Source organism: Arachis stenosperma, chromosome 6 (assembly GCF_014773155.1).
Source record: "Arachis stenosperma cultivar V10309 chromosome 6, arast.V10309.gnm1.PFL2, whole genome shotgun sequence".
In the NCBI taxonomy this organism is placed as follows: domain Eukaryota; kingdom Viridiplantae; phylum Streptophyta; class Magnoliopsida; order Fabales; family Fabaceae; genus Arachis; species Arachis stenosperma.
The window spans coordinates 72748641-72820729 of NC_080382.1; the positions used below are offsets into that span (position 1 = coordinate 72748641).

Below are 72089 nucleotides of genomic sequence, written 5' to 3' on the forward strand. Positions count from 1 at the left end.
GCCCTGATCGAGGATCTAAATGCATCAAGGATGATGCATTCCAATTAAGTTCCTTTTCAAGAAGCTTATTTTCTCCCCCTAATGTTGGAAATTTTGATTCATCAAAATGACAATCCGCAAACCGGGCTTTAAATACATCTCCAGTTTGTATTTCAAGATATCTCACTATATAGGGAGAATCATATCCAACATATGTCCCCAATTTTCTTTGGGGTCCCATTTTAGTGCGATTAGGTGGTACAATGGGAACATATATCGCACACCCAAATATTCTTAAATGGGAAACATTTGGCTGCTGGCCAAAGGCTAATTGCATAGGATAGAACTGATGGTAACTCGTTGGCCTCAAACGAATAAGTGCTGTGGCATGTAAAATATCATGCCCCCAAACTGAGGTTGGGAGATTTGTTCTCATAAGCAATAGTCTAGCAATTAATTGGAGGTGTTTAATAAGCAATTCTGCTAACCCATTTTGTGTGTGAACATAAGCTACTGGATGTTCAACACTTATTCCATTAGCCATACAATAAGCATCAAAAGCTTGGGAAGTAAATTCACCAATATTGTCAATACGAATTGCTTTGATTGGATTTTCTGGAAATTGTGCTTTTAATCGAATAATTTGAGCCAGTAATCTCGTAAACGCCAGGTTGCGAGAAGATAATAAGTACACATGTGACCATCTTGAAGATGCATCAATTAGGACCATAAAATATCTAAAAGATCCACATGGTGGATGAATAGGTCCACATATATTATCTTGAATCCTTTCTAGGAATTCAGGGGACTCAAATCCAATCTTTACTGGTGATGAACTTAAAATTAACTTTTCCTGAGAACATGCAGCACAACAAAATTCACTAGTTTTAAGAATCTTCTGGTTCTTTAGTGAATGCCCATGGGAGTTTTCAATAATTCTCCTCATCATGGTTTGTTCTCGGATGACCCAATCGGTCGTGCCAAGTTATGAATTCATTTGGGCTAGTTAACTTCTGGTTTACAGTGGCATGTGATTCAATTGTACTAATCTTGGTATAATATAACCCAGATGAAAGTGAGGGTAACTTTTCTAATATAACCTTTTTATTTGAATCATGAGTTGTGATACATAAATACTCATGATTTCCCTCATTCATAGTCTCAATATGATATCCATTTCGGCGAATATCTTTAAAGCTCAACAAGTTTCTTCGGGACTTGGTAGACAATAGTGCATTATTTATTATGAATTTTGTTCCTCCAGGAAACAAAATTATAGCTCTTCCGGAGCCCTCTATCACATTGCCTGAGCCAATAATAGTATTAACACATTCTTCTTTTTGCACAAGATGGGTAAAATGTATATCACTTTTGAGAATAGTGTGCGAACTTGCACTATCTGCAAGGCATACATCTTCATTACATATCCTTGCCATTCTCTTCAAAGACAAATAATATAAAATGAGTAGCATGCACAGTTAAATTGAATACTTGATCGGAATTATTTTTCTAAGAAATACTACACATAAAAATAATGTCATATACTAAAATTTCATTTTAAAACATGACACATTTAATGATTTTAAAATTCATAAACATTAATATTTCATTATTTATATACATCATATTTGAAACTTAAATACATAGAAATAAAACTTAACAATAAGTTCTTTACATTATTTATTTACATGAATGCTTAACAATCTCACACGTTAAACTATTCCATCATTGATCAAATGACCAATATTTCCTTCAGAATTCTCAAAGAAATCAGATATATCATAATGAGTGGTGGAATTTTCAGCATCATTTGAAACGAAATTCGACTCTTTTCCCTTGTTGTCCTTTTTCAAAGATGCCTGGTAAAGATCGACTAGGTGCCTTGGGGTACGGCAGTTACGTGACCAATGGCCTTTTCTACCACAACAGAAACACTTATCCTCTGTTGATTTATTCTGCCCGATATTTCTTTCTTTATCCCACTTCTGGTGAGATCCTCTCTTTTGAATATAATTCCTTTTCCTTCCATAATTTTTCTTATTATTAAAACATTGCCATTTACCTCTCCTAGGGTAATGATTTGCCGCATTTACTTTAGGAAATGGGGTGGCGCCGGCTGGACGCGCTTCATGATTTTTCAAATGCAACTCATTTTTGCGTTCAGCAATAAGAAGGCAAGAAATTAACTCAGAATACTTTTTAAACTCTTTTTCTCGATACTGCTGCTGCAGGAGCACATTCAAGGCATGGAAGGTTGAGAAAGTTTTCTCCAACATATCATGATCAGTTATCTTTTTCCCACATAATTTCATTCGTGAGGTGATACGAAACATTGCAGAATTATATTCATTTATGGATTTAAAATCTTGTAAACGCAAGTGCGTCCATTCATATCGAGCTTGAGGAATTCTTACCATTTTCTGATGATTATACCGTTCTTCAAGGTCTTTCCAAAGATCTTCAGGATCTTTTAATGTGAGATATTCATTTTTCAATCCTTCGTCAAGATGACGACGAAGAAAAATCATGGCTTTGGCTTTATCCTTATGGGATGTATTATTTTCAGTCTTAATGGTATCTCCAAGATCCATTGAATCAAGATGGATTTCAGCATCTAATATCCATGATAAATAATTGTTTTAAGATATATCAAAAGCATTGAATTCAAGATGAGAAAGCTTTGACATAATAAAAATTTGTTACCTGAGTCTTCCTTAAAAATTTGATCAGAGTCTCGTGCTGATAACGTGTTATAAAATAACTAAATAAATAAATAAATAAGGAAGAGATAACAAATATAAAATATAGAAATATAATTAGATAACACTCGTAGTAATTTTCACTAGAATTACTATATCAATATAATAGATATAATTATGTATTGAATAATATTAAAATAAAGTATATAAGAAAGAGAATAGTAAGAAAGAGAGAGAGAAGAATATTATATTCTTATTGTTGTTGTGATTCTCCTGAGGCTTTAGCCTCCTATTTATAGATACAAAAAGTCAAACATTCAAAATTTCATTTAATATCATTTTGGCTTTGGAGCTTCATTTCTCATAGGAAAAATGGGCATCCACGTCCTTTTAATCTTATCACAACACTTATAATAATTTTCACGTTTTTCTCTTTGTATCATGCGCTACTAGTCTTCCTTCTCCTCTTTCTTCTTTTTCGCCTTTTTATTTGCGTTCCTCTTTCTTTATTTCGCGCGTGTTTCTTTGTCGTTCTTTTTGTTACTGTTGTTATTGCTGTATTTTTTTTCTTCTCTTCTTTCTATTGATTTTGCAATATTTTATATTTTTGTTTAATTTTTTCCTCTCAAAAAGAATTATAAAAATATGAAATAAGAAGATGAAAAAAAAAAGCTGTAGAAAATGAGGAAGAAGACGACTTTTGAATTATGCAGAACTTATCAGTACGTATACACCGAAAATTCTTAAATAATACACTCGAATATCTTCGTGTTACACTCAAATATTTTCGTGTTACACCCAAATTTGTTGCGAATACAAAAAGATATTTCCTCTAATACTGCATTTTTTTCTTCTTCTTTTTTTCCTTCTTTCTTTCTTTTTTTAGTTGAATGAATGTAAGTTCATCCTCTTCCAAGTAATTTTGCAACATTAGGTGTTTCTTCTGCTTTGTTTTGTTTTTATTCTTGTTAAAAAAATAAAACAAGAAGAAACTTGAGAAGGTCAAATAAAAAAAAGATGAATAAAAAAAAGAAGAAGAAGATGGTGATAATAATGAAAAAAAGAAGAAGTAGCAGATGAGGAGGAGGAAGAGGAAGAGGAAGAGTTTTGAATTATGCAGAACTTATCAGCACACATTCACCGAAAATTCTTAAACAATACACTCGAATATCTTTGTGTTACACCCAAATATCTTCATGTTTCACCCAAATTTGCTGTAAATAGAGAAAAATATTTCCTCTAATGCTGCATTTTTTCTTCTTCTTTTTTTCTTTATTTTTTCTTTCTTTTAGTTGAATGAATGTAAGTTCACCCTCTTCCAAATAATTTTGAAGCATTATGTCTTTCTTCTTCTTCTTTTTTTGATTTTTTTTGTTTTTATTCTTGTTAAAAGAGTAAAATAAGAAAAAACTTGAGAAGATAAAACAAGGAAAAAAAAGATGATGATGGTGATGATGATGAAAAAGAAGAAGAAGAAGAAGAAGTAAAAGATGAGGAGGATTGAGAAGAGTTTTGAAATATGCAGAACTTATCAACACACATACACTGAAAATTTTTAAACAATACACTCAAATATCTTCGTGTTTCACCCAAATTTGCTGTAAATACAGAAAAATATTTTCTTTAATGCAAAACTTTTATTTGACATTAAATTCAAACCATCAATGATGAAACATTATTCACCTACAGTATCATATACTACTAACAAAAAAATTAACTAGAATCGAACCACACGAAGCCACTTGATTGGATTCAAAATAATAATCAATTTTGTTCTGCTTCAATTGATAATCTGAACTTGAATCATTTATTATTTTCAACAACGAGATAAGTGATGATGGAGGAGAAGGAGGAAAGAGAAAGAGGAGAAGAAATTCTAATGAAAAAAGAAGGAGAAAGTGGAGGAGGAGGAGGTGGTGTTGGTGACGACGATAACGAAAGAAGACGAAGAAGAAGAAGAAGAAGAAGAAGAAGAACGTGCAGTAACGGCATAAAGAAGAATGTGCGAGCATGAATATAAATGACTTGTATAGACTTGTATCAAAAAATGACTTGTATGTGGAGAATAATTGTAATAATAATTAGTAATTTTACCTGTAATAATATTACAAAATATGAATCTTTTAAAATTATATTTGTTTTATCCTAATATTATAAATTATGACACAAAAAATTTATAAAATCAAATTACGTTTACAAAAGTTCAAAAGTTTCCATCGGCTAAAAAGATATGGGTCTCAGTAAATAAAAAATTTAAATAATAAGATTTTTAGTTATTATTTTTATGTAAAAGAGTTTAATCTTTTACTCATAACTAATTTTAACATTCGTTATCTAAAATTTGAAAGAATTTAACGTGTATACTTTTACATTTGATTAGGTGTTAAGTTTGTTGCACAGATAGAAATAATTAACTTTTATGCTAGCTATTTAAAAATAATATTTCTTTTCTCTTTATATATATAAAAATATTATTAGATATTAGTATAAAAAAATTTATATTGATAGTTATAAAATTAATTTAAAATTAATTTTTTTTAAATAATTGAGTCTTGATTCTAACTTTTAATCACAACATTATTATTCTCACCAAATTATATGTAATAAATATTTGAAACAAGAGAAATAAAAATATAGATTAAAAAGATAAGTAGTAAAAATTTAAAACTAAATAAAAAAATAAAAAATATCCATATAATAATAATATTTTTATTTTTTTTTCCATAGATATGTAATTGCATTGCTTTGTAAAAAATAAATAAACTGTCTATTATAGGGACAAAAGACAAAAGAAAAAGAAGATCTCCCACTTTTGGTAAACACCAAATACTAGCAAAAGAAGAAGTAACAGAAGAGATTAGGGATTCACAAAGAACGTGCTCTATAACTTAAGTCATTCTTTGTTGGAGCTTCCTTGCTGTTTCCACAATTACTGTTGTCATCAGCTTCTCACCTTCGATGACCTCCAGATTTCTTGCCTTCCACAATGCCTAACACAGAGATGCAAGGAGGGCCATAGAAGATTGTCCTCTTCGAATGCCTCTACTTGCCGTTTGCTGCCAGACTGCAAACTCTATAGTTTTATTTCGCATTGAAGCATTCATAAAAGGAAAGGAAAACCAAATCTCAGAAGTGGGACCACATTGCACTAAGACATGCAGGATTGTTTCATTGTCATTTTTGCATCTTGGGCATATTACTGAAATATCTGAGAATTTTTTGTTGATCAAATTAAGTACAGGAAATTTTTTATAGGCTGCTTTCCATAGAAATATTTTTACTTTGGATGGTAATTTTAACCCCCAAATTGATTTCCAGAGCGTTGAATTCGTCATTACCGTTGGAAGGTGCTCAACTGGCGCTTGAAAAAAAAATCATAAGCCACACAGTACTCAGAGGCCACATCGTATTGCTTATTCTTGTTTCAGACCCATTCAAGCTTGTCATCACCATCATCGATCAGTGGCAGAGAAAGAATCCATAAACTGAGTTCAGGAAAAAAAAACAGCTTCAACTAGCTCTTTATTCCATCTTCCATCTACTGTAAGTAAATCATGTACCCAATTGATATTTGTTACTAGATTGTTATTGTCATTGAGTATAAAAGAGTAGGGTGGGGGTAATCATGGGTCCTCCTAGAATGTGGGCTGTCGAGGGTGAAAAATTTTAGAATAATAATTTGAAATTTTAAATGTGATAATTGGATTCAGAAGATTTTTCCTACTGGAAAAAAAATTCTTTTCTACGGAAAAATGAGTAAGCACGCGTATTAAAAATTTAACCGGTAGTACCGACTTAAACTGTCTGATATTGTGGGGGAGAAAATAAGTTATGAGTCATGGAGATTAAGAAAGTAGAATTGATGATTTGGGAAAGTAAAAATATTTAAAATGCGAATTAAAATACCAATTTTAAAGGTTGTGGCAAAAAATTGGGCCAACGGGCTAAATCAAGTGAACTGGGTCCAAGTGGACACAAGCCCACATTATATAAGCTCCATTTCAGTACAAAGCAACCATTTCTTTCCCCATTTTGAGAGAGTTCCACGGTGACAAAGAAGAGAGAAAAAGGGAAACCAAAACCTTAACCCCATTTGATCTTCAAAGTTTCATAACTTTTGATTCAAAACTTTGATTGACAAGTCGTTTACGGCCACGCATCACTCTTCACACCCTCTTCGATTCTACCTAGATATTGTGGTAAGTAACTTGTTGTCCTCTGCCCAAGTTTATTTTTCCCTCTGAATTTGTGTTTTAGTTTGGGTTTTGAGGAAATTTTGTGATTTTGGTTGTTTAGGTGTGCTGTAATATGAGCTATTGATGAGTTTCATCAATAAGTTCCATGGGTTAAGATAATAAATCTCCAAATCTTTGTGATTTATGAGATTTTATAAATTCTAGATTAATATATGTGAAATTGGTCATGTTAGTGTTGTTGAGTGAATTTGGCACACTTTGAGGACTTGAATCAGCTTGTGAAACTTTTAGGGTGAGCCTTGGAATGGAGAATTCAAGTGTTGGGTGTGAATCGCTGATGCGGGCAGAAATTGGCGAATTAAAAATTATTAAAATATATATACGTTGCAAGTATAGTTCTTAACTCGCCAGAAATCCACTTATCAATTTAGAAAGGTGTCACAGAAATTTAAAATTAAAATACTGGGAGTATGAATCCCAGGTCATCTCCCAACGAGTTGCAGAAAAGTGTGCTATTTTATTAATAAGATGTTTTCAAAAAAAGTTTGAGTTGAGTAAACAGGAAATTAAATTGGAGAATTTGAATAATGTAAATAAAAGCCTTGATTGGGAGTTGATTAGTTGGAAGCCCCATTATTGTTGGATTACTCTCTAGATTAATTGATAATTAAAGGTTATCCTGTTTAGTTATCTCTTGCTAGGTAAGGGAAAGTCAAACAAGTTGGAATGCTACGTCCGTTCACAAGTTGCAACCTACTTAATTAAAAGGGATTGGTGTTAGTGACTAGAGGGCAATCCAACAATAAACCCAATTACAATCTTTCTTTTAAGCTTTTCAACTCAAGGGTTCCTTTCAATCAACTCCCCATCAAGTTAGGGAACTACTCGCTCATTGTGAATGTAAAATCCATAACATATGAAAAGGAATTAAAGAAAGACATTGTAAATAAAAATCAAAATAATTAATTAAAAATAAAAGTAATCCTTGTATTAAATAATCCTAAAAATATTCCAATGGTAAAATTAAACAAAGCAAAGGACATGGAAAAGTAAAGCCAAGTAAAGAAAACGAACTAGAATGACGAAGTCTTGATGAGGTAATAGCTCTTCTCAGTATCCCAATGCAAAAAGTGGTAGAAAAATAAAATCCTAAGAACTATGAATGTGTAGAGAAAAAAACCTAGAGGAGGAGTAAAATCTATATCTAAAACTAAAACTGTCTAGAATGAATTGTTGTCCCTGGTTTCTACATGTTCTCTGGCTCTAGTCTGCTGTTCTGGACCGAAAATTGGGTCAAAATAGGGTCCAAAATTGCCCCCCAGTGAATTCTGCAGATTATGCAGATCGCGCACGTCACGCGATCGCGTCATTTATGCGGACACGTCATTCGCGTTTTTTTTCCTGCCACGCGTTCGCATCGTCCACGCTTCCGCATCACTTGTGCTTTTCCAATCCGCGTGGTCGCGTGAGCCATGCGGCCGCGTCACTGCGATTTCTCCTCTTTCGTGCGAACGCGTGAGCCATGCAGCCGCGTCACTTCTCGCTGTTTATCTCCTCAATTTCTCGTGTTCCTTCCATTTTTGTTAGCTTCCTTTCCAATCTCCAACTCATTCATGCCCTATAAAGCCTGAAACACTTAACACACAGATTACGACATCGAATGGAATAAAGGAGAATTAAAATGCATAATAAAAAGTCTCTAGGAAGCAGTTTTCAATCATGTAATAATTTCAGGAAGGAAATATAAATGCATGCTAAATTAATGAATAAGTGGGTAAAGATCATGATAAACCCACACAATTAAATACAATATAAACCATAAAATAGTGTTTTATCAACCTCCCCACACTTAACATTAGCATGTCCTCATGCTTAACTGAAGGAGATAAGATAAATAAGTATGAACATGTAGAAACTCATGCAATGCAATGCAACCTATATATATGAATGCAACTATATGATTCTTGCCCACTTGATCAAAAGTAAATAAGCTCTTCAAAACAATTAAAATCAAATTCCACTAATTCTATCATTATACAGTAAGACAGATAAAAGTGCAAGAAGATAGCTCATGAAAGCAGGGAACATGGAAATTCAAGCATTGAACCCTCACTGGTGATGTATGTACGCTCTAATCTCTCTAGTGTATAGGGTAATCACTCTATCCTTCTCTAATCATGCTCTCTAACTTTTGTTCTTCTCCTAAGCAATCAACAACAGTTAATATACCAATGCAAACATCATGAGGTCTTTTCAAGGTTGTAATGGGGCCAAGGTAAGGGTAGGGATACATATATGGTTAAGTGAGTTTATAAATTGAATCTTTAATTAACCCAAGCTTTAACCCAACCTATATATTTTATATAACTTTAGAATTCTTATCTAGCTACCCAGAATTCCCTTTTACATTCCATACTCATGTATTAAAATTTTTTTTATTTTTTTATTTTTTTTAATTTTATCATATGTCCATTGATCTTTGAATTCTTAATTCAGCATTGGGGTAATTTTGTCCCCTTATTTATTTAGTGATTTTTTTTTATTTAATATAGACATAAAAATAAACATAGCTTATCAATGCACATAGATTTTTAATTCTTATAGTTTCACATGAGTAGGTATCCAAATTCCCATTGTATTATCATGACACATTTCCTTAATAACTTTTGTTCCCACAATTTCCCATACTTAACTAGCATACACAATTCTATCTTAAGCTAACCAAAGATTCAATTTGGGATATACAATTGTTTTTCCGCTTAAGGCTAGTAATGTGGTAAAATATAGAACAATTGGGATTTGAAGGCTCAAAGTGGTTAACAAAGGTAATTGAAAAGGGTAGGCTTAATTTGGATAAGTGAGTTTAAACAAATAATGGCCTCAATCATATGCAAGCATACAAACATAATAAATATTAGACATATAGGATGAAACAAAATATAGATTACAATCATAGAGAAGTAAACACACAAGAATAAAATAATTATGGTTACATAATGTAACCATGCATAAAGGCTCAAATCTTCACAGGTTGTGTGTTCTTTAGCTCAAAAATCATGTTCTAAATACAACTTCAAGCAGATTTATCATAAAAAAAATTTGAATTAAAATTAGTGAAATTTTGTTCCAAAGATAGAGTCTTAGAAGAAACTTATTGTCCTTTCAATCAAGTAGAACATGCATGCAACTAACCTATTACTATGCAATTTATCCTATTCTATAAAAGAAAGAAAATCTAACTAAAATATCCTAATTTATTGGTGCTAGGAAAGAGAAATTACCTCCGGAAGTCAGGTACTGACCGACCTCCCCACACTTAAGGATTTGCACCGTCCTCGGTGCCATCTGTCAGGAACAGTGGTGGGCTGGTGGCAGTGTCTCCACAGTCGGGACCGTCGTGGCTCCCTGTGCTGGTGAAAGAAGTGGAGTCCGGAGTGCCTGGATCGTCATTGGGTCGGTGATTGCCTGTAAGTAGCTCCTTGAGGTATTTGAAACGGCGGTGGTTGCGGCGCTCTCGGAGCTTTGCTTTCTTTTCTTGTTGGTCCATTCGCTTCAGGATTTGGTGCAGTAGCTGACTAGTAGATGGTGGAGGAGCTGCAGCATCCTCTGTGGACTGGCTGGTAGTGGCAAGTTGTGGCCTGAGATATCTCCCGTTAGGGACATACTGATCATCCCGTGGAAGAATGGTTTTGGTGTCTCCAGCTCTTTAGGATACTACGGCTGCTGAGATAAGATCAGAGACCAATGCGGGGAAAGGTAGGTTGCCCGCGATCTGCACATGTTTCATAGCATTCCGAATATGTCTTGGTAAATTAAGAGGTTGGTCTGTGAGGATGCACCATAGTAGAACAGCCATGTCTGCCGTGAAGGAGGACTCATGAGTACTCGGAAAGACGTAATGGGACATAATTTGTGCCCATACGTGAGCCTCTAAGGTGAGTGCGGAAGCCGAGATTCCCTTAGGACGGGAACGATGGTATTCGAAGATCCATTTACTGCCAGGTCGAGCGATAACTCTGAGAACAGCGTCCCAGTCAAAGGTGTATGCCTGGCGCTTGATCGCGGCTTTCTGAAAAGCGTCCAATCCTTCTGGAGCAGGGGGGAGATCTAAGGCTTGCTGAATGGCCTCCTCTGTAATGGGGACTTGCTTCTAGCGTAAATAAACGGACTGCAGAGTCGGCATGTGGAAGTTGGAGTAGAACTCAACAACCCAAGAAGGATTAACCTGTCGTGGCTGTCTCTGTAAGAATCCCCAATGTCTTTGTGCGATTTGTGGCTCAACAAATTCAGCAATACGAGGCGGAAGGATAAGAAGGTGTTCATCGTTGTAATTTTGAGCTGCCAGAATAGGAAACATCTGCTCACAGTAGCGATTTGGGAATCGTGCAGTATCCTTTGCTGGGAAGGCTCTTTCCTTTTCATCAACCTTGATAATCCTTTTAATTCTTTTTGTTGAGGGCTTGACTGTAGTTGAAAAAGGCTCTGCCACTAATGATCTCTTCATTCCTTTCCTTGCGGTGGGTTTAGGGGTAGCTTTCTCTTTGCCTTTCTTGGTGGCCATTCTGAAAAAGGGAAGAGAAAGTAAGTTAAATCCAAAGAGATAGAGCAAGGAAGGGAATTTAATGAGTGATAAGCAGTGCACGGTAAAGATGAATGAAATAAACACATGGTCATGACAACATGTGAAGAGATCAATAAATGGAATAGAATAAGTGTACGATAGGGAAGTAGATGCAAGATGTTTATTGACATGCCGGTAAGTAAAGGAAATTTGTGAAAAGCATGCATTGAAAAGTAGGATATGATAATGTAGAAAAGTGCATAATGTCATACGGGCTTTTTCACAAACACATAGCATGCATGGTAAATAATCCAATGAAAATAATAAATTGAACATGCAAGCAACCCCGTTAAAAAAAAAATATAATTACCAAACAATTATGAAACAATCCACAATGACCAAATAAATTCCAACACCAATAAAAAGGAAAAGAAAGAAAAAGAAAACATATGCAAAGAAATTGAAAAGAAAGAGAAAGGAAGAAGAAAACATAAATAAAGAAGAAGAATAGAAAAGTTAAGAAGGAAGAAGAGAAGAAAAACCTTGATAATGGTGGGAAGAGATAGAGAAAGTAGAAAGTGAGAAGGAGGGAAGAAGAGAAGAGAGAGAAGGAAGAAATAAGGAGGGAAAAGAAAAAAATTAGGAGTTGGAGAAGAGAAAGATAAGATATTTTGGCAATTTAGGTTGAGCTGTGCGGCGCAAGCGACGCGGCCGCGTGGGGCACGCGTTCGCGTGATTGCGCTTCAATTCAGTTGACGCGGTCACGTCGGTCACGCGGTCACGTGACCCACGTTATGCTTCTGGCGCGAGTGCAGCCTCGCGCCTGCACAACTCTCTGTTCGAATTGATATATTTGCCAAATTTGGGGTGACGTGATCGCGTGGGAAATGCGATCGCGTGAGTGGGCTTCAGAAAGGAATGACGCAGACGCGTCGGCGACGCGGTCGCGTGATAGGGATTGTGCGTCCAGCACCAATCCAGCACCACTCTCGCACAATAATTCGTTGTGCACCCTTTTTACGTCGAAAATCAGGGTACGCGGCCGCGTGGGGCACGCGGTCGCGTGGGAGGCCATTATTCCCATATGACGCGGACGCGTCAGCGACGCAGTCGCGTGGGACGATTTGTGCCACTGGCATGCCTCCAGCCACGTTCCAGCGTGACTCTCTGTTCGTTTTTATTTTCTCCCTTCTCCTTTTGACGCGGACGCGTCGCGTGGCATTTTTTTTCAGAGAAATAAAAGTATGTAAATGCAGATGCACGAAAATACTGATAAAGAGAAGAGTTATTGAATAGGAAAAACTAAAAATAGAGAAAAGAACGATCATACCATGGTGGGTTGTCGCCCACCTAGCACTTTGCTTTAACGTCCGTAAGTTGGACGCTCCACTAGCTCAATCTTCTGCTGAGTGGGGATCTTCTAAGAGAAAGATCTCAATCCCCTTATTTTTCTGCATCTTCTCACCATGGCACAGCTTCAGACGTTGTCCATTAACTTTGATAAGTTCAGAGCTTGAAGGATGGCTTAGGTGATAAACTCCGTATGGTTCGGCCTTCTCTACTCTATATGGACCATCCCATCTTGATCTCAACTTGCCTGGCATGAGCCTCAGTCGAGATTTATAAAGGAGGACTAAATCCCCAGGTCAGAACTCTTTTCTCTTGATGTGCTGATCATGTACAGCCTTCATCTTCTCCTTGTATATTCTTGAGTTCTCATAAGCTTCTAAGTGAAGGTTCTCCAGTTCTTGCAGTTGCAACTTCCTTTCAGCTCCGGCTTTCTCAATTCCCATGTTGCACTCCTTGACTGCCCAAAAGGCTCTGTGCTTGACATCAACTGGGAGATGACAAGCTTTTCCATAAACTAAGCGGAAAGGGCTCATCCCAATGGGTGTTTTATATGCTGTCCTATATGCCCATAGTGCATCTTGTAGCCTGGTGCTCCAGTCTTTTCTATGAGGTTTGACTATCTTCTGCAAGATACGCTTTATCTCTCTGTTTGACACCTCGGCTTGCCCATTGATCTGAGGATGGTATGCTGTTGCAACCTTATGAATTATCCCATGCTTCTTCATTAATCCTGTTAGTCTCCTATTACAAAAATGGGCGCCTTGATCGCTCACGATTGCTTGTGGTGATCCAAAGCGGCAAATAATATGGTTTCTCACAAAGGAAACAACAGTGTTAGCATCATCAGTGCGGGTAGGAATTGCTTCCACCCATTTGAAAACGTAATCCACAGCTAACAATATATAAAAATAACCATTAGAATTTGGAAATAGACCCATGAAGTTAATGCCCCAAACATAAAAAATTTCATAGAAAAGCATAATTTATTGAGGCATCTCATCCCTCCTGGATATATTACCAAATTTTTGGCATGGGAGACAAGATTTACAAAACTCCGCAGCGTCTCTAAAAAGAGTAGGCCACCAGAATCCACAGTCTAAGATCTTTCTAGCTGTTCTTTGAGGGCCAAAATGTCCTCCACTCTCGGATGAGTGACAGGCCCCTAAAATGGACTGGAATTCTGATTGAGGCACACAACGTCTAATTACCTGATCAGCGCCACATCTCCATAAATATGGGTCATCCCATATATAATATTTAGACTCGCTTTTCAGCTTGTCTCTTTGATGCTTAGAAAAGTGTGGAGGAAATGTGCGGCTAACTAGATAATTAGCTACAGGTGCGTACCAAGGGACTATCTCAGATACTGCTTGCAGGTTATCAAATGGAAAATTATCATCTATAGGAGTAGAATCATCCTTAATGTGCTCAAGGCGACTTAAGTGGTCTGCCACTAGATTCTGGTTACCACTCCTATCCTTTATTTCTAAATCAAATTCTTGTAATAGCAGTATCCAACGTATGAGCCTTGGTTTGGACTCCTTTTTAGCCAATAGATACTTTAAAGCTGCATGGTCTAAATACACTACTACTCTAGTACCAAGTAAATAAGCTCGAAATTTATCCAGAGCAAAAACAATAGCAAGAAGCTCTTTCTCAGTAGTAGTATAATTGGACTGGGCAGTGTCTAAAGTCTTAGACGCATAAGCAATAACAAAAGGATCCTTACCTTCACGCTGAGCCAGCGCTGCTCCTACTGTATGGTTGGAAGCATCGCACATGATTTCAAACGGCTGGCTCCAGTCTGGTCCTCTCACAATTGGAGCTTGAGTCAAGGCGGTTTTCAGCTTGTCAAATGCTTGTTTGCAATCCTCACTGAACTCGAACTCAATATCCTTCTGCAGTAATCTGGATAAGGGAAGTGCTACCTTACTAAAGTCCTTAATAAATCTCCTGTAGAAACTTGCAAGGCCAAGGAACGAATGGACTTCCCTCACAGAGGAGGGGTAAAGTAAACTAGAAATAACATTCACCTTTGTTGGGTCTACAGAAATGCCATTATTAGATACAACATGTCCTAGTACAATCCCTTCTTTTACCATAAAGTGACATTTTTCAAAATTTAATACAAGGTTTGTATTGACACATCTATCTAATACTCTAGATAATCCATCTAAGCAAAGGCTAAAAGAATCACCATAAACGCTAAAATCGTCCATAAAAACCTCCATACAGTCCTCAATAAGATCAGAAAAAAGACTCATCATGTACCTCTGGAAGGTAGCTGGTGCATTGCACAGGCCAAAGGGCATTCTCTTGTAAGCATAAGTCCCAAAAGGACATGTAAAGGTAGTCTTTTCCTGATCCTCAGGAGCTATATGAATCTGGAAATAGCCTGTTGACGATTGGATTCTTGACGGTTTAGAATTTCACAAATAAAATCTCGTTGTAAAGTATAGTTTCTAAACCAACAATAATCCTTTCGTATAAAAAGTTGTTTGTCACTAGTACAAACCCCTAAAATTTATAAACCGAAGTATTTAGACCTCGGGTCGTTCTCCCTAGGAATTACAATAAAGTGTTTTGTTATTGGTTGTGAGTTATATTTGGGGTTTTAGAGGAGAAACATGAATAGTAAATGGTAGTAAATGGTAAGAAAACTTTATTAACAAAATGGTCTTGGCAAGATTTGGTTGTCAAGGGTCTTCATCATTATCACTAGCCACAAGTATGGTAGTTGCAAGGATTAATCCCACTTAGTCATCCTTAAATCAATTAACAAAGAAAAGTCAAGTGAGTTATATCAATCCTAGTCCATAAGTCCTAGCTTTCCACTAATTGGATTAATGAAGGCTAGAGTTAACGGCTATCAACTAGCAATCAATTGGACACTAGTGACTCAAGAAATCCTAAGTTACCTTCTCAAGCCAAGAACATAAAATCCTACTCTAACATCCTCTCAAGCATTTCATCAAACACTTGGAGGGTAATGAAAGAAAGCATTTTTATTTGTAAGAATAAAAGGAATCAACAACCAACAATTACAAAGAATTAACAAAACAACAATCAACAACATCACAATCACATGAATTATCTCAAATTGCATTATTAAAAGAAAACAAAAGAACAAGAATATCTCAATTACAAAACCTAGAAACAAAATAAGAGAAATTACAACAAGAGGATAGGGATAGAAAGAAGAACCAGAGTGTAGCAATCACCACTTGAAGGTAGAAGTAGAAGGAGACTTGAATTAAACCTAGAATTATGAGATCCTAGTCTAACCCTAATTCCTAATCCTAGAGAGAAGTGAGAGCTTCTCTCTCTAGAACTCTAAAAAACTAAAACTATCTAACTAATGATCTAAAAAATTAGTCTATGGGTGTGAATGTGTATATATATGTCAATCCCCTTCAATCCTTGGCTCTTATATGCATTTTGGCGCCAAAGTTGGTTGCTGAAACCTTCCAAAATCGCCAGGCACGTGTTGCATTAGTGAGGTCATGTGCCATCATCGGTGCGTGCGCGCATGGTACGCGTGCGCGTCTTTGGCCTGTCTCGCAATGTGCGCGCGAGCGCCTTGTGCGCGTGCGCGTGCATGGCTGACTTTGCTTCTTTGGCTTTTTATGCTTCTCTCCACTTGTATGCTTCCTTCCTTGCTTCCTTTGATCCATGCCTAGCCTATTTCATCCTGAGATTACTAACAAACATATCAAGGCATCTTATGGAATCAAAGAGGAATTGGAATTCATCAAAATAAGGCTTAAAAAGCATGCTTTTACACTTAAGCACAAATACGGGAGAGATAACAAAATCATGCTAATTCCTAGGCTAAATGTGACAAAAGGTTATCAAAATGCTCTAAATTCAATACAAGACAAACCGTCAAATTGGGGTTTGTCAACCTCCCCACACTTAAGCCTTAGCATGTCCTCATGCTAAAATAAGAAGGAACTAAGGGTTATGACATTTATTGAATGCAACTAAACTATATGAGTCCTATCTAAATGCAACTATCTAAAGCAATTGGAAGTGCTTAGTTCAAACAAATCAATTCCCAAGAGACATGCGTAAGCACAAGAGCTAGGCATATAGGAACTAAGTCCAAACCACAATTGTATTGTATTATCAAAAAGAGTTTAAACTTGCAAGAATATAGACAATATGGGTGAACACATGTGATTGAACTTTTGAACCCTCACCGGATGTGTATCCGCTCTATCCACTCAAGTGTTTAAGGGTTAATTCACTCAATTCTCTTCTAATCATGTTTTCCAAAATTTGATTTTCTTCTAATCAATCAACACTTATTCGATGCATGCATACATTCATCATGAGGTCTTTCAATTAGGTTGTAATGGGGTTAGGGTCAAGGTAGGATCATTTATGGTTAAGTGGACTAGGATTGAATCTTTGATTAACATAGACTTTCCCACCTAACCTATATAATGACCTATACAAGTTCAAGCTACTCTAACTACCCATTCTTCACTTTTTCACATACTCATGTATTCCTTTTAAATCCACAACACCTATGCATTGATTCCTTTTCATTGACTTCACTTTGGGGCATTTTGTCCCTTCTTTATTGTGTTATTATTTTTTTTCTTTTCCATCGTCATTTTTCCATTTTTTTTTCATCATTTTTTTCTTTGTATATTTTCCTCTTTTTTTTTTCTCTTTTTTTTTTCAAACTAAATACAAGAACATCAATGCATAAGTCTCTACATTCAATTTATACATGAATATGTGCCCAATTCCTAAACATAAAAGTATACTACCCCTTTTTTCCCATCCAATGTTTCCAAGCCTCACCAACTTGAATAATAAACACTCTCACTAGCCTAGGCTAATCAAAGTTCCAAATAAGGACTTTTCATTGGTTTTCCGCCTTGGGCTTGTAATGAGCTAAATTGAGAATAAGTTGGTTAAGCATAGGCTCAAAATTGGTTAATCAAAGGAATATCAAAGGTTGGCTATTTGGGTAAGTGGCTAATGAAGTGATGGCCTCAATCATATAAATGCATAAATACAAGAGATAAATGGATATATAGAATCAAGCAAGTCAAGGATTATAATCATAGAAAGAGAACAATTTCACACAAGAATGGAAAATAAGTGGTTATAAAATGTAACCACATCAATAGGCTCAAGTCTCACAAGCTTGTGTTCTTAGTTCAATACATGCTTCACAAGGTATGAAATTCAAGCAAGTTTCACCAAAAATTTTCTTTCAATCAATTGGGTCAATGCTCTATATTTAAACTTCTTGAAAAATCTCAATGTTTGACTAAGCATTGTTGTGATTGAAAAATCCAAAAAATTTTCTTAGTTCACCCTTCCCTTTTTCACTCAAGATCAATTTCTTATGCAAAAAGGGTGACTAAATATTTGCAATCCAAAGTACGATTTCTAATCACAACTACAAACTAAAAATAAAGATAAACAAAATGTATAAGGAAAAATCCAACTAAAAGTACGGAATCCATCATAAAAAAAACATCTAAAAATATCCACAAGCATCAAAGTATCTAAAATCCAAAATAAGCAATACAAAGCAAGCTAGAAATGCATCATAATATATACAAAATGTGCAAAATAAGATAACTAGGCTGAAAAGTTCACCGGTTCCCAAATAATGCTACCGGTGCCCTCCCCACACTTAAAATCAAGCATCGTCCTCGATGCTAAACCGGAGGATCAGTGGGAGGTACAACGATAGGTGCCGGCTCTGACTGTGGCTGTGGGACTGGCTCCGCCTGAGTCTGTGGCTGCTCTGTAGTGTCAGGGGCATCCTGCTGAACCGGTGCCTCCGCATCCTCCTCCTGATGATCCTGCTCATCGGAGGCTGGAGAGTCGGGAAGCGGAGGTAGCTTAGCACCCAAAGAAATAAGAGCCTGGTCCATCCGATCTAAACGGCGTCTAACATGGCGTCGCTCGCGCTCTAGGAATCGGAATAGACGCTGAACCAGGAGATAAGTAGGCTCAGGGGCAGCTGTAGGATCAGTAGATGATGAAGGAGCTGCTGTGGAGGATGATGGGGCAGCTGTAGGGGCTGATGGTGAAGGTGTCCCAATGACAGCTCTAGCCCGAGAGCGGCGTCTCGCAGGTGGTCTCTCGTGCACCCAACCACCCCAGGGGATAGTAACCTCCCTGTCATCAGCATCAGGGGGTGGTGGTCGCACATCATCGTCCAGCCATGGGACCTCAGCTAGGGCCGCCATACTCGTGACCAAGGTAGGAAATGGGAGTAGGCCACGAATATGCGCCCGCCACATACACTGTCGGATAAGCCTAGGGAAAGAGACCTCCTTCCCCTCCATAACACACCCAATCAGCAGGAGCATCTCCATAGGGATCTCAGAAAAGTGGGTGGTGGGTAGGACATAGCAAGCGAATATCATCTGCCAAGTCTTGGCCTCACGAGTCAGATGAGTAAATAGCATCCCTTTCGGCTTGGTGTTGTTGGCATCCATAACCCATGTGGCATCTGGTATCCCAATAACAGTCCTGAGTGCCTCATAATCAAAAGTCATGCTGTGTATGGCTAACTCAGCCTGCTGATGGGCACACAGCTCATCGGGGACATGGCGGCACTGTAGTGCCTCCTCAATCGCAGTCTCAGTAATCATAACCTCCCTACCCCTCACCTGAACCGAATCCAAAGTTGGGCGGAAGAAGTTGTAGTAGAATTCCTTCACCCAAGATATATTGATATCACCCAATTCCCGGTCAACAAAGTCAATGCCCAAATCAAGGATCCGACCGGTAATGGACCATCTCACATCATTAGGTAGAAGTAACTTCTTCTCAATGTTTAGCTTTGTGGTTCGATATCTAGAAAACCGGAGCTCACAGTATAGGTTGGGGAATTTGTCCGGGTTGGTGGAAGGCAATAACTGGTTTTCTTTTTCCTCATCATTCAATGGGTTCTTAGCATAATGCTTGTAGATGGAAGGAATGGATGGGGTAGAGTATTTTCTCTTCTTGGAGGCAGTGGCTATGGCTTTGCCTTTATCCGACATCCTGAAAAATGTGATATAATATATAAAACATTTAGCATGTAGCAAAGAAGGCATGTTCAGGATACAATTATCAAAGAATAATCATGATGTTACAATGAATATGCAAAAGTGAACAATTAAACCAAAGAAAAGCAAGCTTTATTAAAATCAACAACTCATATTCAAAGGGCAATAATATCATCAATTCTTTGAAAGAATTGTTAAAGGGGGTAAAGGTGAGCGGAAGTCAGATGGTTAAAGAAATTAGTGGGTTAGGAAAGCGGATTAGTGATATGATGATATTTATGCGTAATGAAAAGAGGAGATGTGGTTCATGTTCACGAAGATTGTGCAAATCCGGGAAGTCGAAAGGTAACACGGAAATTTGCCCAAAATTAAAATGAGGACCAAAATGAAACTAATTTCCTTGAAAATCGGGCAGCATTCCGGCTTAAAATTGGACGTTTCCGGATAGCAAATTAGCACAAGAAGCATAGAAAACAACATCAAGTAAGTACAGCAATAATGGTATAGGATTCAGGCAGCAAGAAATGCATAAAAACAGTCCAAAAATCAGCATACAACATCCAAATAGCAGACAGCAAATTAAGCACAAACGGAGCACTTATCAGGCCTAGAATCCTCTATCCAGCCCTAGCTACCTAACCGCAAGTATATCTATCTAACCTAACATACAAAATTTGAATTTAACTAACTAACAAGCAATACAGTACTAGCATACATGAACAATAAAAAGGAAAAACAGAAAAAATACAGAAATGGAGCAGGAACCTGGGAGCAGAGAAGAACTAAGAATGGAAAGGAAACTGGGGGGGTAATAGTGCCAGGACAGGAACTGGCACCGCCGTGAACGGTGGCCAGAAAGATGAGCGGCGGCGGGAGTGATTGGAAGAATGAGGAACTGAGGGGGGGTCGGTGACGGTGAAAGAGGGTAGTGATAGAAGAATGTGAAGGAAGGGTAGAGATGGCGCAAGCCGCCGGCAGTGGTGACAGTGTGGCGGCGGAGATGGTGGCGCGGTGGTGGTTGGTGTTCGGGCGGAGGCGGATGGACGAGAGAGAGAATGTGGTGAGTCGTGATGAAAGAGAGAGAGAAAAAAAAGAAAGGAGGCGGTGGAGATGGTGGACCGACGGTGGTGGCTGTCGCTGCTGCCGCGGCGGTATGGAGGTTGAGAGGAGGAAGAAGAAGGTGAAATGGGAGGTTGAGGAAAGAGTGCGCTGCGGCGCAACGTTCTTCGCGTCTTAGGGTTCCCATTTTTTTGAATCGGCGCGAGCGCGCACCTTGCGCGTCCGCGTCCATTGAGGAAACTTGGGATCTACGCGTGCGCGTACAGCGCGCCTGAGCGTGGATGAGCAAAATAGGAAGGGACGCGTGCGCGTACAGTGCGCGCACGCGTGCATGGAGTTGGGCTAGGGGCTTAGAGTTGGCCCAACTCAGGCCTAACTCTCTGGAGAATGGCCTAGGAGTCTCGCCACCAGATCTGCACGCACGCGGCATGTACGCGTCCGCGCGCATCGAGAGGGGTGGAGATCCACGCGTGAACGTGCAGTGCGCTCTAGCGTGGGATGGCAGAAGAGGTAAGGGCGCGTGCGCGTACCGTGCGCGCACGCGTACATGAGATTGGGCCTGAGGCTTAGAATGGGCTTGAGGCACGCCTAACTCTCGGGTCCGTGGCTTAGTTTGGTGGCAGCACCCAAGGGCGCGCGCGGGGCAAGTGCGCGTCCGCGTAAGTTGATGATTTATGACAAGATGGCGCGCACGCGGCATGTGCGCGTCCGCGCGAAGCAAGTTGGGCCAGGGGCTTAAGGTTGGCCCAAAACTGGCTCAACTCTCTGTGGATTGGCTCAATTGTTGCAGCAGCAAATTGGCGCGGACGCGGCAAGTGCGCGTCCGCGCGAATGTCCATGTTCTCTAAGACGGCGCGCACGCACGTTGTGCGCGTCCGCGTGTATTGTGTTGGGCTCAAGGCATAATGTTTGCCCAAGGGAGGCCCAACTCTCGGGAGTGTGGCTCATGGTGCATCCACACAGGGACGCGTGCGTGTACATGGTGCGAGCGCGTCCACTCCCTCCTTTTTTTTTTCAGACAACAAATTGCTGGGTGCTCCCCTTAGTGTTCACAACTCTTATTCACTCAACCATCATACAATTCACAAAAATACAATTTTTGATATTATTCATCTACTACTAAACACAACATGCATGTGACTAAGCTAACAATTAAGTTGTACAAACAAATTTGTATGAAACATCTACCTACAATGGTAACTCAAATCACTTATTAAGTAAATTTAGAAGATTAGAAGGAGTTTACCATGGTGGGGTGTCTCCCACCTAGCACTTTTAGTTTAAGTCCTTAAGTTGGACATTTTGAGAAGCTCCTTGTCATGGTGGCTTATGCTTGTATTCATCCTTGAATCTCCAAGGATTTTTGCTCCTCAATTGGTTGACAGAATTTCCAACCATTTTTATTAAGCTTGGGCAGAGTTCTACCCAAGATATGAGTCCCCATAGTTGGTCTTCACATAGCGAACCGGGATCCCATATCTTATTTTCGCATCCATCCGTTAGTTGAGTTTCATGATTTTGTCGGATGGGTGGATGGCATAAATGTGGCGGACACACAGAATTCTCTTTACTCCACCAATGCTTCCTTTTAGATCCATACAAAGTGATCCTTGTCCCAACATCATCCCTATACTTTGAGGCCTTGACCTTGATGAGCTTAACACCTACTTTCCAACCACTACACAACTCATTCTTACTTTTAATTCCACAAAGAGTTCTAAGTTGACCATCATTTTCAATCAAACCATATTCAAGTGAGAGATGAAAGCTTAAAGATAGAGATGTTACCCACTTAAATGTTGTATTGGATGGCAATTTGGGAAGAGAGGCTTCCCCACTTAGACAATGCAAGGTCCACTTCCTTGTGCTCTTCTTTAATTGTTTCCACCTCTTCATAATTTTCTTCAATTTCAACCTCATCGTCTTTGTTACGTGGCTTGGTGTTATCTTCAAGAACTTCATCTTGTCTAATGAGAGGCGATTCAATTTTGGATAAAAATTCCTTGATGAATGAGTTCATCTCTTGATCAACCTCTTCATATTCTTCAAAATACACCATGCCATTTCCGTCTTCCTTGGGAGGTTGTGCACACTCTTCTATAATTTGAACTTCATGTCCAATGGTTGAGGATTCCATCGTAGAGAGAAATTCATCCATGATTGAATCCATCTCTTGATAAGCCTCTTCCAAGTCTCCAACGATGGTATGCCTTGGAGGTTGCGCACCCTCCTCAACATCAATATCAAGCTTCTTGGAAGAGTTCTCCATGAGGCTATATTCCCATGGACTTTCAACATCTCCTAAATCTTCAACCACCTCTTCCTTTTCTTCAATGATCATAGGCTCCTCCAATTGTTCCAATACAAAATTTGGCTCCTCTTTCTTCACCGGATTTTCCAATTTCTCCTTCATGCTTTGTTCTTCTTTTGACTTTTCACATGGGGTCATGGAAGTACCTTGAGTGTTCAAGCATTGGTAGGCTAAGGTAGACACTACCTTTGTCAAGTTGGTCACAAACTCAAGTGTATCCCGCTTCATGGCCTCTTGTCCTTGGAGTAACAAAGTGAGAGAATCGTCTATTGGGGCTTGTGGTGGATAGGAAGGTTCATCATTTTGGAGAGAGGGTTCATAATAGGGAGGTAGTTTTTCTTGGTAGGGTTGTGGAGATTGTGTGTATTGAGGTGGTTCTTGGTAGTGATCTTGATAGGGTTGTGGTGGTTCTAAGGGTTCTTGCTCATAATGGTCATAAAAATATGGTATGGATGGTTGGTTGTATGATGGGTATGGGTCATAGGAAGGTGCTTGGTGTGGAGGGGCTTGTGAGTATGGTTGAGGGTTATGTTGTAGGTATGGTTCGTAGGCATATGGTGGTGGTGCTTGGAATTCACAAGGTGATTCACCATAGCCATTGGATTGGTATGCATCATAGAATGGCTCTTCTTCATAGTGCATTGGTGGAGGTTGTTGCCATGAAAATTGATCATAAGCATGTGGCTCCTCCCACCTTTGATTGTTCCATCCTTGATACACATCCTCATTGGAGCTCTCATTACCTACAACATAATTAGAACCAAACTCATAGCCAAAGTGAGAATTCATAGTGAAAGAACAAAATAAAACTAACAAAAATTAAGAAACAAACAAAAGATAAACCTATTCACAATATTCACATATGTATAATAACCAATAACATAACACCATTGCAATTCCCCGGCAACGGCGCCATTTTGACGATTGGATTTTTGACGGTTTAGAATTTCACAAATAAAATCTCGTTGTAAAGTATAGTTTCTAAACCAACAATAATCCTTTCGTACAAAAAGTTGTTTGTCACTAGTACAAACCCCTAAAATTTATAAACCGAAGTATTTAGACCTCGGGTCGTTCTCCCTAGGAATTACAATAAAGTGTTTTGTTATTGGTTGTTAGTTATATTTGGGGTTTTAGAGGAGAAACATGAATAGTAAATGGTGAGAAAACTTTATTAACAAAATGGTCTTGGCAAGATTTGGTTGTCAAGGGTCTTCATCATTATCACTAGCCACAAGTATGGTAGTTGCAAGGATTAATCCCACTTAGTCATCCTTAAATCAATTAACAAAGGAAAGTCAAGTGAGTTATATCAATCCTAGTCCATAAGTCCTAGCTTTCCACTAATTGGATTAATGAAGGCTAGAGTTAACGGCTATCAACTAGCAATCAATTGGACACTAGTGACTCAAGAAATCCTAAGTTACCTTCTCAAGCCAAGAACATAAAATCCTACTCTAACATCCTCTCAAGCATTTCATCAAACACTTGGAGGGTAATGAAAGAAAGCATTTTTATTTGTAAGAATAAAAGGAATCAACAACCAACAATTACAAAGAATTAACAAAACAACAATCAACAACATCACAATCACATGAATTATCTCAAATTGCATTATTAAAAGAAAACAAAAGAACAAGAATATCTCAATTACAAAACCTAGAAACAAAATAAGAGAAATTACAACAAGAGGATAGGGATAGAAAGAAGAACCAAAGTGTGGCAATCATCAATTGAAGGTAGAAGTAGAAGGAGACTTGAATTAAACCTAGAATTATGAGATCCTAGTCTAACCCTAATTCCTAATCCTAGAGAGAAGTGAGAGCTTCTCTCTCTAGAACTCTAAACAAACTAAAACTATCTAACTAATGATCTAAAAATTAGTCTATGGGTGTGAATGTGTATGTGTGTGTCAATCCCCTTCAATCCTTGGCTCTTATATGCATTTTGGCGCCAAAGTTGGTTGCTGAAACCTTCCAAAATCGCCAGGCACGTGTTGCATTAGTGAGGTCATGTGCCATCATCGGCGCGTGCGCGCATGGTACGCGTGCGCGTCCTTGGTCTGTCTCGCAATGTGCGCGCGAGCGCCTTGTGCGCGTGCGCGTGCATGGCTGACTTTGCTTCTTTGGCTTTTTATGCTTCTCTCCACTTGTATGCTTCCTTCCTTGCTTCCTTTGATCCATGCCTAGCCTATTTCATCCTGAGATTACTAACAAACATATCAAGGCATCTTATGGAATCAAAGAGGAATTGAAATTCATCAAAATAAGGCTTAAAAAGCATGCTTTTACACTTAAGCACAAATACGGGAGAGATAACAAAATCATGCTAATTCCTAGGCTAAATGTGACAAAAGGTTATCAAAATGCTCTAAATTCAATACAAGACAAACCGTCAAATTGGGGTTTGTCATGCGTGCGCACAGGTGTGTGCGTCTGCACATATCAAAATTTTTGCAGGTTGTGCGTCCGCACGAGGCTGTGCGTGCGCACATATCAGAAATCATAAAATTCTGCATCTTTGCAAAATTTCAGATTTTTAGCACCAACTTTGAAGGATCATAACTTCCTCTACAAAATTCCAACTTTTACAAACTTTATATCGATTTAAAGGGTTTTCAAAGATCTTTAATTCTAAACAAATTTCAATCAATTTTGAAAACCGAGATAAAAGTTATGAACGAACAAAGTTCACCAAAAATTCAATTTTACCAAACTTCACAATTTCCCAAATTTCTTACCATACACATTCCAAATCATAGCAAACCATTCAAAAACTTCATGTTTCATCAAAATTAACCTGTTGTGCCCTTATACACCAACACTACCACATTTCCCTTCACATTTCACCATCTTCTACATCAACACCAATATATCACACTTTTACAACTATAATGCCAAATCATCCAATTCAACATCACTTATATCATCATTATTCCATTTCAAGTTACACAATCAATCATCATTATCATATTACCATAATTCATCATACTTAAACCCAACTATCATTGATTCATCATAAATCACCACATATCATTATTTAACAACTCAACAACCATTTAAATTCAAATCTATCCTATGGGTCACTAGCCTAAGTGTCCATGAATATTATATACTACATAGAGAAAACTGAAACCATACCTTGGCCGATTCCCTATATGCACCAAAACTCGAAATTAGTACAAACAAGCTTCCAACCACAATCCAAGCTTTCAATTCCACTCCAATTAGCACAATTAAGTTCTAAAAGCTCCCAAAGTCACAATAATCAAACTATATACATATAAATCACCTCAAATCAACCTAGGATTTCAATTAAATATAAATTCACAAGGGTTTAATGGCTTTTACCATTTTCAACAGATTTGGATGTCAAAACCCAAGGCTAAGCAAGGATTAGAACAAACCTAAACATCCAAAATCACAAAAACTCACTTAATCACGAACCCTAAGAACCTAAACATCCAGTTTCTTGTTTGGGCTTTGTAGAGCTCTTCACCAGGAACGCATAGCCGCAAACGGTGTAGCGATCAAAATGTTGAGGTGAATAGTGCTCAATCTCTTCCCCTCTCCCTCTCTCAATTCTGATGTATGTGTGTTTAATGAAGGTGAAAAGGGTTCACTTAGTGCTTATATATATTGGGTTTGGACCCAACTTGGGCCCAGTCCAACCCGTTAGCGTTTTTAGCCCGTTTGACTCAACTTCGGGCCAAACCTTTAAAATTAACGTCCGGTTTTTCATTTCTAGTATTTTTCTAAGGTTTTCGACTGTTTCAACTTTTTCTTGCGCAGTACCGGACAGAATTGAACCGGTTCAACCGGTTCAACTGTCGGTTCGCGATTTTTTACAGTTTTTCGCAGAAAACACATTTTCAGACTCAGAAAGACCCATTGAGTCCAAAAATCACCTTTAAATCCTCGAATTCTCTCTCTAACTTTTTGGAATCCAATTTGGACAATTAATCACTTAATTAACCGGTTTATTAGTTACGGTTTTTATAATATTTGAGTTTCTAGGACAATCTATGTATTCTCATTGTTGTCACTATCAGAACTAGATTGGACCCACTCTTCGTCTGACTCAGAGTCTCCCGAAAATAAGCCAACTTCGGGTTCTCTTGAATTCTTATAGGGGGTTTGGTTCTTCCCACCTGACTACGTCTTGGTGCATAATCTTTTGGAACTGCAAGTGATGAAAAAGAACTACTGTCAACGTCTGCCAACTCAATGCAAAGTTTTCATCACTTGTTTAGTCATAATCTATCCATGGCGATAAAAAATGGCTGGCACATGATTAATATCCTTTAGCCATAATACCTTATACCGAATATTTTTCATGGTGTCTAGTGAAATACACTGATAACCAATTTTTTGAACATGCTTAATTTCAAGTATTTCGATGTTGACCGAAATCAAATTTTCAAGCTTTGTCAACAAATGCAACCGCCAAGTATGCATAACAACAGAATCACTGTATTCAAAATATGCATCATCCTCTTTGCGTGATATTATTGCATTCGGATAAATAACTATTATATGTTTACTAGTCATTTTGAAGAATTTGTATTTGTGAGAAATAAGAAAGAAAAGATGTAAGGTGACAGTTATTGAGAGGAAGAATGGAATATATACACTAATCATCTGCAAAAAGTTTACATACAATTTTGCAGGTGCATGTGCACTATAGCGTTATCCCACTATTGCGCTGGTCGCGTTTGCGATATTGTTTCTTAGTTTATTTCGCAACGCTTGCACTTTGACCTGCCTAGAAAATAGTTACATAATATTTAAAATGGTAAAAAATTGAAACAACGGTTATAAAGGTAAATATGACTTTTTTTTATTTTATCAAAAAAAAAAAAACACCAATAATCCTAGCAACCAAAATACGAAGCCGAACAAGCTGACAGCCAACGAAAAGAAAACTCCAACCAAATGTTAAAATTAAAATGGAAAAAAAATGGCGGTAAGGTTCACCAAAAATGAAAAATGGCGGTAAGGCGGCAAGAGATGATGGCACATGCATATCTTAGGTCCACTTCCACTATCCTTTTTACTCTCGGCTCGGGTGTCTTCTTAACTTCTTATTCTTTCCCTCTTTGTTTTATTTGTTAATGGAGACTATTTTAGAAAGAGTTCAGGGTGAGAGAAGTTCTTCACCTTAGGTGGAACTGCTACCAGATTTAACCTCAGAAGATTGCATATCATCGATGGATCTTTACGTTCGAATCGCAATCGATTTGAAAATGGATAAAGATTGAAGACTGCAGTGAAATTTGAAAGGTATGCTTCTTGATATACCTTTTAAGTGAAAAGAATTTATTAAGTCCGGTTCACAATTCAACTTAAATTGCAATGAAAAATGGGGTTTATTTGGCCTGAATATTAGGATCAAATGGGGTTTATTTGGCCTGAATATTAGGACCTTAGCCATTGATGCTAATAGTTAGATTCTTTGCAGTTTGCATGATTCACTTTTTTTGCCCCGTGGGTGTTTGGGGAGGGCGGGGGGTTGATGTTATGCGTAGTTTTGAAAATCTGATAAAACCTGCAAGCTAAGCTGGTCAAATGAGGGACATAAGATAATGTAGTTTAATTCTACAAACTAGATCTAGAATTACATTCCTGAGTTTATCTCTACTTAACTGGTTCAGATTCCTCTCCATGAAGCTAAAGAGCGTATTATACTTTAACATGATACAGTCACGGTTCTAGTCTGGGAAAATCTGCTGTCTCTCTGAGCATAAAAATTGAAAAGGCTAACTGAAGAGGTGATTAACAGTGACTTCAATTTTGTTACTGTATACAACACAAGACAGGTGAATGACAATGATTTGTCTTCAGGCTCCACCGGTCCGTTAATGGTTGGGAGTGTTGGCAAGCAGCTCTGGCTGTTCCGGGTTTGGTTCCAGATTAAGATTAAGCTCTTCTGGTGTGTTTGCTGGAGCTGATGGCTTTTTCTTCTCCAACTTGCTAGCTGGGAAGTGAAGCCTGGCCTTCAGAGGGCGCGGCGCTCTTTTCTCCCTGTCGAATCCCCGCACGCAAACATATCCTACAGAGCATTGTTCATAATCTCGTTAGATACGGCTGGTTATCTGGTCACTTGTTTTCTCTGTTAGCAATTGCAACTAAGAGTAGTAACTCATATATAACTAAATTACGAATCTTGAGATAGGTGTAACAATGTTCATATGCAAATACTCTGTAGTTTTGCTAGGAATCAACAATCAGCCAACAAAGTAGTAGATAAACAAAGATAAAGGACAAGCAAAATTTAAAGGGGGAGAGAAATGTTGGCTGAAAAAAGTTGGTTTCTAACCTTTTTCCAATACCTTAATATATGATATGCATGAACATTCTGGTAGGAGAAGAGGATATGGAAAACCAACTATGAAATGCCGGTTGATTGTTATCACACCGGTAAGTGCAGGTTGAAATAGGATAGTCAATTGAGAAAAATCAGGATTAAATTCTGGGAACTAACTAAATCTTACCTCTCCAAAAGCATCGTTGAATTTCTTGTGTTGTTAAACCTGGTTAACATAAAAAAGTAGGCTCAGCTTAGCTTTTTGATATTAAGTATCTGCCTTACTATGATATTTTAACTTCGAAGCGTTTACCTCTAAAAATGGTTGGGATGGAGGTTCCAAAATATACTGTTCGCCTCCTGAGGTTCCAGATCCAACTTCGGGGAACACTAATTGGGTTAAGACTTGATTCATCATCAGCAAATACCTGATTCAAATGACACGTTTAGTACTGCTTTAGTTATATACATAAACATTCAAGGATATGTGAGATTTCACACTACTTTACCTCGTTGACTTGGAAATAGGTGCCATTTAACGGAAAACTCCCTCTCATAGCTGTTCGACATGGTATCTATGCATGAAATTCAAGTCACTTCAATATAATGCTTGCATTTTGAATGCAAACTATTGCTCAATTCATTTTTTAAAATTTGGGTAAAGTATAATTTTTGTTCTTGAAGTTTGACAAAAGTTTCAAAAATACTCTTAAGTTTCAAAAAAAGTATACTTTACCCTTAAAATACTCCTAACTTACGGGTATTTTTGAAACTTTTTCCAAATTTCAAGGACAAAAAGTATACTTTACCCTTAAAATTATTATAAGATTACTATGCATAAGAATTAACAAAATTCTATGGTTTTAGCATCAAAATTACTATTCATAGTTCAAATTATTGTTTTGATAAGCATGCTGACCAGGATTGTCCCTCGGACTATCTGTGAATTTGCTTCGCGGAAACTGTTGCATTGAAAGCACTCTTTCTCATTACAGAGCTGGCCACAGTCCTGAAAGCTGCATTTTTTTTCTGGTGGCTGTGTAGAATTTGCTGTCTCACCTGATGTGCATGTCCATTTATTTGGCAAAAAGGATTAGAAAACGTATCAAAATCTAACAAATCACATACTGTAAAACTTCCCAACTAATTATGCAGTGAAGCTTACAAAACTTTACAAGCATTTTAAACTAATCAAGTGGGTTCTAGTACTCGAGCAATTTTATCCACCTGGAGTCCATATAGCTAGAAGGTATTTTCCTGGATCATCAGGCTCTCGCTTCTCCCACTGTAGTGCATAAGTAATAAGCAATGTTGAACATATAACATAAAAATAGTTGAATGGCAAATGTTGAAATTACTAACCCCTTCTAATAGACGATGTGAATCTGGGAGTTCATAACTGCATACAGGCAAACAAAAGATTAGCGAAAGTTCTTAGAACATTCGACTTGTATCAATCATTGGACTGATACAAAGCTTGTTGAAAAACTTTATACTGGAACTCAATTAAATGCCAGATTCATATGAATTCTCTCGGTGTGATTTCAGATAAATGCAAAGATCCTACGATTGCTTCTTTTTCTTGCTTTTGTAGTATTTGTTACTTCCGTTGGCCCACATTTCATTTGTTATCCTATTTTCTGATGCAAGAATGCCACTTCTGGTTAATTAGTTGGAACCAAGTTATTTTTTACTTACACCCAATGCTCTGTGCGCAATCGATTCACATTCTTTAGCTTGGGCGTTGGAATGCAGGCAGCTTCTGGAGTAAGGGCGACCAAGGCCTTTGACATTTCACCTTCTTGAAGATCCATGTTTTCCTCCATATAATTTTGTACATTCAAAGTGAGTTCTTCCATGTCTACATTGATGGCTGGAATTTCACATGTTTCCTCACAAAAGGCATCCTCTATATCATTTCCTAACACTTGGGTGCATTCTGGTTCTGGAGTTGATGGCTCTTCAATAATTGGTTGGCAAATATTGATTTCGGATCTTGCTTCAAGTTGTTTGCTTGCTTGTATTTCTTGAAGTTCTTCTGCTTGGCTTGTGTTTGTAGGGAGAGGCAAGGGCAATTGATTGATGGTTACCGACAGGTTCTGATTTGTTGCGTTATTTCCGTTTTTGATTACTATATTTTTTTGCTCTGGTCCTGGTAGGGCAAGTCTTGCACTGCAAATAATATTATATACTGTAATCGCATCTATCATAACTTGCAAATTATATCTAAAATTGAATTTTCAAAGTGCTTTGCACATAATTATTTCAGCTATTGATAAGTTTGTTTTCTAAGTTGACTGTTATGATGTTGATAAACTGTAGTCATATATATTTTGCTGTCCATATAGAGGTATTATATATAATTATACTGCATAACAGCATAGGTGAACTTCATATGATTTTCTCCGGATTTCTGTACCTATTTTGCCAATAGTAATATTTGCAATACTTCTGAAGCATTGGAATGAAGAGTTCTAGTCCTAAATCATGGTAAATTGCATGACAATCATACTAAGCATAACAGATGCAATGAATCATAATTCAACAAAGACATACCTTGCAAAAGCACTTGCAAAGTGTCTACATTCCCCTCTCATTGGGCATGCATTGCAGTTTGGTTTATATTTTGTACAGAAGACCTGCATGCATTAATTTTAGCTTATGTCCTAATAGCAAGTGGATTTCACTTAAAATGGGGTTAATCTATGCTGTACAAGATAGTGCAGTTTACCTTTCCAAATGTAATCAGCTGATAGTGCAGCTCATACCTGGAATATGTTCCAATAATACAAGAAAAAAAAAATCAATCAGTAGATAAATAGTTTATGATTAAGTATAACTTAATTACAACTTATGTGATATTGGCATATCATTAAAAGAGAGATACTTTTATTTTTAATGTACAACTGTAAATTAAAGGTAAATTGTTACAGTGTTCTTTGGTCTAGCTTGCACAGTCGGGGCCAAAGATATTTTTGTATGGATTCCAGCACAGGGTACCTATATAAGCCAATGGTGTTAGATCTTATTTAGTTGAATTAGTGGCTTATAGGCTTATACGTTTTATTTTGGTAGTACTTACAATTCTAGAAGATGCAATTGTAGTGACTCAGGTAGTGGCTGGAGAGGCACCCATCCCAAACGTACTGCTATTCGTCCAACATTGGTGTCAACCTATTGAAGTGCAACAATTGTTCATATCTGTTCCAATTTCCTGTAATTGTATTCTTTTGTCTTCTTTTTTTTTTTTTTTTTCCCAACTTACCGGGAATGCAAGATTATGCAATGTTAAAAGTCGCACACACTCCACGCTCTTCAATCCCAATCCCCTTATGTTGAGCAAGTATTCTCTGCAAGCATGAGTAGAATTTGCTTTATGCATTTTTCCTGCTTGAATGAATTGCATCTAAATATTTAATGGAATATCTTTGTGTTACAAGTGAATTGAGAGCTCAAGTTAACAAACTTACAGTCGACACATGATAATATCATATGTATGGGAAATACAATTCTATAAAATGGTTGAAAATTTTCTTTGCACTTACTTTGCTTGATCTGGTGGAACATCTCTTAGCCACTCAAGGTCAATGGCCCCATGTTTATCAACCAAGAGATTTAAGAAGTTCTGCATATTATATATGGTTCACTATTAGCTGCATTGAAGCATTTTTCTCTTTCCAAACACCGCATTTAAACAACATTTCATTGTTAATTGATTTTACCTTAATACGTTCAGCAAGCATGTTGTTCATGCCCCTTTCCTTGATTGCATCAGCAATCTCTCTGACATCTGCACGTCTAACAGCATCCCAGTCCAAAGAGTCCATGGTGTTTTCTGTCTTTTCCCTCTTCCCGGCCTTATCTTGTGCTTGTCTTCTTAAACTATCCCAATCAAAATTATCTTTTTTATCCTTTAGGTGCACCCTACTCTTTGTTGATTTTGTGGAGGCAATTTTAGTGTGTTCTTTGACGGTATTGCTCTCGTGACCACAATCTAATTCCCTTGGTTTCTGTATAGGATCTTGAGTTTCTTCTAAAACATGCAAAGCATTTTTCTCTTTGTGATTACTTTGTTGTTGACTGTGAAACTGAGATAGCATACATTGAGAATGGGCAATTGCAGCTTGGGTTTCAGACTCTGATGCTTGAACACCAGGCCCCTTCATGTCATTTTCTTCTTTATTCTTTCTGAAATCAGTTGACAAGTCTTCTATTTCGAAAGGGCCAGCTTCAAGTACTCCTCCTTTAGGGGTCATTTTCAAAGAATATTCATTACATGTGATGATGGAGGCTTCTGGGAAATCTTGGGTAACATTCAACTTTTCTGTTTGGTTGCCATGCTTTATGCCTATAGATTGACCAGATGCATCTCTTGAGTTCTCAGTTGATTTGCTTTTTTGACTGTTTACTTCATGTAATGTTGTCAAACTTGCCATTTCTAAAAGCTTACTGAAAGAAGTTCTATCATGAAAGATGTTGTACTTGGCTGCACTTGATAGTTCTTCTACTTCTGAGTTGCTCTCTGAGCATGATCCTATCTTCTCTGGACTTTGCTCAACTGAACACTCTGCACATATTTGAGAGGTAATGACAGAGCATTGGGATGACACCATGTCACTTAACTCTTTGCTAACACTCCCAATACACGAAATTTCTTGTGCTTCCCCTATGGTGGCACCAACTGGTCCACTTTCCAATGGACAATGGTTGTCCCTCATATGTTTCTGAGTTGATTCTGACAGTTTGAAGTTTGATTCATCTGTTGAGCTAGTTAAGCTCCCATTTGTTCTGCAGGAATCGTTGCTGTCAACAACTTCTTTTCCTTCAGAATGTTCAGTGCTCTCAATTGTCATAGAACTCAAGTCATAAGCACATGGATTCAATACTTTCTGTGAACTCTCCTCTGGTTCCACAATGTACACTTCTGGTTGTGGTCTGTTGACTAACAAGCTTGTGCTTCCCTCACTGTATGTTTGATGCTTGTTGCTTGACTTCAGGGGGAATCGAGCAGCAAGGGACATGAATGCAGAACTGCCAATAGAGTGGAAAATATAAAATGTTGCAACATCCTAGTTTAGTTAGTTTATATATATATATATATATATAAAGAGGCACACACACATACCTGGAAAGATGGTCCGAGACATTTTGTGTGAGGAAAACTCCCACCACTGAGTCCACAACTGATCCTTTCCATTTTGAAAATCGTCTGTCTCCTGTTGAATAAGCTCTATATCATTAATATGTGAACCACATGAAATGATTTTATTTTAGTTTCTGTATTTGATTACCTTAATGTATGTTAGCTTTAGGACTAGGATTTGCCTACAAGTCTATTTTAGTATTGGAAATGAAATACCTCACTGGGCCCCTATGTTGGTATTTATCTTTATTAAATTACTAACAAATTTCTCTTTCAATTTTGTGTAAATTCGTTCAGTGTCTTGATCTCTTGGTTCCCTGCTGTATTTTTCCAAAACAAAGAAAAACAGATAATGTTAATTTTTGCTGGTATCTTTACAAAGGATAGAATTTCTCACATCTTGCCTCTTAAGTGTAAGTTATTGGGTATTTGTTAGATTTGTGTGTGAAGTGGTTAGTGTTCATATCCTTGGAAGTTCACCATGGATACCTTGTACAAGATGCATCCGTGCAATAAATGAGTCGGCCCTTCCACGGAACACTTTTCGTTCTTCTTCCCACCATTTAGCCTTGTCTTCATCCATTCCATCAATTCCAGGACTGTTTATATCTAATAGAAGAAGCTTCCACACTCTATTAGTCTCCTCATCAAGGTCAACTTTAGGTCGTGGGCGTTGTTTTTTAATGAGATCAAATGAGCCCTCGTAGGGAATGATGGTGCCATATCCATTGGCAGGGCCTTTGTGCTTTTGATGTTGCTGGTTATACGGGACAAGTGCATTCTGCCCATGTAATAGAAGTTCTCTGCTTTCTCTATTGATGTTTAGGTGCCTAAATTGCTCTGTTAATTCGTCTGCACTATGCACATTTTTCCATGTCTCTTCACTGCCAACAACTGCATCAATGAGTTAAACTATCAGAACAAAATGCATGATAGAATTATTAGGTTTGCAGCAATTATAATGCCTATTGGGAAAAAAGGTTCAAATGTTCAGTTGGAATACCTAATAAATTGTTCAAGGGCAAGCTGCAATTTTCCAGCATAACTTTTTGATGCTGCTGCATTTCACTTGTGCAAGAATATGCTGAACTGACAAGAGTGCTTCTCTTTTTAGTTCGTTTCTTTTTTTTGAGTGTTGCTCCCATATCTGCAACTAAAGCATCAATACATGTCTGTTCTCTTTTGGCATTCACAGATGTCTTCCGTGTAGGGAGTTTTGATCTTCTTTTGGTTTGCCTAGTCTGCCATAAAGATAAGTTGCATCTGAATGACTGGGGTTTATCATGAATAACTCTTTCTGTAGCTGTAATCATGACTGGGACTTTTACTGCATTATATTCAGAACTAGTGGGCCAAAAGTTTGAAGTTGAGGCGTAAGGACTTGATCTAGCATCTTGAGGGCACACTGCTACTTCTACAATTTTTGTTGCACTTGCTGAAGATGTATTGGAATTTTTCCCCTTTTCACTTCTCCTTTTCTTCTGAATATTTGGAAATTGAATCCAACTCTCTTGGTAGTGTGCCTGCAACATATTATATTGTACCCCAATCAGATTAATGCTGTTGGTATTCTCATGCTTAATGGTTCCTGTATGCTTTCTCTTGGAACCAACTGCTTGTAAACTTGTGGTTGAAATTCTTGTGTCACTGCTTGATAGAATTTGTGCCCTGTTTCTGTTTTCATCCTGTGGACCCTTTCTTTTGTTGCCATTCTCTATCGAGTTAGCATGTGGCTTTGCCCAACAAGAATTGCTTTCTGAAAGAGGTGTACCGAGGGCTTGTCTTCCTTCATTTGTCAAAGTATTTGTTGCTGCAACAGTTTCTCTGCCTAAATTTATGTTTGTATCTTCTATGCATCTAGAATTTCTCAGCCTTTGTTGATCTCCTACGTCAAAATTTAAGGATCTTCGGCATGTCTTTTTGGCAGATTCTGGCATCAATGGATTAGTCAATTCTCCCGTCACTTCTATTTGAGGAGTAGAAGTTGTGTTTGATCCCTTCTTTCTTACATATTTCCTGTTGCTGGTTGAGCTGTCTTTTGATTGATCAGACTTTGGGGTCTTTGTTTTACTGTTTCTCCTTGGTTTGCCTTCTATGATGACCTTGGGGCGGTGCTTCTTTCTTCTTGGTTTTTGTTGTGGTGTCTTGTTCAGATTAATATGGGGATTTATTTCCTTATTCTGGCTCTGATTCTCTTGGCATTGTGTAGAAACAGCACCAAATTCTATTAAAGGATCACAAAGTTCTTTGTTTTGTGGGCTGTCATTATTGTTGTGCTCTGCATCTGAAACTTTATTCTCTTCTCTGCCTTGATCCTTCTTTTCCATATGCAGTTGTGTCTCTGCATATTGCGTGTTTTCTGTTCTGACAGCATTATCTGGACCATGTGGGGCAGCATAAGGAGTGTTATGGCGATAGTAAGTAAAGAATGATGATCCTGGTGCATATCAAGTGAATGTCTGTCAGAACCTTATGGTCTCAGATTTATTGAATATCAAAAGATGAAAAATGATATATTTATCGTGCAAATACTTTATTCAGTTACCAGGGGAAATGAAAATACTTTCATTAGTAAACTAGTTCCGTCAAAGATTCAACTTCAAATGCAAATTAGCATGCTTGAGATGAAATTCCTCAAGTCAGCAATAAACGGAAGATACAATATAAACATGAAAGTACTCCCAAAATTAATAATTTGTAGGAATTTACAATTGTTTTTCTCTGGCATCAGGTTATATTCTCCTGTGGCCTTTACCCCCTCCATTCATGTTATTCTGTGTCATATCTTTAAATTACTATGCGTTTACATTCTTCAGCTTGACTATGTCACTAATTATTTACCCAACCCAGCACTCATCATGGTTCAAGGTGTTGCCGAAGCAGAAAACATTTATATAATAATATAAGAGTTTAATTTTTATAAAAAATTTTCTACGTTGATGTTTATTCAATCAGATTCGACCACGTGGATAAGAGTTTTGTACTGTGTATCAAAATTAAACAAATAATATAACACAGCAAAGCATCAACCCAAATTTACTTTCGTTACCTCGAGGATCTTGACAATTGTGAGCATTGAACAAGGGTTGCTCATAAGAGAGATGACCTTGGCCAAGTAAAGCACAGGTGGGGTTTATCTCTGTATTTAAATTAGGAACAAAATGATTCCTCAGAAAATCTGCATATGCTGCAATGTAGGTTGCTGAAGAAGGATTAGCCTGAGCCAAAAGCTCCGCAAAGCCGTTATTACTCGACACAGAATTGTTGTCAAAGGACAATCTTGCACTTGTTTTGTCACTGTCACAGGCAATGTTTGTTACTGCAGCCTCATGTGGTAGCCGAAGGTGTTGCCTGGTATCAATTTCTGCATTGGTTGAGGATTCACAACATGCAGATACCGCATTAGAATGTGACCCGATCTCGATTCCTTCTCCAGGAGCATAGATTGGCGGCGGTCTTTGAAGAATAGGCTTCGAAGGGGTGTTGGGGATCCATGGAACCTCTCCTTGAACCTTGTTTCTATCAATTTCTCCAACCTCCATTCTTTGGTTGAAGACCTTTTCAGTTAGAGCTCTTAAATCCCTATTAAAAAGGATTAAAATTGACCCAAACAAAAGAAGGAAATGACACAAGAAAATGGTTACAGAACAGACAAAATAGCCGAGTGGATGGAGCTCTTTCAGGGTATTCTACAAAGCTCAATTTTCCGAGAAAAGACCCACATCTTTACTCAGTTAGGTGCTGGTTGTAAGGACCCATTTTCGGTGATGTGCCGCCCTGAGGCAAAACAAGGGTTTTCTTAGGGACAAGTTAAATTGAAATTAATAGAGATAAATTAAAGATAAGTATAGATGCAGTTCATGAACATTGATAGAGGTGAAAATGTACCTGTCGAAAGTAACCGGTTACTGACAAAGCTGGTGCTAGTCAAGATAGTAATTGCAATAGGATTTAAGAGTTTTATGCCCATAAGATAAAAGTTAAACTAAATTAAAAAAATCGCAGAGACATGTCGACCATGTGTGTCGAAAGCCGAAACGGAAATTGGCTGATTCTTCTTGATCACTCCGCTTTTTGCTGGCGGTGAATAGGAACCCCTTCCATGAGACCAAAACCAAAGTTAAAACGAAAATTCGGAGAAAATCATGGAGATGTAGTTACAGTAGGTATAGTGAGTCAATGACAACGAGGGAGATCTGATATCTATCCAGGGCAAAATTGTGAAGGAAAAAATATTACTTTACAGAAAGTGAGAACCGATAAGCATGACTACACAAAATTCTATATGTTTGCATATGCTGATATGCACCCTGCCTCCATTATTATACTTTATAGATCTTGTTGGGGTCAATTTAATATTTGTTGAAAGGATTTATTTGTTTCCTGCTCCGCCCGCACCTTAATTTCTCACGGCCTTTGCAAAGGATGCGGCGCGAAGACGAAGAGAAATGATATTTGTACTATTCGAAAACAGGCTACGTAATTCTTACATGTCATGCAACGTTTTGCATGTGCATGTTTAGAATTACGTGCCATGCAAATAATTTATTATACATGTAGGAATTTTTTGACAACACCAAAGGCCCGTGTTCACATTGTTTTGCAATAAACATAAAAAAGTGAAGCCCCATAATGAATATTAATTTAATTAAAATTAAAAATAAATTAGATGAACATATATATTAAAAGCAGATTATTTCTGTGGAATAAAATATTATAAATTGATTTAATAGCAGATATCGATTATTTTCCTAAATATTATTATTATGGAAAAAAATTACTGTTATATTCGTTTTGATTTTTAACTTTTAATGCAGCTCTATATTTAATTAGTATTTTGGCCTTGGATAATGCATACGTCATTCCCGGATAATGCAGTGGATAATTTTTTTCATAGATATTATGAGCATAAAGATTAACTTTTTTTTTCCATAGATATTAGTACGATCCAGATAAATGTTTAAAATTTTTTTTATACAATCTCTTCATATTGGTTTTTTAAGGATTAGCTTTAGATTTATAACAAAAGTAAAGAAAAATCAAATTAGAAGAATGCAAAACCGAAATCTAGTAATCTCCTTTGTTTTCTACTATTCAAAAATTAAAGTACAATCTCCTTTCCAAAATAAATATTGGGAATTTAATTTAATATGAAACATAATATTTTAATATTCTAATTTGATTCAGTAAAGCATATTGAATACTCTTGAACAGAACTTAGGGGAACTAATTGATAATCACGAATATAAAAAAAAATTATTATTACCTTGTTAAGTAGTCAAAAAGAAATTTTGGTAATCATATATTAGACGGTCAACGAATATCGACTATCATACAACTTGTTATTGTTGTTGTTCAGTCAATAAGTGTTTACTCTTTTTTATGGGAAACAAAATTTATCTAAATTTGTTCATTTTTATTTGGTAATTATTAATATGATGATTTTTAAATATTCTAAGGACATAAAAATTAGGAGTATATAAAAGACAACAAGACAAATGTAGATAAAATTGTGTATTTTCTGTATATTGTGATTCAATGATTGGAATAGGTATATATAGAGTGAAAATTTTGTATAGATAAGCAAATCTTTTCAAATCCTCAAAGATCCTTAAAATTAACAACAAAGATATTGATATGGTGATTCATTGCTTCTGAAATAATACTGGAAGAAACAAACAGAATATATCATAAAATGTAAATAATTAGAGAAAATATCAATCTGGTTGAACCTGAGTATCCTTTGATGAATTTTTGTGCGGATTACTTGTGATGTGTGATTCAATATGCCCCCATAAATTAGAGGATGAAAGATGTCAAGAATTCTCAGTTTGGACAGATTGGTGTAGAAGAGTCGAGGGGAGAGAAACTTGACGAAGATGTCAGCTAGTTGTCTCGAGGAGAAAACAGAAAAAAATTTCATCATGGCAACTTGAACTTTTTGGCACACAAAGTGACAGTCAACTTCTAAATATTTGGTTCACTCATAAAAAATAGAATTTGCCGCAATATGGAGAGCACTCTGATTATCGCAATATGAAATCGGAGGGTGAGCACAAGTGACATGCAAAACTTTCAGGAAGTTTAGAATCTATTGAAGTTCACAAGTAATATTTACAAATGCACAATATTCTGCTTTTGTAGACGATCGGGTTACCATATTTTGCTTTTTAGTCTTCCAAGAAATTGGAGAATCTCCGAAGAAGAAACAGAATCCTGTCAACGAGCATCTAGTGTCTCGATAACCAGCCCAATCAGAATCACTAAAACAAAAAATATGTATTGCTAAACTTCTAGGAAAGAAAAACCTCTTCCTAGGCTATTTTTCAGATATCTAAGAACCCGGATAGCATCACGGTAACGAACTTGAGTGGGGGTAACCATAAACTGACTAAGTTTTTGAATGACGTAGGTGATGTTGGGGCAGGTAATATTGAGATAAATGAGCGACCAACCAATCAGCAGTAGATAAAAGGATTTGATATAGGAGGGATCATCTTGGAAAAGTCATGTAGCACTATCCATAGGAGGAGATATAGATTTTGCACCCAAGAGACCAGAATCATTTAATAAGTCCAAACAGTATTTATGTTGAGATAAAGAAATGCGTTGTGCACTATGAGCTACTTCGATTCCAAGAAAATATTTCAAAGTCCCTAAATTCTTGATTCTGAAATGAGTATCCAGAGTTTGTTTAATTGAAGCAATTTCAGATGAGAAATTATCAGTTATCACAATGTCATCAACATAAACTAATAAAATTGAAACCTAACTGCATATAACTTTAATGAATAAGCTGTAATCAAATACGGTCTACAGATACCCACAAGAAATATGGAGTAAAGAGAGCTTTTCGTACCATACTCAGCTAGATTGACGTAATCCGTATACTTGAGTATGCAGCAGCACTGGTTTGAGCAACTAGAAATGCGACCATGAAGAAGAGCCATGTAAATTTCTTGTGTCAATTTTTCATGTAGGAATGAATTGTTGACGTCCAGGTGATGAATTGACCATTTCTTAACTGAAGGTAGAGCTAATACAATTTTGATTGTTGTTCACTATCGAAAAAAATATCTCAAAAAAGTCCACACTCTCTATTTGAGTAAAGTCTTTGGCCATAAGGCGAGCTTATATCGCTCAATGGAACTGTTAAGACACCATTTTATCTTATAAATCCACCTACATCCGATGGAATTTACATTAGGGGGATGATCAACTAAACACCAGCTCTGGTTTAACTCCAAAGCAAATAATTCATCTCTCATAGCATTACGCCAATAGGATAACACATTTTCTTCCTGAAAAGACTTTGGCTCATAGTCAGAGTACAAGGATAATATAAAATAACGATGAGAAAGTTGGGGTGATGCTCAGATGCAGGAGAGGTGGGAGAAGAGGGACTCGATGGAGTCACTAAAAGGAGAAGAGGGTTAGTAAGGGATGATGACTCGGTTGTGGTGGGTATTGGGTGAAGAGAGGATGGGGTAATGAAATGTAATTATTGGAGGTTTGTTGGTTCAATGGGCAGGGATGGAGGCTCAATAGGAACGAAAAGGAATGTTCTTTTGTGTTGTTGAGCTGATGGTGGGTTTAAAAGAATGGTTGGGCTAGATAAGTTATGAAGAAAAATATTTCTATGAAAGAGAAAAGAAGACTTATAAAATTCAACATTTCTAGAAACATTAATTTTCAAGCGATACACCACCACGATCTTTGTCAAGTTAAAACTCAAAATCTCCGCGAGTGGGATGAAACCATCGTCCTCACTAAACTTGGAGTAAGTGGAACCACGCCACTACATCTACCTAAGCAGGTACATCTCAACCACATTGTAGAACAAGTAGAATTACTCTACATCATTTACCTAGGCAAGTACATCTCAATTCAAAGTTTATTCTCTTATAGACTTCCTTCTTAATTGCATTTCGTTCCATTCATAATCAAAATCATCATCAGTCATCACCATATCTCATTCATACTCAATCATCATCCTCTCACATTCTTATAATCATCCTCGTTATGTCTTAATCATAAACCATTATCATCATGTCTCATTCATACTCAATCATCCTCCTTATCCTACCTTAAACATAAACTGTCATCCTTATGTCTTAATCTCATTCAATCTTATTTCTTGCTCCTCTATTCTCTATTCCACTGACTTTGGACTCATAATAGGGTTTACAGAAATTTAGAAGACTTGAAAAATGGTTAAAACACACAAAAAATATATTTTCTGCAAAGTTGGGTGGTCATGCATACACATGGCTCCCGTGCACACATGAGTTGAAAATTGGAAAGTCGCGTACGCGGGTCACCCTCCGCATACACATGCGAGTCAAAAAGACATGTTCGCGCACATGAGCCACGTTTGCATACGGGAGAGCACTTGGCCGAGCCAAACTCTCGCGTACACATGATGTTTTCGCGTACGCATGCATACTAGGTTTTCAAAAAGCTGATATGCTGCAAAATTCAATTTTTATCGAAAACTTCAAATACGCATAACTTTTTCGTTAAAAATAATTTTTCAACCATTCATGAACCATTGAAGACCATTGAATAAACTTTCATAAAAATCTAATTTCATTAAATTTTCAACTCCGAGAACTCGGTTACAGTCTGGTGCACGAAATTGCAATCACACTTTGCAATCCCGCACAACTAACCAGCAAGTGCACTGGGTCGTCCAAGTAATACCTTACGTGAGTAAGGGTCGATCCCACGGAGATTGTCGGCTTGAAGCAAGCTATGGTTACCTTGTAACTCTTAGTCAGGATATCAAAGATTATCAGGATTGATTGTAAAAAGTGAAAGAACATAAAACAGGTACTTGAATTGCAGTGATGGAGAATAGGTTGAGGTTTTGGAGATGCTCTGTCTTCTGAACCTCTGCTTTCCTACTGTCTTCTTCTTCAAACACGCAAGGCTCCTTCCATGGCAAGCTGTATGTAGGGTTTCACCGTTGTCAATGGCTACCTCCCATCCTCTCAGTGGAAATGTTCAACGCACCCTGTCACAGCACGGCTATCCAGCTGTCGGTTCTCGATCATGTCGGAATAGAATCCAGTGATTCTTTTGCGTCTGTCACTAACGCCCCACAATCGTGAGTTTGAAGCTCGTCACAGTCATTCAATCATTGAATCCTACTCAGAATACCACAGACAAGGTTTAGACCTTCCGAATTCTCTTGAATGCTGCCATCAATTCAAGCTTATACCACGAAGATTCTGATTAAGGAATCCAAGAGATATCTACTCAATCTAAGGTAGAACGGAGGTGGTTGTCAGGCACACGTTCATAGTTGAGAATATGATGAGTGTCACGGATCATCACATTCATTCGGGTTAAGAACAAGTGATATCTTAGAACGGAAGCAAGCATGATTGAATAAGAAACAGTAGTAATTGCATTAATCCATCAAGACACAGCAGAGCTCCTCACCCCCAACCATGGGGTTTAGAGACTCATGCTGTAGAAGATACAATGAGAAACGTGTAAAGTGTCATGAGGTACAGATACAATGTCAAAAGATCCTATTAATAGTGAACTAGTGATCTAGGGTTTACAGAGATGAGTAAATGACAGAAAAATCCACTTCCGGGCCCACTTGGTGTGTGCTTGGGCTGAGCATTGAAGCATTTTTGTGTAGAGACTCTTCCTGGAGTTAAACGCCAGCTTTTATGCCAGTTTGGGCGTTTAACTCCAATTTTTATGCCAGTTCCAGCGTTAAACGCTGGGAATTCTGAAGCTGATTTGCAACGCCGGTTTGGGCCATCAAATCTCGGGCAAAGTATGGACTATTATACATTGCTGGAAAGCCTAGGATGTCTACTTTCCAACGCCATTGAGAGCGCGCCAATTGGGCTTCTGTAGCTCTAAAAAATCCACTTCGAGTACAGGGAGGTCAGAATCCAACAGCATCTGCAGTCCTTTTCAGCCTCTGAATCAGATTTTTGCTCAGGTCCCTCAATTTCAGCCAGAAAATACCTGAAATCACAGAAAAACACACAAACTCATAGTAAAGTCCAGAAAAGTGAATTTTAATTAAAAACTAATAAAAATATACTAAAAACTAACTAAATCATACTAAAAACATACTAAAAACAATGCCTAAAAGCGTATAAATTATCCGCTCATCACAACACCAAACTTAAATTGTTGCTTGTCCCCAAGCAACTGAAAATCAAATAGGATAAAAAGAAGAGAATATACTATAAACTCCAAAATATCAAAGAAACATAGTTCCAATTAGATGAGCGGGACTAGTAGCTTTTTGCTTCCGAACAGTTTTGGCACCTCGCTTTATCCTTTGAGGTTCAGAATGATTGGCATCTATAGGAACTCAGAATTCAGATAGTGTTATTGATTCTCCTAGTTAGGTATGATGATTCTTGAACACAGCTACTTTATGAGTCTTGGCCGTGGCCCAAAGCACTCTGTCTTCCAGTATTACCACCGGATACATACATGCCACAGACACATGATTGGGTGAACCGTTTCAGATTGTGACTCAGCTTTGCTAGAGTCCCCAACTAGAGGTGTCCAGAGTTCTTAAGCACACTCTTTTGCCTTGGATCACAACTTTATTTCTGCCCTTGCCTTTTGGTTTAAAGGGCTATTGGCTTTTTCTGCTAGCTTTTTTTTTTTGAATCACTGCTTTTTCTTGCTTCAAGAATCATTTTTATGATTTTTCAGATCCTCAATAACAGTTCTCCTTTTCCATCATTCTTTCAAGAGCCAACAATTTTAACATTCTCAAAACAACAAATTCAAAAGACATATGCACTGTTCAAGCATGCATTCAGAAAACAAAAAGTATTGTCACCACATCAAACTAATTCAACTAGTTTCAGAGATAAATTCGAAATCCTGTACTTCTTGTTCTTTTGTGATTAAAGCATTTTTCATTTAAGAGAGGTGATGGATTCATAGGACATTCATAGCTTTAAGACATGAATTTTAAATTTTATTAATCATGAATTAAGAACAAAACTCAGAAATAGATATAAGATAAGACTAATAATAATACAAAACAAAAATTTAAATAGGCTCCTAATGATAGAGGTTATCACAGAGTTAGGACTCAACAACCTTGATTTTGAGAAGTGGATGCTCCCTCAACTTGAGGGGAGAGCTTTTGGCGTTTCATCTCTTGAGTTCACGCCCCTGCTTCTCTTGTTCCTTCAGCAATTTGCAGAGCATGCAGTTCTGATTCTGCTGTTCTTCCTTAAGTTGCTCCATAGTTTCTTGCAACTTGGTGATAGATGCTTCTAGGCTGGCCCAGTAGTCAATTTCAGGGAATTCAGGGAGGAACTCCTGCGCCCTCTTTTTGATAGAATTGTCTTGCATTTGTCCTTCCATTGACTTCTTGGTGATTGGATGTTCAATGGGTATGAATTCATCTACTCCCATCTTCACCCCAGCCTCTTTACAGAGCAAGGAGATCAAGCTTGGGTAAGCCAGTTTGGCTTCAGTGGAATTCTTATTTGCAATTGTGTAAATCTCACAAGCAATCAGATGATGAACCTCCACTTCTTTTCCAAGCATAATGCAATGAATCATCACTGCTCTCTTGATGGTGACCTCAGAACGGTTGCTAGTGGGCAATATGGAACGCCCAATAAAGTCTAGCCAACCTCTTGCAATTGGTTTGAGGTCTCCCCTCTTGAGTTGGTTTGGGACACCTTTTGAATTGGTTATCCATTTAGTTCCAGGGAGGCATATATCCTCTAGAACTTGATCCAACCCTTTATCTGCTCTCACCATCCTCCTATTAAAGGATTCAGGATCATCATGCAGTTGAGGTAATTTGAAGACCTCTCTTATTTTGTCCAGATGGAAGTAAATAATTCTCCCTCTAACCATGGTTCTGTAGGTATGAAAAGCAGTTCCAGTCATTCTCTGCTTATCTGTCAGCCACAGATTTGAGTAGAATTCTTGAACCATGTTCCTTCCAACCTTTGTCTCAGGGTTGGTTAGTACTTCCCATCCTCTATTTCGAATTTGCTCTTGGATCTCCGGATATTCATCTTCTTTCAGATTGAATTTGACTTCCGGGATCACTGACCTCAGACCCATTATTTTGTGGTAATGGTCTGCATGTTCTTTGGTTAAGAACTTCTCTTGACTCCAAACATCCTTTGGATTATTCTCTTTCTTGCCTCTTGAATTGGTTTGTTTTCCTCTAGGAGCCATGATCTTGATAAATCTTGGCCTAGTGATCTCGGAAAGCACACCAAACTTAGAGGTTTGCTTGTCCTCAAGCAAAAGAAGGCAAAGAGGGGAGAGAGAGGGAGAGCAAATTCGAATGGTGTGGGGAACGAGGGTGGCCGAATGTGTTTAAATAGGAGAGGAGGAGACCTATTCGAAAATTTGAAGGAGATTTGAGAAGATTTGGAAAAAAATTTGAGGAGATAATTGAGTTTTTTGAAAGAGTCTAGGAAAGAATTTGAAATAGATTTGAAGAGGATTCTAATTTTTGAGATTGGGGGTGAATAATGAAAATTTGTAATGTGTTTATGGAGAAAGATATGGATCAAAACAAGAAATTTTGAAAAAAATTAAAGTGGGACACAAAATCTCCTCCCCCTGCCTTTTTGGCGTTAAACGCCCAGAATGGTATCCATTCTGGCGTTTAACGCCCACTTGGTAGCCTATTTGGGCGTTTAACACCCAGCCAGGTATCCTGGCTGGCGTTAAACGCCGGAAATCCCTTCTTCACTGGGCGTTTTGCTAAACACCCAGGATGCTGCAGAATGGCACAATTACTGGCGTTAAACGCCCAGAGTGGTGCCCATTCTGGCGTTTAACGCCCAGAATGCCCCTTACTGGCGTTTTTTCGCCAGTAAGCTATTTTTCTCTGCTTTTTGCACTGAATCCTTCTGTAACTCTGTGAATTCCTTCAATTTTTAATAATTGCCTTTTTGGAATATGTATCAAACCTTGATTAGACAGAACTGATGCCCTTCTAATCACTGGGTTGTCTCCCAGTAAGCGCTTCTTTACTGTCTTTAGCTGGATCTTCACTGAAAATCACTCAAGTCTCAGTTTTGAGCATTCTTGCTCAAAATTGCTTTCAAGATAGTGCTTGATCCTCTGTCCATTGACAATGAACTTCTTGTCAGAATCATTATCCTGAAGCTCAACATATCCATATGGTGATACTCCTGTAATCACATATGGACCCCTCCAGCGGGACTTAAGCTTTCCTGGAAACAGTCTGAGCCTAGAGTTGAAGAGCAGGACCTTTTGTCCTGGCTCAAAGACTCTGGATGACAATTTCTTGTCATGCCATTTCTTTGCCTTTTCTTTATAGATTTTTGCATTTTCAAAGGCATTGAGTCTGAATTCCTCTAGCTCATTTAGCTGGAGCAATCTCTTTTCACCAGCTAATTTAGCATCCATGTTTAGGAATCTGGTTGCCCAGTAGGCTTTATATTCCAGTTCCACGAGCAGATGACAGGCCTTCCCATACACCAGTTGGTATGGAGAGGTTCCTATAGGAGTCTTGTATGCTGTTCTGTATGCCCACAGAGCATCATCCAAGCTCTTTGCCCAATCCTTTCTACGGGCAATAACAGTCCGTTCCAGGATTCTTTTGAGCTCTCTGTTAGAGACCTTAGCTTGTCCATTTGTCTGTGGGTGATACGGAATTGCTACTTTGTGGCTAATTCCATATCTAACCATAGCAAAGTATAGTTGTTTATTGCAGAAATGAGTGCCCCCATCACTGATCAGTACTCTGGGAACACCAAACCTGCTGAAGATGTGTTTCTGGAGGAATTTCAGCACGGTCTTAGTATCATTATTGGGTGTGGCAATTGCTTCCACCCATTTAGATACATAGTCTATTGCCACTAGAATATAAGTGTTTGAGTATAATGGTGGGAAGGGGCCCATGAAGTCTATTCCCCATACATCAAACAATTCAATCTCTAAGATCCCTTGCTGAGGCATGGCGTAACCATGAGGCAAGTTACCAGCTCTTTGGCAACTGTCACAGTTACGCACAAACTCTCGGGCATCTCTATAGAGAGTAGGCCAGTAGAATCCGCATTGGAGGACCTTGGCTGCTGTTCGCTCACCTCCAAAGTGTCCTCCATATTGTGATCCATGGCAATGCCACAGGATTCTTTGTGCTTCCTCTCTGGGTACACATCTGCGGATTATTCCGTCTACATATCTCTTAAAGAGATAAGGCTCATCCCATAGGTAGTACTTGGCATCAGAAATCAATTTCTTTCTTTGCACTCTGCTGTACTCCCGGGGTATGAACCTCACAGCTTTATAATTTGTAATATCTGCAAACCATGGAGCTTCCTGAATGGCAAAGAGTTGCTCATCTAGGACGGTCTCAGAGATCTCAGTAGAAGGGAGGGACGCCCCAGCTACTGGCTCTAGTCGGGACAGATGATCAGCTACTTGGTTTTCTGTCCCTTTTCTGTCTCTTATCTCTATATCAAACTCTTGCAGAAGCAATACCCATCTTATGAGCCTGGGTTTCGAATCCTGCTTTGTGAGTAAGTACTTAAGAGCAACATGGTCAGTGTACACAATCACCTTTGATCCTACTAAATAGGATCAAAAATTTGTCAATGGCATAGACCACTGCAAGTAACTCTTTTTCTGTGGTTGTGTAGTTCTTCTGTGCGTCATTTAGAACACGGCTAGCATAATAAATAACGTGCAGAAGCTTGTTATGCCTCTGTCCCAACACTGCACCAATGGCATGGTCACTGGCATCACACATTAATTCGAATGGTAATGTCCAGTCTGGTGCAGAGATGACTGGTGCTGTGACCAGCTTAGCTTTCAGGGTCTCAAATGCCTGCAGACACTGTGTGTCAAACACAAATGGTGTGTCAGCAGCTAGCAGATTGCTCAGAGGTTTTGCAATTTTCGAAAAGTCCTTTATAAATCTTCTGTAGAATCCTGCATGCCCTAGAAAGCTTCTGATTGCCTTAACATTGGCAGGTGGTGGTAATTTTTCAATTACTTCTACCTTTGCCTTATCCACCTCTATTCCCCTGCTTGAAATTTTGTGCCCAAGGACAATTCCTTCAGTCACCATAAAGTGACATTTCTCCCAGTTTAAAACCAGGTTAGTCTCTTGGCACCTTTTTAGGACAAGTGTTAGGTGGTTAAGACAGGAGCTGAATAAATCTCCATATACTGAGAAGTCATCCATGAAGACTTCTAGGAATTTTTCCACCATATTAGAGAAGATGGATAGCATGCATCTCTGAAAGGTGGAAGGAGCATTACACAGACCAAAAGGCATCCTCCTGTAGGCAAACACGCTAGAAGGGCAAGTGAATGCTGTTTTCTCTTGGTCCTGAGGGTCTACTGCAATTTGGTTGTAGCCTGAATAGCCATCCAAAAAGCAGTAATAATCATGCCCAGCTAGTCTTTCTAGCATTTGGTCTATGAATGGCAAAGGAAAATGATCCTTTCTGGTGGCGGTATTGAGCCTTCTGTAGTCAATACACATGCGCCACCCTGTGACTGTTCTTGTAGGAACCAGTTCATTTTTTTCATTATGAACTACTGTCATGCCTCCCTTCTTGGGGACAACTTGGACAGGGCTCACCCAGGGGCTATCAAAAATAGGATAAATAATCCCAGCCTCTAGTAATTTAGTGACCTCTTTCTGCACCACCTCCTTCATGGCTGGATTTAGCCGCCTTTGTGGTTGGACCACTGGTTTGGCATTATCCTCCAATAGGATCTTGTGCATGCATCTTGCTGGGCTAATGCCTTTAAGATCACTTATGGACCACCCAAGAGCTATCTTGTGTGTCCTTAGCACTTGAATCAGTGCTTCCTCTTCCTGTGGATTTAAAGCAGAGCTTATAATCACTGGAAAAGTGCCACCCTCTCCCAGAAATGCATACTTCAGGGATGGTGGTAGTGGTTTGAGTTCAGGTTTTAGAGGCTTATCCTCCTCCTGAGGAATTTTCAAAATTTCTTTTGTTTCCTCTGGTTCTTCCTGATCAGGCTGAGCATCCCTGAAGATGTCCTCAAGCTCTGATTCTAGACTTTCAGTCATATTGATCTCTTCCACCAAAGAGTCAATAATGTTAGCGCCCATGCAGTCATTTGGTGTGTCTGGATGCTGCATGGCTTTTACAGCATTCAACTTGAACTCATCCTCATTGACTCTTAGGGTTACTTCCCCTTTTTGTACATCAATGAGAGTTCGTCCAGTTGCTAGGAAAGGTCTTCTTAGAATGAGAGTTGCACTCTTGTGCTCCTCCATTTCCAGCACTACAAAGTCAGTTGGAAAGGCAAATGGCCCAACCTTGACAATCATGTCCTCAATTATGCCTGATGGATATTTAATGGAGCCATCAGCAAGTTGAAGGCATATTCGGGTTGGTTTGACTTCTTCAGTCAACCCAAGCTTTCTGATAGTGGATGCAGGTATTAGATTGATACTTGCTCTAAGATCACACAGGGCTATCTTGGTGCAAGCACCTTCTAATGTGCATGGTATCATAAAGCTTCCTGGATCTTGAAGCTTTTCTGGTAAGCTTTTCAGAATAACTGCACTGCATTCTTCAGTGAGAAATACTTTTTCAGTTTCTCTCCAATCCTTCTTATGGCTTAAGATCTCTTTCATGAACTTAGCATAAGAAGGTATTTGCTCAAGTGCCTCTGCAAACGGAATCTTTATTTCAAGAGTCCTCAGATAGTCTGCAAAGCGGGCAAATTGCTTATCCTGTTCAGCTTGGCGGAGTTTCTGTGGATAAGGCATCTTGGCTTTAAACTCTTCAACCTTAGTTGCTGCAGGTTTATTCCTTACAGAGGTGGTTGGAGAAGCCTTTTTAGAGGGGTTACTATCAGCACTCTCAGGTGTCTGGTTCCCCTTTTGCGTTTGAACGCCAGGATTGGGTGGAAAATGGGCGTTTAACGCCAACTTTTTCTCCTTTTCTGGCGTTTGAACGCCAGAACTGGGCAGGGAATGGGCGTTTAACGCCAGCTTTCCCTCCTTTTCTGGCGTTTGAACGCCAATAGTATTCCTTTCTGGGCTCTTACTGTCCTTAGAGGGATTTTGGATAGTGGTTTGGCTATCCTCTGTCAATTGTTCCTTTACTGACTTTTTGCTACTTTGAGCAGTGTTATTCAGTGTCTTCCCACTCCTCAGTTGAACTACTTGGCATTCTTCTGTTATCTGTTTAGATAGCTGCTGTTTTGCCTGATTCAACTGTGATTCCATGTTCTTGTTAGCAGTTTTAGTCTCTTGGAGCATCTCTTTAAATTCTGCTAACTGTTTTGTCTTCAGGTGTAATTGTTGAGTAAGCTCAACCATCTGTTCTTGAGGATTAGGATCAGTGGCTAATGCCATAACTTTTTCTTTTGTAGAGGACTCATGGCTAGAGTACAAATGTTGATTTCTAGCAACAGTATCTATAAGCTCTTGAGCCTCTTCAATAGTATTCCTCATATGTATAGATCCACCAGCTGAGTGGTCTAGAGACATCTGAGCTTTTTCTGTAAGCCCATAGTAAAAGATGTCCAACTGCACCCACTCTAAAAACATTTCAGAGGGGCATTTTCTAAGCATACCTCTATACCTCTCCCAGGCATTGTAAAGGGATTCATTATCCTCTTGTTTAAAGCCTTGGATGTCCAGCCTTAGCTGTGTCATCCTTTTTGGAGGGTAAAAGTGATTCAGGAATTTGTCTGATAATTGTTTCCATGTCTTTATGCTTGCTGTTGGTTGATTATTCAACCACTTCTTAGCTTGATCTCTTACAGCAAATGGAAACAGTAATAATCTGTAGACATCCTGATCCACCTCTTTATCACGTATTGTGTCAGCAATTTGTAAGAACTGTGCCAGAAACTCAGTAGGTTCTTCCTGTGGAAGACCGGAATACTGGCAATTTTGCTGCACCATGATAATGAGTTGAGGGTTTAGCTCAAAGCTGCTTGCTTTGATGGGAGGTATACAGATGCTACTCCCATATGCAGCTGTAATGGGGTTGGCATATGATCCCAGAGTCCTTTTGGACTGTTCATTCCCATTTATGTCCATATTGGAGAAAAGGGAATTGATGTGAATAGTAATCAAGATATATATGTATATATATTTTTTTGAAAAGAGGAAAGATAAAAACAACAAAGAGATACCAAACTTAAAATTTTTTAGAAAATCAAACATGAATTTTCAAAATATTAAAGAAAAACACAAAGAAGACACCAAACTTAGAATTTTTAAAGATCAAAAGGGACTAAGGACATGCAAATTCGAAAATTAAAAGAAAAACAAAAGCATGCAATTGACACCAAACTTAAAATGTGAAATTATACTTAAATAAAAGACTCTAAACCAACAAAAGCAAAACGGTCCTAATCTAAGCAACAAGATAAGCCGTCAGTTGTCCAAACTCGAACAATCCCCGGCAACGGCGCCAAAAACATGGTGCACGAAATTGCAATCACACTTTGCAATCCCGCACAACTAACCAGCAAGTGCACTGGGTCGTCCAAGTAATACCTTACGTGAGTAAGGGTCGATCCCACGGAGATTGTCGGCTTGAAGCAAGCTATGGTTACCTTGTAACTCTTAGTCAGGATATCAAAGATTATCAGGATTGATTGTAAAAAGTGAAAGAACATAAAACAGGTACTTGAATTGCAGTGATGGAGAATAGGTTGAGGTTTTGGAGATGCTCTGTCTTCTGAACCTCTGCTTTCCTACTGTCTTCTTCTTCAAACACGCAAGGCTCCTTCCATGGCAAGCTGTATGTAGGGTTTCACCGTTGTCAATGGCTACCTCCCATCCTCTCAGTGGAAATGTTCAACGCACCCTGTCACAGCACGGCTATCCAGCTGTCGGTTCTCGATCATGTCGGAATAGAATCCAGTGATTCTTTTGCGTCTGTCACTAACGCCCCACAATCGTGAGTTTGAAGCTCGTCACAGTCATTCAATCATTGAATCCTACTCAGAATACCACAGACAAGGTTTAGACCTTCCGAATTCTCTTGAATGCCGCCATCAATTCAAGCTTATACCACGAAGATTCTGATTAAGGAATCCAAGAGATATCTACTCAATCTAAGGTAGAACGGAGGTGGTTGTCAGGCACACGTTCATAGTTGAGAATATGATGAGTGTCACGGATCATCACATTCATCCGGGTTAAGAACAAGTGATATCTTAGAACGGAAGCAAGCATGATTGAATAAGAAACAGTAGTAATTGCATTAATCCATCAAGACACAGCAGAGCTCCTCACCCCCAACCATGGGGTTTAGAGACTCATGCTGTAGAAGATACAATGAGAAACGTGTAAAGTGTCATGAGGTACAGATACAATGTCAAAAGATCCTATTAATAGTGAACTAGTGATCTAGGGTTTACAGAGATGAGTAAATGACAGAAAAATCCACTTCCGGGCCCACTTGGTGTGTGCTTGGGCTGAGCATTGAAGCATTTTTGTGTAGAGACTCTTCCTGGAGTTAAACGCCAGCTTTTATGCCAGTTTGGGCGTTTAACTCCAATTTTTATGCCAGTTCCAGCGTTAAACGCTGGGAATTCTGAAGCTGATATGCAACGCCAGTTTGAGCCATCAAATCTCGGGCAAAGTATGGACTATTATACATTGCTGGAAAGCCCAGGATATCTACTTTCCAACGCCGTTGAGAGCGCGCCAATTGGGCTTCTGTAGCTCCAAAAAATCCACTTCGAGTGCAGGGAGGTCAGAATCTAACAGCATCTGCAGTCCTTTTCAGCCTCTGAATCAGATTTTTGCTCAGGTCCCTCAATTTCAGCCAGAAAATACCTGAAATCACAGAAAAACACACAAACTCATAGTAAAGTCCAGAAAAGTGAATTTTAATTAAAAACTAATAAAAATATACTAAAAACTAACTAAATCATACTAAAAACATACTAAAAACAATTCCAAAAAGCGTATAAATTATCCGCTCATCACAGTCCGCCAAAGTTGGTCAAAAATTCATTTGACCTAAAAACAGAATTTGCCAAGTTTCAAAGAATATACAATCCAAACTAATTCAAAACCATACCAATTCACCTCTAACCAATCTCAAGATATATTTCCTTCATCCTCTTCCTTTCTATCTATTCAATTTAATAATCTCCATTCACAATTCACCAATCCTTATCTTATCAACAATAAATTTCAACAAATACTAACCCAATCACAATCACATCAAATTCTCATCAATTCAATTCATCACACTTACCAAACTCACATTTCCCGACCTCAGGCCCAAAATCCATAGCCTCCAGCCCAAATTTCATCAATTCATAAATTCATAAACTCATAAATTATAAACAATCAATCAACAATTCATCAATCCATCATTCTCAATCACCAAGCTCATATCACCTTCTTTTACAATTATTCACTTCTAAGTAACTCATACCACATTCTCACAACTCAAACAACCAATTACCAATTCAAAATCAAAATTAATACTTCATCAATTACAACATTTAATTCCATCCAATCCTACAATTTAATCATATTCCTAGGGGCATCTAGCCTAGGACTTCATGTCATATTCCATGGTATTTAAATAAAACTTAAACCGTACCTTAGCTAATTTTTCTCCAAGCTCAAAACCACCAAAAAGACTTCTTCCTATCAAGCTTTCAAGTTCAGCCACAGGAGTCCAACTCCAAGCAATCTAATTCACCAAATCAACATACATTCAATCTAAATTTGTACATTGTACCAAAATCAAGCACTAGGGTTTATCAAATTCAACTAACCATAAGAATTTAGTGATTTTTTATCTTACCCACTCGAATTTAGGGTGAAACTCACTTGGAATCTGCACTAGAGTATCCCTAAAAAATCAAAATTCTAATATCTTAACACCCTAAAAATAAAAAATGTGAATTTCTAGAGAAAAGAAAACTAGGCAAAAATTTTAGAATTTCTTATCACAAGACTTAAATAGATTTGAATATGATTCCGAGACAAACAAGTGGCCAAAACGGCTTGTCAATCGAAATTTCGGATCAAAAGTTATGAGTGATTGAAATTTGAAGTGAATAGTGCTCTAGGTTTTGGTTCTTCCCCTTTTCTCTCTTCACTTCCACGAGCTTTCTCTCTCACTTTGATGAGAATGAGTTAAATTTTGTGTGTTGTGGGGTATTTATACTGTGGACTTAGGCTCACTTCGGCCCGGTTCACTCGATTTAGCCCGTTAGCCTAACTTTGGGCTAAAACCTAGTGTTTTAATTCGTATTTTAATTATTTTTACTTTTTTAATAATGAATTTTAATTTCTTAGTTCTCTTTACTCAAAATTAATTGTCTCACTTGAAATTTCAGACAAACATAAGCTGGTACTCTCAGTTAAGTTACCAATATGCGTTTTTACGCATTTTTCCGCAAAAAATTATATTTTTTTGCTTGGAAAAATTTTTTGAATCCAAATATCATTGTTAAAATTTCAAATTCATAAGTTTTAATTTTTGACTCCGTCCGGGCACGTTTTAACTATTTTAATTTAATGATTAATTATCCAAATAATTTTTTTATAATTTTTTCCGGGTCTTACATCCTACCCACCTAATTAAAAATTTTACCTTAAAAATTTGGTTGCCTCAATCTCGCTTTCAAGTAATGACATATCTTTGTCATTCCTTGGATAAATTAAAAATCTGCTCTTGTGAGCTTTAAACAGTATCTCATTTTTGCAAGTGTTCCCTACACTTGATATGCAATCTCTCTCCTTACACTTCTGAACTCCTTCTCGATTCTTCTTAATCTCTTCTTGTTTTCTTTGTCCCACAAACCTTAACATCTTCTATAGATCCTCACTCTCTTGTTGTGATTTTTGACTATCAGTCTTAAGATCACTTGTAATTTGTAACTGATTCAAATTTACACATTCGGCCACATCCTCCACTCCTAACCTCAGATCCGCAAACTTATTTAATAACTCTTATTTCTAGAGCATCCTCCAAGTCACACTCAAGGACTTCCTACTGAAAACACCTGTCACTATATTTGACTTTCCAGGGTGATAATTCAAGTTAAGTCCTAGTCTCTCACTAAACCCTTACTCTATACAGGTAATGCCTCTAAATTCTCAAAGTAAACACAATAGCCGCTAGCCCCATGTCATGCGTCAAAAAATTTCACTACTTCATGACGTCTCAGATACCGTGAGGCATAAGCCACCATGTTCCGATGTTACATCGATATGCAAACTAAACCCTTAATAATGCATCACGAAAATCTCTTAGTGGTTCGTTAAGTTCAAGTAACACGAGTATTGGCGCTATAGTTAATTTTCTCCTTCAAGTTTGAAAACTCTCCTCACAGCTTGTCGTAGACACCAACGGTGTATCCTTGCGAATCAATTTGCGAAATTCAAAGCTTCACAACTCCTCATGATGTTGCATACGCACAGTTTTATCTTCTGCCTTCATAAGTTGTGTTCTAGCGTGTCGAGAGTTACATCTAGGATTTGTACGCGACGCCAAAACAAGCTCGAGTTTATTTTGAAAGGATTACTAAGCTCAAAAGAAGAAATATAGATGGTTATTGCGAGAAGTCGAGAGGATTATTTAGAATTATGATCAAATGATGTTATAGGAAAACCACCAAAATGCACCAAAAAAAGAATTAAAGTGCATCTCAAGAAAAGAATCCAAATCCAAAACCTTTGATAGAAAGAATAAGGCATATCAAATATTAAGTTTTAGCTGATACTAAAGAAATACAAGTTCAAGAAGAAGGCAATCTAACTGCAAGTTTCTAAAGATTTAAGGATCGCTTGATTGTACCAAAACAAGGTACCAAAACAAGGTTAGGCTCACTTTGAAAGGTACCTGAAACTGTAGGTCGATCTCGGATGAGATCTTCTGTGCTGGTCAGAGATGACGTGTCTGACTTGTTTGACTTGGCAGTGCTGCTGATCCTTCGTCCCCGGAGGGTGGGGGGTACCTGCAAGGGACTCCGATGCTTAAGTTAGCAAGGGTATTAAGCAGGTATTGAGTAGAATCAGAGTATCAATTATACCTGGGTACTCTAGTGTATTTGCAGTGATGAGGCGTAACCTTTTTAGATAAGATAAGTTAGTTATCTTATCTTATCTTACCTTCTAGGTGAGGTCAGCTTATCTTCATGGGAACCGCCCTTCTCTCTGTAGGCTTGGGCTGCCTTAGAATTTGGGGCGTGTTCCTCTATTTGGGTCCTTCTTTGGGCTTTTCTGGTGACTTGGTCGAGTTCTTTGGAAAGAGGTCGGGTTGTCCTGACCTGAAGAGGTCGGTTGCTTTGTCTGTAGAACATCCCGGGTCGGACAGCTTGACCCAGGGTATGAACAGTGCCCCTGCTCGGGCTCGGTCTTTATCTGGAGGTCGAGTCTTGGTCTTCAAGCCTGCTCGGGTAAAGCCGAACTCGAGCATTTTGTCACTTTATCTTTGTAGATCTCCTTTTTAAATGTGGAACGTTTCTGCTTCTTTAAGCGCGCGCTTTTGCATTAGCGCTCTAGCTTTGGAAACGTGCGAGGGTTTAACACCCTCATTAATGGGCTTTTAATGCTCCGCTTTCTCTGGGTCTCTTTATTTTTAAACTTCGCATTTGAAAAATGGTTTCTCTTCTTCGTAACCTTCTTTCTCTCTTTTCTATTTTCTCTGTGATTTTCTCATTTCCTTCTGCGACGTTTGCTTGGCGATCGTTTGGTGTTGCTCTTGAAGTGTGATTTTAGTTTACTTCTTTCTTCACTTTTTTCAGCGCTTCCTCTTTTTCTCAGGTTGGTTCTTTTCCCTGCTTCTTTACTTGCTTTGGAATGTGATTCTTCAATAAAGTTTTTATTTTGCCTGCATCTATGTTGGAAAGCTTGAATCTTTTCATATTGCCATGCTTGACTGCCGCTGTGATGTACGTGTTCTGGTCCTCTTTTCGCCCTTCCGTTTAGTGTCTCTAGGGTTTTGCATGTTGTCGCTGCTTGAAAAAAGGTTGCTCCTTTAGTAGGTTTAGGTTCTGTTGGTAGTTTCTCTTTTGATGAAGACGATGTTTTCTTGATGATTTCTGCTTCAGTTGTTATTTCTGGTTTGAAAGGGAAGAATTGTTGCTAGGGTGTGAATCTTGTAAATCCTCTTGGGTTCTTATTCTATGGCTGCCTCAAAAGGATGCCCTAGGATGTAAGTCCTAGGGTCTTCCTTTTTGTTGCTTGTATTGTGCTAGGCTGTGTAGCCAGTTGTTTTGCTGTTGCCCGAGATGTGTTTTAGTAATCCAATGCAAATATATACATATAGGAGTTTTTCATTGAGTTAGGTGGCTAGCAGGCCTTGGCTTGGCGCCTCATTAAAAAACCTTTTCAGGAAAAAGAGTATGCCTTGTCCTAAGATCCTTTATCACCCCTAACTATAATACCTTCTTAGGTTGCAGGCGTGCCATGACCTGGGAAACTCTCGTCCGTCGAGTTTGGACAGTCTGTAGTAGCCTTTTCCGAGTACTTCAGTGACTCGCTAAGGTTCTTTCCAGTTTGCTGCCAGCTTTCCTTCTCTAGGTCGAGTTGTTCTGATGTCATTTCGGATTAGGACGAGGTCATTCTCAATAAAAGCCCGCTGTATCACCTTTTGATTGTACCTCGAAGCCATTCGTCGTTTTAGTACCTCTTCCCTGATCTGAGCTCTTTCTTGAACTTCTGAGAGTAGGTCGAGTTCTTCCCGTTGAAGTTGGGGGTTGGCTTCCTCATTATAGTGGATTACTCAGTGCGACCTTTCTTCAATATCTACTGGAATCATCGCTTCCATTCCGTATGCTAATCGGAAGGGTGATTCCTTTGTGGTGGAGTGTGGTGTCGTTCGATATGCCCATAGGACTTGTGGGAGCTCTTCAGCCCAGGCTCCCTTTGCGTCCTGTAATATCCGTTTCAACCCGGCCAATATGACTTTGTTAGCTGCTTCGGCTTGTCCATTGGCTTGGGGATGTTCTACGGAAGTGAATTGTTGTTTTATATTGAAGTCGGCTACTAATTTTCTGAAGCCTACGTCAGTGAATTGAGTGGCATTGTCTGTAGTTATGGAGTAGGGGATCCCAAATCTTGTGATGATATTCCTATACAGAAATTTCTGACTTCTTTGAGCCGTGGCATTAGCTAGAGGTTCTGCCTCGATCCATTTTATAAAATAGTCCACCCCTACTATGAGGAACTTAACCTGTCCTGACCCCTGAGGGAAGGGTCCAAGAAGGTCGAGTCCCCATTTTGCGAATGGCCAGGGTGAGGTCACGCTGATGAGTTCCTCTGGCAGGGCGATGTGAAAGTTGGCGTGCTTCTGACATAGTGGACATGCTTTTACGAATTCAGTGGCTTCCTTTTGTAGAGTTGGCCAATAAAATCCTACTCGAAGTACTTTTTTGGTAAGTTCTTGTGCTCCGAGATGATTGCCACAAGTGCCGCTGTGTACTTCTTCTAGGACTTCCTTTGTGTTGGAAGTTGGTACGCATTTTAGTAATGGTGTTGAAATCCCTTTTTTATACAGATTGTTGTTTATGATGGTGTAGTGTTGTGCCTCCCGTTTGAGCCTCTTTGCCTCCTTTTCTGCTGTGGAGAGTGTTCCTGCTTTGAGGTAGTTGATTATGGGAGACATCCATCCTTGATCCTGACCTGTTATAGCCAGGATATTTTCTTTTTCTAAGATTGACGGGTCCTACAAGATTTCTTGGATGAGGCTTCTGTTGTTGCCCCCTGGTTTGGTGCTGGCTAATTTTGAGAGCGCGTCTGCTCAGGCATTTTGTTCCCGGGGTATGTGTCGAACTTCATATTCTACGAATTGTCCGAGTTGCTCCTTGGTTTTATCCAAGTACTTTTTCATGGTGGGGTCTTTAGCTTGGTAGCTCCCTGTTATTTGTGAAGTGACTACTTGTGAGTCACTGAAAATGATAAGTTTTTGAGCTCCAACCTCCCCAGCCAGCTTCAAACCAGCTAGTAGTGCCTCATATTCTGCTTGGTTGTTTGAGGCCGGGAACCCGAATTTGAGGGAGATTTCAATTTGAGTTCCATGGTTGCTTTCAATTATCACACCCGCACCGCTTCCAGTTTTGTTAGAGGAGCCGTCAACGTAGAGATTCCAATCTATGGGGCTTTCAGGTGTGTCTGTAAATTCTGCAATGAAGTCAGCCAGGTATTGTGACTTGATGGCTGTCCGAGCTTCGTATTGAAGGTCGAATTCAGACAACTCGACTGCCCATTACAGGATTCTTCCTGCTAGGTCTGTTTTCTGCAGGATCCCTTTTATGGGCTGGTTGGTCCGAACCCTAATGGTGTGAGCTTGAAAGTATGGTCGAAGTCGTCGGGATGTCAAAATGAGAGCGTAGGCAAACTTCTCTATTTTTTGATAGTTCAGCTCGGATCCCTGTAGTGCCTTATTGATGAAATATATGGGTTGTTGTCCGCTGTTGTCTTCTCGAACTAGCACTAAGGCTATTGCTCGATTTCCTACCACGAGGTACAATATGAGTGATTCCCTTTTCTGAGGTCGAGTCAGGATAGGTGGTTGTCCCAGGAATTTCTTGAAATCCTGAAAGGCTTGTTCGCACTCTTTTGTCCATTCAAACTTCTGTACCTTCCTCAGGGTAGTGTAGAAAGGTAGAGACCTTATGGCCGATCCGGCTAGAAATCTGGACAAGGCTGCCAATCTCCCGTTTAGTTGTTGTACCTCTTTAACACAAGCCGGACTTTTCATGTTAAGTATGGCCCGACATTTATCCGGATTTGCCTCGATTCTTCTTTGTGTGAGCATAAAACCCAGGAATTTGCCGGCTTCTACGGCGAAGGTGCATTTCGCATGATTGAGTCGCATGCCGTGCTTCCTTATAGTGTTGAATACTTTGGTCAGGTCGGACAGTAGTGTTTCTTCGTTTTGCGTCTTTATTAACATGTCGTCTATGTAGACTTTTGATGATTGAATTTTTGATGGTTTAGAATTCACAAATGAATTCTCGTTGCAAGTATAGTTTCTAAACCAATCACTAATCCTTTCATACAAAAAGTTGTTTGTCACTAAAACAAACCCCTAAATTTATAAACCGAAGTATTGGACCTCGGGTCGTTCTCCCTAGGAATTGTAATGAAGTGTCTTGTTATTGGTTGTGAATTATATTTGGGGTTTTTAAGCTTTTGGACAAGAAATATAAATGGCAAAGAAAGTAAACTAACAACTAACAAAGCTCTTGGCAAGATATGAGAACTAGAAGTCCTATCCTAGTTATCCTTCTCAATTGTGATGAGAATTGTTCATTGCAACCACTTAGTTAACCCTTACTAAAGAAAGGAAAGTCAAGTAGATGAATTGACTTGAGCCACAAGTCCTAGCCAACTCCCAAGGAAAGACTAGCTTTAGTGCACTCCAAACCAATTAGCAATCTCTCCAATTATCAATCAACAAGGGAATTAGATAACTCAAGTGTCACTAATTACTCTACCTAGGCCAAGAGGAACAAAATCTAACTAATAGCTATAAGAGACATTTCATCAAACACATAAAAGGCAATAAAAGTAAACAACATAAATTGCAAGAATTAAAGAGAGATCTAACTACAAAGGCAAGAGATCAACAATAGAAAAGCAAAGAAGAACAATTATTATGAATTACCTCTTATTGAATTGAAAGAAAATGGGAGAAACAAAAGTAGATCTACAACAAAACACAAGAACAACATAAAGGAAATTACAACAAAAGAGTAGAAGAAGATGAATCTAACAACAAAGAATTGAAATGTAGAAGTAGAAGAAAGCAAAGATTAAAACCTAGATCTAAGAACTAATCCTAATCCTAATCCTAATTCTAGAGAGAAGAGAGAGCTTCTCTCTCTAGAAACTAACTCTAACTACTAAACTAAACTAATGGTTAAAAGTTCTAAAGTGTGAAAAGTATGAAAAAGTATGAAGTGTATGTTGATTCCCCTTCAATCCTTGGCTTAAATAGCATCAGAAATGAGTTGGATTGGGCCCACAAGGCTTCTAAAATCGCTGGCCACATGTTGCTTTAAGTGAACTAGGTGGCAGCAACGGCGCGTGCGCGTACTTTGCGCGTGCGCGCCACCATACGTGTAGCAACCATGACAAATCTTATATCGTTTCGAAGCCCCGGATGTTAGCTTTCCAACCCAACTGGAACCGCATCATTTGGACCTCTGTAGCTCAAGTTATGGTCGTTTAAGTGCAAAGAGGTCGGCTTGACAGCTTTCCGGTTCTTTCATTTCTTCATGAGTTCTCCAACTTTTCATGCTTTCTTTCTTCATTCCCTTGGTCCAATCTTTGCCTCCTAAACCTTAAATCACTTAACAAACATATCAAGGCATCTAATGGAATCAAGGAGAATTAGATTTAGCTATTTTAAGACCTAAAAAGCATGTTTTCACTCTTAAGCACAATTAAAGGAGAAGTTATAAAACCATGCTATTTCATTGAATAAATGTGAGTAAAAGGTGATAAAATCCCCTAAAATCAATACAAGATAAACCCTACAAATGGGGTTTGTCAACCTCCCCACACTTAAACCAAGCATGTCCTCATGCTTAAGCCAAGAGAGAAACAAAAGGTATCAACATTTATTCCATGTAAATGAGCTATATGCAACCTAAACTATATGCAACTAAAATGCAAAATGGTTTTACCTACTTGGTTAAAAATAAATCAATCCTCAAGACATACACGCATAAGTAGGGCTTAAGATCATATAACGATTCATGAGTCCTACCAATTCAAATATAAAAATTGAAGTTCAAGTAGACTTGCGAGAAGAAAGCTCATGAAAGCCGGGAATCAAGGAATTGAGCATCGAACCCTCACCGGAAGTGTTTGCACTCTAGTCGCTCAAGTGTATAGGGTTGATTCTCTCAATTCTCCCCTAATCATGCTTTCCAAGATTTGTTTTTCATCTAATAATCAACAATTATTTAATGCACGCATACAATTATCATGAGGTCTTTTCTTTAGGTTGTAATGGGGCTAGGGTTAAGGTAGGGTCATATATGGCTAGTGGACTAGGGTTTGAATCTTTGATTAACCTAGACTTTCCCACCTAACCTATATAATGACCTATACAATTAAGTACTAACCTAACTACCCCTTCCTCACTTTTTCACATACTCGTGCATTTTCTTTTCATTTCACAACACTTATGCATTGATTCTTATTGAGCTTCACTTTGGGGCATTTTGTCCCCTTTATTGCTTTTCTTTTTCTTTCTTTTTCTATATACATTTTTTTCTTTTCTTTTCTTTTTTTTCTTTTTCACTTTTATTTATTTTTCTTTTCATTTTTCTTTTTTTCTTTCAAACTATACACAAGAACATCAATGCATAAGGTCTATATATTTAATCAATACCTGAGTATGTACTAATTCCCCAATATAAAAATACAAAACACAAACACCCTTTTATCCCAACCAATGTCCCAAAGTTCCCACACTTGAGTGATACTCACACACACTAGCCTAAGCCAATCAAAGATCCAAATTAAGGACATTTATTGTTTTTCGCTTTAAGGCTTGTAATGTGCTAAATTAAGAATAAGTGGGTTAAGCGTAGGCTCAAAGTTGGCTAACAAAGGAAGATAAAAGGTAAGGCCATTTAGGTAAGTGAGCTAATGAAATGATGGCCTCAATCATATAAATGCATGAATACAAGGAATAATGGGACATATAGATTCAAACAAATCAAAGATTACAATCATAGAAAGAGAACAATTACACACAAGAAGGAAAATAAGTGGTTATAAGATGTAACCACACCATTAGGCTCAAATCTCACAAGCTTGTGTTCTTAGCTCAAAAACCATGTTCCAAAATAAATTCTTTCAAGCAAGTTCAACAAAAAGTTTTCAAATTGGTAGGGTGCCCTAAAACGGTTTCTTGGGAAAGAAATCATCACCATAACCAAGTAGTCCTAATAGGAGAGAAGTGGTAAAATATGTATAAAGTCTAACTTAGCATGCAACCTATCATGCAATGCAATAGCTAGCTAACATTGGTGTTGAAAAAGGAAATTGTTACCCATGGAGATCGGTCGAACGACCTCCCCACACTTGAAGATTGCACCGTCCTCGTTGCATGCAAAGAAGAGCAAGGTGGATGGGTTGCCACAATTGATGAGCTCCTTCAAAAAGGTGTGCGGATGACTTGTTTGTTGCCCCATTTAGAAGCTTTCTCATTCCTTTCCATCTTGGTGGCCAACCTAGAAGGGGAGAAAAAGAAAGAAAATTAAGCCTATAACAAAGACATCAAAGCAATTAGAACATAGGCGGGGGCTAATGCCAAATAAGAGTATGGTTCTCTACTACATGGTAGCTACAACATGTGAGTAAGAAAACAATATAAGCTAATGGCATATTAACTAATACTTGATGCAAGAGTAAAATCAAAGCATGAAGAGAATATGGCACATCAAGTTCACATAAGAAGAAGTGGGTCATGAAAGACAATATGAGGTCATATCAATGCACAAAGACATAAGAGTCATACAATATGAAGCATTGATTTAAAAGTTTCATCACCCAACAATATCAAACAAGTCAAGAAGCACCAAAATAATGCAAGAATTTCTCAACAATTGAGTGTAAGAATCCAACACCATTATGAAAATGACTAAAAAAAAACGAAAACATACTACAAAAACTAAATGAAAATGGGAAGAGTAGAAGTATGCGAATGTGATAAGCAAAAGAAAATGGAAGGGGAGAAAAAAAACTCTCTTTTTTTTTTTTTTTTTACCGACGCGTGCGCGTCATGCGTGCTTACGCGTCGATGTGCATATTGGTTGAAGGACGCGTACGCGCCAGGTGCGCGCACGCGTGCATCGAGTTAGGCCGGAGGCATAATGTCGGCCCAAGTCTGGCACAACTCTCGGGTAAAAGTACCGGGGGTGCAGATTATGCAATCGACGCGCGCACGCACAGTGTGTGTGCGCGCGCATTGCGAATTTAAGATCATTTGCGCGTACGCGCCAGGTGCACGCACGCGTGCATAGACTTGTGCCTTAGGCCCAATGTTCGCACAGTGCAGGCCTAACTCTCGGGTTTTTGGCTGGAGGTGAAATTTTGCATCCACGCGTACGCGTACAGTGCGCATCCGCGTGGGTGGTCGAAAAATGCTCAGGTGCGCGTACGCGTCATGTGCGCGCACGCGTGGATGGTGTTCTGTTTTTCAAAAATTTTTGCTATGTTTTTGCACCAATCCAAGCATTCCAAACCTCCAAGCTACTACCAAAACACCCTAAAACCTTATTTAACATGTTAAAATACTAATTAAACTCAACCAACTAATCTAAACATGAAATTAAACTAGTTCTACCAATATGTACAAAAGAGAAAATGGAAGGATTTTACCATGGTGGGGTGTCTCCCACCTAGCACTTTTGTTTATTGTCCTTAAGTTGGACTTATGGGGAGCTCCTCTCAAGGTGGCTTGTGCTTGTACTCATCTTGGAACTCCCACCAATGCTTGGTTCTCCATTGTGCCCCAAGACTTCTTATTTGTTGCACCAAGTGTTGATGGAGTTCTTCACAAGCTTGGGGCTCCCCAAGTTGATCCTCATGTATACCGGGATCCCATATCTTGTTTCTACACCCATCTTGAGGTTGATCATCATTATTAGTCCATCCGGGTGGTGAACAAGATGAATTCTCTATGAAGTGCCCAACAATCCTCCTAGACCCATCTATTTGAGCACTATTCCCACCTTTGTATTCAACTCTTGGAGTATCAACCAAGATGAGCCTTGATTTGCAACGCCAACCACGAAACATCTTTCGCTTACGCTTCATCCCACAAAACATCCTAAGTTGGCCATCCATTTCAAGCAAACCATATTCAAGTGGGATAATAAAGCTAATAGAAATGAATTTCACCCACTTAAATGAAGGTGTAGATGACAACCTTGGCAAAGATGCTTCCAAAGATCTTGACAAAGCATAGCCAACCCTCGTTCTTCTATTTCTAGGGACTTCCACCTCTTCACAAGATCTCTTGGTCTCAATCCTTTATTCAACAATTTTATCTAAACCTTTTCCTTTACTCAAATCATAATAGGGAGGGTGAGAAAAATTTACCTCCTCAACATTTTCAAATGCACCGGGAGAAGGTTCTTCAAGTTCAAAGGATTCTCCACCACTAGGACTTGATGCTTGCTCTTCATTGCCATGGGAACTCAATTCTTGCTCTATCCCATCCAAGTCTTCATATGGAATATACCTTGGAAGGTGTGCACTTTCCTCCCTAGCATCAATTTCAATCATCTTGGAGGGGTTTTCTTCAACTTTATGTTCCCATGGAGGCTCCGCATCTCCTAAGTCTTCTACCACTTCTTCCTTGTCTTCAACAATTAAAGCTTCCTCTAATTGTTCCAATACAAAGCAACTTCCCTCATTTCCCACCGGAGTTTCCAATCTCTCCTTCATGCTATGTTCTTCATTTGATTCTCCACATGTAGCCATGGGAGTTCCTTGAGTGTTCAAGCATTGGGAGGCTAATTGATTTGTTACCGCATCCAAGGCGGCCATGAAATTTTGCACATCCCTTTTCATCTCTTCTTGGCCTTGAACAAGAACACCAAGAGTTTCATCCATTAGAGATTGGGGTGGTTGGAAGGATTCATCATTTTGGGGGAAGGGTTCATAGTAGGAAGGTGGTTCTTCTTGGTAGGGTTGTGGTGGTTCAATGTTTTCCACTCTTTCCACTTGTTGCACAACACACTCCATGGTTGCTTGAAATTGATCCAATGCTTCCTTGAGACGATCCCTTGACTCTTGTTCCTCTTGGATAATATGATTAGGATCATGTGGCTCTTGGTTCAATGGATATGAGTATTCTTCCATGGGAGGTTGTGGTGGAAAGTAGTATTCATCTTGTGGTTGAAAATTTTCATATATTGGAGGTGGTTCATCTTGGTAATAATATGGAAGAGGTGGCTCTTGAAAATATTGATGTTGGAATGGTGGTGGCTCTATATGTGGTTCATATGGTTCATATGGTTGTTGGTAGGATGGGTATGGATTAGGGTCATATGAAGGTGGTTGGTAAGAAGAGGCTTGTGAGTATGGTTGAGAGTTATGTTGAGGATATGGTTCATAGGCATATGGTGGTGGTTCTTGAAAGTCACAAGGAGATTCACCATAGCCATTGGATTGATATGCATCAAAAAATGGCTCTTCTTCATAGTGCATTGGTGGAGGTTGTTGCCATGAGGATTGATCATATGCATATGGCTCCTCCCACCTTTGGTTATTCCATCCTTGATACATCTCTTCATTGTAATCTCCACTTCCTACAACATAGTTGTAATCACACTCATAGCCAAAATGAGAATTCATGATAGTAAGAGAAGGCAAAACAGAAACAAAAACAAAAAATTAGTAACAAATAAAGAGAACACACTAAAAACTAACAAAGAAGCAAAGAGAAAACATATTCACAATATTCACATATATACAATAACCAATAACATAACACCATTGCAATTCCCCGGCAACGGCGCCATTTTGATGATTGGATTTTTGATGGTTTAGAATTCACAAATGAATTCTCGTTGCAAGTATAGTTTCTAAACCAATCACTAATCCTTTCATACAAAAAGTTGTTTGTCACTAAAACAAACCCCTAAATTTATAAACCGAAGTATTGGACCTCGGGTCGTTCTCCCTAGGAATTGTAATGAAGTGTCTTGTTATTGGTTGTGAATTATATTTGGGGTTTTTAAGCTTTTGGACAAGAAATATAAATGGCAAAGAAAGTAAACTAACAACTAACAAAGCTCTTGGCAAGATATGAGAACTAGAAGTCCTATCCTAGTTATCCTTCTCAATTGTGATGAGAGTTGTTCATTGCTACCACTTAGTTAACCCTTACTAAAGAAAGGAAAGTCAAGTAGATGAATTGACTTGAGCCACAAGTCCTAGCCAACTCCCAAGGAAAGACTAGCTTTAGTGCACTCCAAACCAATTAACAATCTCTCCAATTATCAATCAACAAGGGAATTAGATAACTCAAGTGTCACTAATTACTCTACCTAGGCCAAGAGGAACAAAATCTAACTAATAGCTATAAGAGACATTTCATCAAACACATAAAAGGCAATAAAAGTAAACAACATAAATTGCAAGAATTAAAGAGAGATCTAACTACAAAGGCAAGAGATCAACAATAGAAAAGCAAAGAAGAATAATTATTATGAATTACCTCTTATTGAATTGAAAGAAAATGGGAGAAACAAAAGTAGATCTACAACAAAACACAAGAACAACATTAAGGAAATTACAACAAAAGAGTAGAAGAAGATGAATCTAACAACAAAGAATTGAAATGTAGAAGTAGAAGAAAGCAAAGATTAAAACCTAGATCTAAGAACTAATCCTAATCCTAATCCTAATTCTAGAGAGAAGAGAGAGCTTCTCTCTCTAGAAACTAACTCTAACTACTAAACTAAACTAATGGTTAAAAGTTCTAAAGTGTGAAAAGTATGAAAAAGTATGAAGTGTATGTTGATTCCCCTTCAATCCTTGGCTTAAATAGCATCAGAAATGAGTTGGATTGGGCCCACAAGGCTTCTAAAATCGCTGGCCACATGTTGCTTTAAGTGAACTAGGTGGCAGCAACGGCGCGTGCGCGTACTTTGCGCGTGCGCGCCACCATACGTGTAGCAACTATGGCAAATCTTATATCGTTTCGAAGCCCCGAATGTTAGCTTTCCAACCCAACTGGAACCGCATCATTTGGACCTCTGTAGCTCAAGTTATGGTCGTTTAAGTACAAAGAGGTCGGCTTGACAGCTTTCCGGTTCTTTCATTTCTTCATGAGTTCTCCAACTTTTCATGCTTTCTTTCTTCATTCCCTTGGTCCAATCTTTGCCTCCTAAACCTTAAATCACTTAACAAACATATCAAGGCATCTAATGGAATCAAGGAGAATTAGATTTAGCTATTTTAAGACCTAAAAAGCATGTTTTCACTCTTAAGCACAATTAAAGGAGAAGTTATAAAACCATGCTATTTCATTGAATAAATGTGAGTAAAAGGTGATAAAATCCCCTAAAATCAATACAAGATAAACCCTACAAATGGGGTTTGTCAACTTCCATGATTTTTCCAATGTGATATGAAAAGACTTTATTCATTAGTCTTTAATATGTAGCTCCTGCGTTTTTGAGACCAAAAGGCATGACGATGTAGCAGTAGTTTGCTTTTGGGGTTAAGAAGGAAGTTTTTTCCTGGTCAGGCGGATACATTGGGATTTGATTGTATCCTGAATACGCATCCATAAACGAGAGGTATTTATATCCGAAGGAGGCATCTACCAGAGCGTCAATACTTGGGAGTGGATAAGGATCCTTTGGGCAAGCTTTGTTGAGGTCGGTGTAGTCGGTGCACATTCACCACTTCCCGTTTGACTTCTTCACCAAGACGACGTTGGCTAGCCGTAGCGGGTATTTGACTTCTCTTATGAACCCTGCCTCCAGTAGAGCTTGTACCTGCTCTTCCATAGCTTGGGACCATTCTGGTCCGAGCTTTCTTCGTCTCTGTTGTACTGGCCGAGCTCCCGGGTAGACTGCTAGCTTGTGGCACATTAGCGTGGAATCTATGCCTGGCATGTCTGCAACCTTCCATGCAAAGAGGTCGGTGTTGTCGCGTAGAAACTGTATGAGTGATTCTTTGATGTCTCCTTTTAGGAGTGTGCCAATATTAGTTGTTTGGTCTGGGGTATCCCCAATCTGGATTTTCTCTATTTCTCCTTCAGGTTGTGGGCGAAGCTCTTCCCGCTTTTGAAATCCACCGAGCTCAATTGTGTAGAATTCTTCTCCTTTGCCTCTGAGGTTTAGACTTTCATTGTAACAACGGCGCGCCATTCTCTGATATGCTTTTATCGTAGCTATTCCTTCTGCAGTTGGAAACTTCATGCATAGATACGGAGTCGAGGCTATTGTGCCGAGCTGATTTAATGTTGTCCGACCTATTAGGGCATTGTAGGCTGAACTTACATCGACCACAATGTAGTATATCTTGAGTGTTCTTGACTGATTTCCTTTTCCGAAGGTTGTATGCAGCGAGATGTATCCAAGTGGTTGAACCGGGGTATCTCCCAGTTCGAATAGGTTGTTCGGGTATGCTTTGAGCTCTTTTTTTTTCCAAGCCGAGCTTGTCGAAGGCAGTTTTGAACAAGATGTCGGTGGAGCTCCCTTGGTCTATCAGTGTGCGGTGGAGATTTGCATTTGCTAGTATAATAGTGATGACCATGGGATCGTCGTGTCCCGGGATGATACTAGATGCATCTTCTCTGGTGAAGGTAATTGCTGGGATATCGGGTACTTTCTCTTTCCCCTCGACATGATATACCTCTTTGAGATATCTTTTACGGGATGATTTTGAGATTCCTCCTCCAGCGAATCCGCTGTGTATCATGTGGATGTGTCTTTCAGGTGCGCGGGGTGATTGCTCCGTTCGCCCATCGTCTTCATCCCTTCTTCTTTTTCTTTCATCTCGAGTGACCAGATACCGATCTAACTTCCCCTCTCTTACTAGCTTTTCTATGACATTTTTTAAGTCGAAACATTCGTTGGTGGAATGTCCGTGAACTCGATAGTATTCACAGTATTCGGTTCGATATCCTCCTCCTCTTCTGCCTTTGAGCGGTCGAGCTGGGGGTATTTTTTCAGTGTGACAAACTTCTCTGTATATATCCACAAGGGACACCCGGAGAGGGGTGTAATTGTGGTATTTTTTTATCTTATCCCCGTGTCGGTCTTCCTTCTTCTTAGACTCTTTATCTTTGTCTCGGGAGGAGAATCCGGATCTTGATGCTTCTCCTAGTCGGGCGTTTTCTTCCATGTTGATATACTTCTCGGCTCGTTCTTGTATTTCATTTAGCGATGTGGGATACTTTTTTGATATGGATTGGCTGAAGGGCCCTTCTTGGATGCCATTAATGAGGCCCATGATGGCCGCTTCAGTGGGTAGATTTTGTATATCTAGACATGCCTTGTTGAATCTTTCCACGTAGTTGCAGAGACTTTCCCGATCTCCCTGCTTAATCCCCAACAAACTCGGGGCGTGCTTGGTTTTGTCTTTCTGGATAGAGAATTTGGCTGAAAACTTCTTGGCTAAATTGTCAAAATTGGAGATGGATCTTGGAGGCAGATTGTCAAACCATCTGATTGCTATTTTTGTTAAAGTAGCTGGAAAGGCTTTGCAACGAACTGCATCTGAAGCGTCGGTGAGATACATTCTACTTCTGAAATTGCTGAGGTGATGGCCGGGATCTGTGGTGCCATCGTACAAAGTCATGTCCGGGAGTTTAAAGTCTTTTGGGATCTTGGCATTCATGATTTCTTTGGTGAATGGATCTTGATCCTTGCGGGGGTTATCTTCACCAGGAGATCGAATAGCTTTGGTTTTGAGATCGGCTTCAATTTGTAGAAGTTTGCTTTCCAGCTCTCGATGTCGCCTTATCTCCCTT

General features: G+C 38.6%; 1 protein-coding gene across 1 annotated transcript; it reads right to left on the reverse strand.

The window, feature by feature from the left end:
• Positions 1-28746: 28746 nt before the first annotated feature.
• On the reverse strand, positions 28747-38957 carry LOC130936142 (transcriptional activator DEMETER-like). The gene is made up of 20 exons (XM_057866148.1): positions 38524-38957; positions 37685-38412; positions 35639-37072; positions 35125-35529; positions 34618-34708; positions 33215-34523; positions 33038-33117; positions 32758-32842; positions 32575-32666; positions 32424-32492; positions 32224-32260; positions 32049-32131; positions 31191-31664; positions 30855-30891; positions 30720-30777; positions 30412-30551; positions 30002-30067; positions 29806-29920; positions 29680-29718; positions 28747-29237 (listed from the first exon to the last, which is right to left on the reverse strand). The coding sequence occupies exons 2-20, from the start codon at positions 38175-38177 to the stop codon at positions 29044-29046; spliced, it is 5301 nt and encodes a 1766-aa protein (XP_057722131.1). The 5' UTR covers positions 38178-38412; positions 38524-38957; the 3' UTR covers positions 28747-29043.
• Between the last annotated feature and the right edge of the window lie 33132 nt (positions 38958-72089).

Excerpts from the sequence above, each read along its gene's own strand:
- LOC130936142 (XM_057866148.1), bottom strand. The coding sequence starts at position 38,177 with ATGGAGGTTGGAGAAATTGATAGAAACAAGGTTCAAGGAGAGGTTCCA. Across the intron at positions 30,892-31,190 it reads TTGCGCACAGAGCATTGGGT|TTATGAACTCCCAGATTCAC; the intron begins GTAAGTAAAAAA and ends GCCTGTATGCAG. Across the intron at positions 29,238-29,679 it reads TCAACGATGCTTTTGGAGAG|GATATGTTTGCGTGCGGGGA; the intron begins GTAAGATTTAGT and ends AATGCTCTGTAG.